Genomic DNA, 72,089 nt, shown 5'->3' on the forward strand with positions numbered 1-72,089 from the left:
GAAGGGATCTTAATTATCATCCTGTTCCAAAACCCCTGCCATGGACAGGGACACCCTTCATTAGACCAAGCTGATCCATCCATCCTGGCCTTGAATGTTTCCAGGGGTGGGGCAGCCACAGCTTTTCTGGGCAACCTGTTCCAGTGCCCACACAGTAAACAATTTTTTCTTAGTATCTAATCTAAACCCACAGTCTTTTACTCAGATAGAAAGTTAAAAAGAGATACATGCTTCCAATATATAAAACAACTTCTAGTTTTGACAGCACTGTTTCAAACTAGCACCAAACATGAAAGTCACAACTTAGAATCTGCAGTTGCTGGCACTGCACAGCTGCATGCAAGGCAAATACAATTGGAACGGAATGAGTTAAATTACTATTCATGTACCTCACCCAGTTATCTGGGTCACTTTGACCTGTATGTGCTGCTTTAGTATGTGCAGCAGCAACTCTAACAGGCTTGATATGGGAGTCACTTCAAAGGTGTATGTAGTATAGAAGGTCAAACTTGATGATCACAGCAAGCCTATCTGGTCTCAGACTTAGTGAATAAAATTGTTTTAACCAGATGGTTACAAAGCCAGCCTCATCCTTCTTTTTTATTGCTGTATCAATGCAAAACAATCAGAGCCTATTGGTGAATTTGATCCTTACGTTTTCTTCTTTTCTTGTAGTCGCATTAGGTTGATAGCTGCAGTTCTGCATGCATCAGTCAGTTAAGGTCCACTCAATGTTTCATTGACATCAAAAGGGGTTTTATGTGAGAACAAGTCTATCTTGCTCATGTTATTGATGATACAGCAATTCTGATCACTACAGTGATTTTTTGCCTTCGAATAGCTTGAAGGGAACAGCATAAGCCAGCACACAAGGAAGCTAAACTCACAGAGTTTGTTCTGGTTCATGCTGGGGTAATTTTCTTCACAGTAGCCCCATAGGATATGAGGCTATGCTTTGGATTTGTGACCAAAGTGTTGATAACACAGAGATGCTTTCCTTATTGCTCAGAGGGGCTTGCACAGAGTCAAGGCATTTTCTGCTCCTCACCCCATCTCACCAGAGAGCAGTCTGAGAGTGCACAAGGAGTTGGGAGGAGACACAACCAGGGCAGCTGATACCAATTGACCCAAGGGTACCATATGGCATTGTGTCCAGCATATGCAGCTGGAAAAAGAGAGAACGGGGTGGACACCCGGACTGATGGTGTTTGTCTTTCCAAGGCATGTTTATGGATGATGGAGCCTGGCTTTCCTGGTGATGGCTAAACACTTGTCTAATCATTGGAGGCAGTGAATCAATTCCTTTTGTTTTATTTTTTCCTTAGATGGCTTTGCTTTTCTTATTAAGCCGCATTTGCCTCAACCCATGAGTTTTCTCACTTTTGCCCTTCTTATTCTCTCTTCCATCTCACCAAGACGACTGAGTGAGCAGCTGGGTGGAGTTTAGGTCCCAGATGGAGTTAAACTACAACTGTGTTGCCAAATGAAAGGAAAAATCAACATCCTGCTTCTTACCAGAATTTAGTCCCCAGTAAGAACTGACAAGGTTTGTATAAAAGATATAGGCAAAAATAGGTGAGTTTTCAAAAATTATCAAAAGTCCAGTGATTACTGTTCTGAATACTAACATCAAGTCTGAATGCTCCATTCCATAAACTACATGAACTACTCAGCTGACACCAATACAGACCATATGCCTGGTGCAAGTCAGCTATGTGTTGACACTGCCTTTCATCAGTATGTGCTTTAGGAAAAAAATGGAATTAGAAAGATTATTGTTCTAGTTAGCTAATTTGCATAACACATTGAAGATTAAAATTACAATATATGTGCCGAATATTATTATTTTTTATTTCATTATTATTTTTTATTTCATTATGGCCATTTGCCCAATTAACCAATTACAAAGGAATAGCAAGGGAGTGCATGAGGCATAATCACCTTTTTTTTTGACAACGTACATTTTTTTCTCATGTGATTTGACTAAAATTAACACTGCGATATCTAATTAATGGTAATTCCCATAAGAAAATGTCTAAAAAACTTTAAGAAAAAAATAAAGGCACTCGCAGTTGAAAATAGATTCAGAAAAGGGCACAGACCCTAAATTGTGTCTGTTCTTTGTGTTTGTAAATCTGCTCATTCCTTGACTAGTTGTTTTTATAAGAAACCTTCTCTCTTCACATTTGCTACATTCAAAATGCAAAATTTGCTTGACCTGTGCCACATCAGTTAGACGGATAGCAGGAAACACATTGCCACATCAGTTTTCCTCCACAAAGCATGAGCATCCAGGTGAAATCTTGGCTCTTTTACAAGTAAGTGAAATTTTATCCTAGTCTTATGTATGTGTTAATATTTAATCCAGATGTCCATATTAAGCTGTCATATCCAATACATTCCTTTGACACTAATGGTTCCAAAGTACTATTAATTTAGCTGAAAAATTGAGAAAATCAGAAAGTTTTCACAAGCCATCTGATTTCTCTTCAACTGTGTCCTGCTAAGGTAGACCCAAAGGTCCCTCTTACTTGCTTATCTGTACCTGGGGAGTAAGTATGAACAAAGGTGACTGAATATTTCAATTATATGTAAATCTAGATGGCTAGACCTGCCCTTGGTGTTGAAAATAATATTTGGTAGTAAAGTAACAGGTGAAAGACAGATTGCATACAATGCACAAACAGTTAAAACAAGCAAATTACTTGGAGGATAATTACAATTGCTAGAAATGAATTTCCTTTTTTTTCCCCCAATCTCTCAGTTTTTCTAAAATATTATTCCATTCTACTAAATGTTGTAAATGATAAATGAATAAGATCATTTGTATTTACTCTTTGTTTTCAAGCTCTTCAGTCCTTTGTTCTGTAGTTGCAAATTATTATAAGATTGCTATACATTGAAACTCTGTATGCTTTAGTATCGTCCATAGAATGAGAGATATTTTCATACAAAAAGATTGTACACCATTATTTGTTGATAAACAAAATATACAGTGGATGCAACAGAATAAGAATTTACCTTAATTTAACGTTTCTCAGCAGACAGTAAATAAAAACATAATAGTATTTCTGATTTACAACAGCAGTTAAAATGAGCACATTTATTTAAGGACGACCATTCACATACTGGGAAAGTCTTGTACAACAAAATTTTAAATTTTTTTCCTGGTAAAAAAGAGAACTAACTGTTCATTTTTGACAACAGTCAAGTGCACAGAGTGTTTATCTCTCTTTGCTCATTTCACTTCTTTCTACAGTCTGTTTTCATAACATGATAATTACACTGGCTTGTCATTTTAAAATAATATGATTTCACCACAAGAAGAGAAATCCAAATGGGATGAACTGTGAAGAAAAGCACAGAGAAAAGTACAGGTCATCCATCTCTAATATTTGTAATAACTCTAGCAGTTTAAAAATATATACTTTTGAGCTTCATATGGCAGTCAGCACTTACAGATCTATTTGTTATAAACCATTTTTTTAATCTGTTTACTAAATATGTGGCCCCCGAAGTAGATCCAGAAATGAAGTTTGGTTTTCCTTTTTCTTCTTGTTTTGCCAGCTTAAACAACCTTCTTGCTGTTTGAGCCGAAAAAGAGGTCAGACTGAGATGCTGGCAGTGGCCTGTGTCCAGCAAGTGGAAATACCACATAGTGAAATGGAAAGACAGAGATGTGAAAAGTTCATATTTTTAGCTAAAAAATATAATAGTCTGAAATGAAACACAACTTGTCACAGTGGACTGTCTTTCTGTGTGACTGGAGAGCCCTTAAGTATATTCATCTTAAATGTGTGGAGTGGGAGGAAAAGAAAATAATGACTAAATTGAATAAATTTAAAAAAAAATTAATAAATAAAGCCAAAAAACCTAAGAGAATTATAATTTTTTCTGAAAGCTGGGAAAATAATAAAAACAATAAAAAGAGAAAAAAGCCTCTAAATCACAGCTAAAAGGCTTTGGGATAAATCTCACCTGAAAATTGTAGATGCAAACTAAAGTTTACCAAGAAAAGAAAAGGAAACTTTAGCTTCACAATATAGTACTTTTGTCTTGGCATTCAGGAGAATGTGAGGCTTACTGTATACATTGTCTATCCAAGAACCTACAAGCTCTTCCATATTCTCTTGAACTCTGTTTCAGTTCACACATGTTGGTCTCATTGTTGTTTACTTTATGTCACAAATGAACAATTTAAGGTTGCTTAAATAATCACTATCAAAACTATTAGCAAAAAATCTTTTAATATAATTGGATTTCTAGAAATAATACCATTTAATATACAGAAATGCACTGTAACAAAGTTTGATGGCAAGGTTCACTCTATTACTTGGATGAAACATGCAAAGCAAAATCAAATTAGAATGTATTTAAAAATATTTACAGGGAGACTGAAGATTCTAAAGGATAAGGGAGACCTTCCATTGACTCATAAGCTTTAGAGGTGACTTCCTTGATTCTTGGACTTCTCATGGAGTCTGTGTTTCAGTCTAATCTTAGACTGACTTGGTCAATGGTTTATGTCTAAAGAGATTAGCTTTAGTAAATGGGCAGCAGGATTTCATTACCATTGATTTATCATGCTGTCAGCAAGTGCTGTTCTTGAGGGTCTCTCTGCCTTGGGCAAGGATGGATTGCAGTCTCAGGTAAGGAATCTCAAACCTTGACAGGCATCCCAGCTCCAGGTGAGAGCATCTGGCATGCAATCCAGCTTCAATTTGGAGAGAACTCAAATTGGACTCATCCAAAGGTCTGACATTAGTAGAAAGGTACATCTGTCATGAGGAACAAGGTTGGGAGGAATCCCAGCTCAACAGGAGACCACTTCCATGCAGCCACATCCTCTAGCCAGAAGATCCTAAGAAAAGCTCACTTTAGCTGTTATATTTCTGGGATAAAAGGGTTGTCATGTCAGGTTGTATACAATGGGACAGGCATGCATACGATTCCTTGGGCTGACAAATTTCTTTTCTCCTTGACAAGCAAATCTTAGAACAAACACCCACCATTCACGTGTTAATGTTATGATCTGTGTCCAAGCTCATATGCATCGATGCTCACTGGGTCACCCTGCTCCACTGTGGGTTTCCTGGAGGAGTTCTGGACCCAGCTATGACTCAGGCCTTTGCCTCCTTTGGAGACTCTACCAGCTCCTGCTGGTTTGACTACAGAGATCGAGTGCATCCATAAAACCCTTTAAACTCCTCAGTAATTTAAAGCACAATATCAGCGCTGCAGGTGATCATTAAGTATTATTTGTGTCTTTAGAAGCACATGGTGGGGTCTTAAAATACACAGAAACCATATTGGGGTTTTGAAAATAATGCCTCTCTCTATTGTCCTTCAGAACTCACAAAATTCACAAATCCAAATCCCCCATTTACAAACCCACCAATACCATAGCATTTACTTACTATGTTCTTTTTCATTTCATTTTTCTTTTTTCCGTTTCAAAAATGTGAATCGATAGGCACTTTATTTGACACTTATAAGCAAGAACACCTGCTTATAAAAAAAATTTGAGATTTATTTATTTATTTTAAATTCAGAAGCACAGCAGGCAGGAAAATACATGAATATTTTTAACTTCCACAAAGGAAAGCAGACACCAACAGTGCTAAAATAAAAATGGACATTAGGAAAGGACACAAGAATATCAGAAGCCTAGGATTATTTTCAGATAAATATGGGATTTCACAAGTCATTGATAAGAATCAAATGCTTGGTTCTCGTCCTGTTACAGTCCCCAAGCAGACGTCCAGCATTTAAAAAGCTCCATGAGTTAAAAATACAGGGTCAATTTCCCTAATTTCAAATAATTCTAATAGAAGTTTTTTCTACTTTTAGTGTGGCCCAGTTTGTTCCACTGTTTCATTTTATGGTGGCTCTCCCACAGCCTTCTCAGCAGAGACCAGAGATGATTGCAGGCAAATTTCCAGTCTTGGAATATTGTAGGAAAGTGTGGACAAATCTTTTAACAATGGGTGCCCACAGGGTCAAGGAAAAAAGGTGCATGTAAGTATTTCTGGGCAAGAGGGAAGATCAGAAGGTCCAGCAAGTACTCTTGTCTGAGCTATCCCTACTTGCTTTGTGCTTTCACTTGCCTTGGCAACACCCAACAGAGAATGAACTGTTCACATTTCTTCCACAATCAATTCAAAGTTGGATGACTTCACAATTATAAGAATTCACAGGTACAAAATAATCAGAGCACCTGTGTTGGTTTGAAGAGACCTTGTAATAGGCTTTTTTTCAAGCCTCCACATTATCAAGGGCAAGTCCCACCTCACCAGCCCTGTGGTCTTTTATAGTGGAGTGACTACATCAGAGGATAAGGAAAAAGCTGCAAATTACATTTATCTGGACTTCTATACAACCTCTGACTTGGTCCCCTACAACTTCCTTCTCTCTAAACTGAAGAGCAATGGATTTGATGGGTGGACTGTTAGACTGATAAGGAATTTATTGAACAGTCACATCCAGAGTGCAGTGGTCAATGGCCCAGAGCCCTGAAGGACATCAGTGGCAAGTGGTGTCCCTCTGGGGTTCATATTGTGACCAGTATTATTTAATATCTTCATTAATGACATAGATGAAAGGGTCGCCCCCAGCAATTTTGCAGATGACACCAAGTTGAGTGGTCCTGTTGACACATCTGAGGGATGGGATGCCATTCTAAGGGACCTGAACAAGCTCCAGAAGTGGGCACAGGGGAATCTCATGAGGTTTAGTAGGACAAGGTAAGGCCCTGCACCTGTTGGGGCAACCCCTAGTATCAACACAGCCTGGGGGATGAAGGGATTGAGAGCAGCTCAGCTGAGAAGAACTTGGGAGTGCTGGTGGATGAGAAGCTGAGCATGACCCAGCAATGTGCTCCTGCAGCCCAAAAATCCAAATGTGTTTTGGGCTGCATCAAAATCAAGGTAGGCAGGGTAAGGGAGGGGATTCTGCCCCTTTACTCCTCCCTGGTGAGACCCAAGCTGCAGAGCTGCTTCCATCACTGGGGTCCACATTGGCATTGACCTGTTGGAGCAAGCACAGAGGAAGAGCAAGATGATTAGAGGGATGAAGTGCCTCTCCCAAGAGGAAAGCCTGGAAGGATTTGCATAGTTCACCCTAGGGAAGGGAAGGCTTTGGGGTGATCTAATTGCATCCTTCTGGTAGCTGAAGAGAGCCTACAAGGAAGATGGACAGAAGCTATTTACAAAAGCATTTAGTGACAGGACAAGGGGGAATGGCTACAAACTGAAAGAAATTAGGTTTAGAATGGATATTTGGAAGAAATTCTTAATTGTGAGGGTGGTAAAGCACCAGAACAGGTTGTCCAGAAGAATTCTTTGAGACCAAATTGGATTACTCTAGTGGAAGGTGGCTCTGCCCATGGCAGGGGGATTGGAACAAGATGATCTTTAAGATCCTTTCCAACACAAGCCATTCTATGATCATAGGAAGTACATCTGCTCCATAAGAGTTTACAGCCCTGACTGTGAATGGGGAGAAAAATGTTATTTATGTTTTGGAGGTAGAGAATATACAAGAAAATGTCCTTTCTTACAGAATTCTTTGTGCTCCAAAATTAGCCTAAGGAAGCCAAATCTCCTGATTTCATCCATGGGGCTTTTTGGCCACATGTAACTGATAATACTTTCCTGAGTTGCCAGTTCCAGAAGAAATGCAATTACTGGTACTTGCATTAAAGGCAGCCTGAACTCAGCCTCATTTTAGCCTACACAAAAAATCTGTTCTGCCTTTGCCACAGGTGGTGCCACAGAATCTTTGGGAGCTCAGGCCATTTTTGCCTAAAGCTGTGATTTGTCCATAAGAGTGGAAGGAAAAGATTAATGGGCTAGGTGATTCTGGGATGTAGCAAATGGCAAGTGCCGAGGATTTTTCCTCTAGAAGTTATTAGCCATGTCCTGGGACCAAGGGACTTTGTGCTCCTTAGCCAAGAATGCTGATTGCCCCAAAAGGAATATATCTTGTGTGCTTAGGACACAATAATGTCATGGGGTCTATTTGCCAGCTGCTTGCAGTGTGTTCAAACTCCTCTCGCTCTGTTCCCTCCCTTCTCTCCTTCTGATTCCTGCATAGAGCACAAGTGAAAACACATATCAAAGCAGAAATCTAGTCAGGACCTTTCCCCAGAAAGCACTAGAACTCCATTGCAAGAGACCTGACAATGTAAATTTAATTGCTTCATGGGTTTGAACTTGACTGACAGTGCATATATACGCAGTCAAGAGCAGATGAACTCTCCAAGACATGTGGAAAATGTGCAGCAAAATGAAGCTCTTCTACTAAAGATATTTTTTCTTTTCAGCATAAATCCTATGTTGTGACTTAACTTTCTGCCTTTCTGCAGTTGCACCATCTTGGCTTTCTTCTTTTATGTCATTATTCACAACAGAATTTTATTTAAAATGTCTAGGAACTAAGGCTACATCTAAATTTGTCAGAGGTAAATAGCTTTGTAGATCTGGGCCTCTGTTCTCAAAGCCCATTGTCTCCATTGTGCTTTCTTTCCACACACTATGTATCTCTGTGACAAATGGTTATGGCTGTGTTTGATTTGAACATTGACTGAGGAGTACAAGCAGGGTAGGGGGGAACAGAAGGGTATAGGGAGCAAATATTCAGTTTAAAAAACTTGTGCTATGAAATACATAATAATTTTCAAGTGAAAAGGACATCTTCATTTTCTAAATGGGTCTTTTAAAATGATAGGCAATAATGGGAGAATAAGTCCATTATTCATTTATAAGGGAATTAGCATAACAAAGCTGCTTAATGTGAGAGTTCAGAAAGCTCTGATTAATAAATTAATCCTTATATTTTACAATAGGTCTCATTTTTTTGAATAATCTCTGTAAGAAAATGTTTTAATAATGTCAGTGTTTTTCTTCAGAAAATTTAACTCTTTGTAATCTACCCAGAGCAGAGACCAAGATGAACTTCAAGTGTTGATGGGTGCCAATAATTATAGCTCACAATAACTGATAGCATTGCACAAGAAAAAGCTTGAGGCAGGACCAAAGAGAGCTCCACTGGTCCCTCTGTGGCACATAGGGGTCCATCACACTGTTGCTAATAGCTAAGCAGCACATTTTAAATTAATCTGCATGGTAATTAATTTGAAGGAAGAAAGAATTATGAGCCTTCAGTTTTGAGAATAGTAGCCTGAATACAGACCAATTTATTTTTTTTACATCTCTTTAAATCCCTTTCATAATTTTTCTTTCTATAAGTTACATTTTACTGTGGACACAGTCTCTTAAACTTGACTGCTCTTCATTAGATAGACTCTACAATTCAATTAAAAGGCTTTGCCTTTCTGAAAAAGTTCTGTTCCAGATGAAACACTTGCCGTATCAAGTCATTGCTCTGCTGTCTTGCAAAGACAAGTAAGGCATCATTCTCAATCTCCTTTTCTTAGAAAAAAGCCTTTTACTCTGTCTTCCTTTTTTAAGCTTCAGTGAATCTGGCCTTTTTATCTGAATAACCTATAAAACAGTTTTATTCAGGTTTATTTTATTAGCAGCATTGTTCCTATGTAGTTGTAAGCAAGATCGTTTGATGTATGGCAGCATTCCTTGTCTATTTCTGTATTTGCAATTTTAGGTACTAGCTTATCTCTTTACAAGAAGACACTAATGAAACCAGCACTTTTTTATTCCATTCCTCTTTCCCCCCATAATTGACCTCTAATGCTGTTATTTCCCTCCATGCAGGTCTAATGGGAGTGGACAAACCCTTCTGCCCTTCTGATTACTTTTGGAGGGCCAGAAAGGATGCTCACAATAGGAATCTTGAGATAAAATGCTAGTCACAATGGAGCAGAGAATGGTGAATTCTGCTCAGACACTCCATGCACCACACAATGCCTGATGTGACATGCTCCAGTCTGCTTTTGAAAGATTTGGGAAGAGGATTAATGATGAAGTAACATAACAAGGAAGGCAGAAATGGGAAAATAATGATGACATTGGTAATTTCACCTTGAACAATGTGAATGCCCCTTTTACTGAGCTTATCACAATACTCATAGCATGGTTTGCCTGGAAAATGGAAAAAAAAAAAGGCTGAGAGGATCTTGCTGACCTCCTCAATTTAGGAACTCAGTCACTTCACAATGACAGAAAGCTTCAGCCATTGGGTTTGTGTCCTTCCTTTGGACAATGCAAATGGAGTTTCCTTATCTGGTCTATTGCCTACACATCAACAGCAAAACAACTGCAAATTTTCCTTGGCCTGTCAGAGTAATAAAGTCTCATTTCTGATACTTTTGACCTCTGTTCCTTCACCTGTGGACTCTTCTGGTATGTTGAACTTGTCTGCTCTCATCACACCTTTATTCTGTAAATCTAAAAGACAAGGCACTGCCTTGTTAAATGGAATAGGACAGCAGGGGGAAAAATCACTGTACACAAATATAACAGTTTGAATCTAGACTGCACAGCAGTTCTTCACAAATAACTCTCACATCAAACACAAGCCAGAAGCAGAGGATCATTGAAAGGAAAGCACTTGACAGATTACATTCTCTAATAAATCTCATATTGCAAAACAGAGGGGAAGGAACTATTAGAAAACTGTTCCTAATTCATGTTTTATTACAAATTAATGATGCAAACAGGAAAACAGAAACTCCATTACTTAGTGCATAAGAATTGCTCTATCAACAGGCCTTCAGTCTATTTGTAGTTCCTATCACTCCTGCTTTGCCTAAATTTATGGTTTATATCTATTATTTTGGTTTAATTTTGTTTTCCTGTTGTCTAGAGTGCTTTAGAAAGAGCTGTGAAAACTTGGTGAAATCTATTTGGCAAAGCAAGACTGTCTTTACAGAAAAATTAACAGGGTTTGCCAAGCTCATGAGCCCAAGGGTTGTGTCATTTAAATCTTTCTCTTATGCTCAGTGAAAAAAAAAGGAAAAGCCCTTAGAAATTACTTCTTTGGCACTCAGCACTAGCCTCCATTTAATTGTTCTTCCCGTTGGCATTGCTGCTTCTCACAAGGAAAAAAAAGTCCACTTTTACAAGTTCCTTTAAGGTCCTATTCAAATTCTTCCTCACTTCATTTCTACTGTCCTATTTTTTCTCTTCAGCTGTTCTCACCATAGTATATTCATAGAAGACACCTTTCTTTTTCAGCCAAGTCCTAGACACAAACCAGAGATTTGGTAGTAGTTGTTGACTTATCATCTTGGAAGGTCTGCTGAATCTTTTCCAGCCTTAACGATTCTCTTATTCTCAAACTTGCAAGTAAAACAATTTTCACTCTATATAAATGTTTGCCCTATGCAAATTTGTGTATTTAAGCTTCCGTATGATTGTGCATTTTGAGACTTCACTGTGGACCTACAGGCAAAACTAGCAGAAAGCCATGAGATTTAAGAATACAAGTTTGCTGAAGTTGACTAACCAACTGTTATTTGTGGATTTTCAAGAAAGATGATTTTTTATATTAGTGTTTAGAGTTTTTCTTTACTATTCAAAATTCTAGAATAGCAGTATTTCTGTCTCTGTAATGATTTAAGGTCTACCTATAGTTGGTAATTACTCTTTGTGCGTCATTTGTTCTTTAGGCCCAGAAGACCTGTTCACTTCTGTTGACTAAGTATTTAATGTGAAGTGTTTCATCAAAGACTAGTCAGGGTTCACATTTATAAAATAAAAGGTAGAATCTGATAGAATGGCATTGATTCTGTCCTATCCAAAGATAGCTGCCAAATTAAAAACAATAAAGTATAAGTTGAGACACATGACGTTTCATTTCTGGTTAGCAGGGGAGTGTAATACATGAGCCACAGGCAGGTCCATCAATCTCATCTGGCCAGAGATGAAACTCTATGTATAATAGCACATGTAGTTTTTGCTTCCCTTTGCTTTGCTTTGTAGCTTTCCCATAAAATTCATCATTACAATAAAATGAGAAAATGAAAAATGATGTTTGAGTGGTGTTCAAAATTATGTATGCTGAAAAAAACCACAAAACATCACCCTAGCAGCAACAACAACCCCCCAAATAAATATTTTGCATACTGCACAGCAAAAAAAGTGTGATTTTTTTTCCTTTGCAAATATGACAATCTAAAAACAAACTCATTCTGGAGTCCTGCTTTCTCTTGAATATCATGTTTATTGTCAGAGATATTTCTAAGCACATGGACAATGCAGAAGTGGGGGCACTAATGAGCAACCTTTGTAATTCCTACTTCCCTGGTTAGCCAGAGTACCAACTAAAGGTGTCTCAGAGCAGCTTCATCTGCATCAGAGGTGAGGCTTGTGTAGGGTTTCACTGGAAAATTCAAGTCTGCTCTTGCTCAGTCATCCATTTGGTTTATAGTGGTGGATGAATGTTAGATATGTTACTTTTTCTTTTCCTGAGATGTGAGAATGCTTGTGGGAGGAGAGAGGGCTGTCAGTTAGCCAGGTAAGATATCAGTCTGCCAATCTTCCAGGAGTAAAGAAAAAGTGCCAGATATGGATACAAAAAAGCCCCAAAGAACCAAACCAAAACAAAAAAAAAAAAAACAAAACACCAAAAAACCCCAAACAAACAAACAAAAAAAAACCCACAACACTTTCATCTTCATGTTTTAAAATTTTAGAAAAGCTGATGTAAATGTATGCTGATGCAGATACTCCCTAGGAACTAGGAAAAAAAGGTGTTGTCCTGGTCTTCTATCAGACAGCATTACAACTTCGTCTGAGGTTTTGAAACCTATGGACAACAGACATCATATTAGAGCTAACTTCCAAGTTAAACTTCTGAACTTGCCCAGCTTCAGTTAGGGATTAAACTAACCCTGTGAGAACAAGCAAGTGTAGTGTTTCTATTTCTCTCATGATCAAGAAGACTTTAGCCTTATAATGTATGTCGCACTTGATAAACCATGTGCTGAACAGGATCACCACTATCTAGATTCCAGATCTAGTAGCACACAACAAATTTACTGCATTTCCTTTCTCTCATGACTAATAGTCTACCCTCTTCAAATGCAGGACACAATCAGGCAAATCAAAAGCACTACCAGAAAAAGAAGATAATGAGAAACCTTCTGTAAATGCAATATATTTAAATGTAATTCCCAAAGCAGTCCTTAAAGAATAAGCACCATAGCTTCATAACATCATAGCAAATGAAGAAAATCAAGGCAATGGAATCCAATTTTAAAAAGACCTAATTAGGATGGTCAGCAGGGTTGTTTGGCTTAACTCTGGGATTTTTGAGTGTTTTCTGCACTTATAAAAAGGCCCATAATGAATATGAAATAGTGAAGAAGAAATATTTTTTTAGGAGAATGATTCATAGCTTTTTAATACTGAAAACTCCATAAGCTGCTCAATACTAGAACTTCCAACGGAGGCTTACCCTATATTTAGTGTCTCTGTACGTCCTTGACAGATTATTTGCTCCTGACTATGCCGAAAAAATGGGTAATGTAAGAAGGTAGGATTATTCCTTTTTTAATGTCCCACTCCTCTGTATTAACAGATCTTACTCATTATATCTATATTTTTTATTGAATCTTTTTGCAAATTTCACATCCAGTAAATTTTCAACATGGAATAATACTTCCAGCAGAAAAACTGATTACTTTTCCTCATAGTGGAAAGATTAAAAGTTTCATAAGAATGGTGGCAGGTTATCCTGGATGATGGAAAGGGTTAGGCATTGGTTACAATAAATCTCAGCACATTTTGTAGTTATATCTTGCTTAAATATGCGCATGCATACTACTTAAAAAGATTCTAAGGACTTTAAAATAAAGAATGTAAAGGCTGAGTTTGAAATCTATTGCAGAATGTCTTTATGACCTTTATGGCATTATTGCCTCAGAATGTGTGAAAGGTGCAAAATGTACATGAGCCAGTCAGAACTACAAAACTCTCAAAAGTTACACCCTGAGGCATGTAGCTCCAACACCACTTGACACAGAGTAAGTGCAAAAACAGCCATTTTACAGGAGACCTTATTAACATGTAAAGATTTTAAGAGCTACTGCGTGCAAATACCAACCCTATGATTAGATTACTTGAAGATACATTTTTAAAAAAGGTTTAGATAGTAAAATATGGAGGAATTACTCTACTAGGGATGCCTAATTGAAATTGCAGGAGGCTTAAGATGGTAGCTTTCCATTTGTCTTTCCATTTGTCTCAGGATAGTCAGCTATATATGCTTACGTCAGTGTCAGCAGTGCAAACTTCAAGCTTTCAAAATTCATGAGACAGCCTAAAAGAAGTTTTTTCATTCACCTAAAAATCATTAGGTTAAATAAAGGTGAGTGGCTTATCCATTCTTTTCCATCTCTCCCTCTGTAAACTGCCTGGCTCATTTGTTTTCAGGAACTCTTTTCTTAACTCTGGAGACCAGAAAGTTGTGCATATTTCAAATGAAAACTAGGAAGTGTCTTGGCACCCCATTAAGCTTCAGGCACAGAAATCAGGGAAAAACAATATAAACCATAGCCTTTGTGATTAAAACAGTTTCTATTTCAATTTTGATATGAGAAGTGTCTGAAAATCTCATGACTCTGAGTGTTCAGTTTGGTATAATGAATAAAGGGCCTTTGGCCCAACACTCCTTTTTCCTTTAAAAAAAAGTGTCAGGATAGTACCTGAATTTTAGAAAGTCCTTGTGAAGTCACAGAGGAATATGTTTCACTTAGAACTTCTGCAGCTCTCTCACTCATTTTTCAGTTTTGATGTAGAAATAGGGAATTATGGTGGGTTTTGTGAACATTCTTCCTTCTCTTAACTTTTCTCTTTTCCATTTCTTCGTCAGCATATTCAAGAACAGTTAGTGAATTGAGTTCAGCCTAGACATCACAGAAATTGTGACTCCTATAACTAGCCAGACAAAGGCATAAAAAGCCCAAAGAGTCACCTCTGTTAGCTAGTAAAAAGATTTCTAAAGATCTGGAATGAGATATATTTGAGGATAATATATTTGAATAAATGTTTCCTATCATTAGTAGTTAAAGAAATGTTTCTATCTTTACTCCTGATTATTTAAAAAATAAAAAAGAAATTGCAGAGGGAGCATCTGGGGTCTCTCTTCTTGCTGGTTTTTACTATTTGCTTATGAACAGTACTATATTCCTTCATCAAATGGACTTTGTTAGGAGTTTTCATTCATCATAGACTTGCTGTTGAATGGGGTGACTCATTTAGTTCCAGCAGACACATATGTGTCTGCTGGTACTAAATGAGTTGGTATTCCATGCTCTGGATTTTGTTAACAAATTTTGCTCCAGGAAGAGAAATAGAAAATCTTCCAGCAATACAGAACAGAACTGATTTGGGTGCCCCTTGAGTAATCCCTATGGCACACTCTGAGGGTGCTGAGAGATCTGGTAACCCCCATCATGAGGATGATCTCAACTATTTTTGAAAGATTGTTGAGATCAGCGAATGTCCCAATGGACAAAGAAAAACATATGTTCTCCCCATATTCATAAAAAGGCCCCAAAATGTAATCAAAGAAAATCCTGCCCTAACCAGTCAACATCACCTCAGGCCCTGCAGAAAACTTCTAGCAAGTCCTCTTGGAAGCCACTCTGGATTCATGAAGTAGAGGAAGGTGATTGGGAATATCTGGCAGTGATTAAAGCAGAAGAACCACATGTTGTGGTTCTTCTGATGACTGTCTTGCATTATTAAATTACCAGATCTGTGAATTAGTATAAGGCAGGTGATATTGGCTACTTTGGTTGTAGCATGACATTAGACACAGTATTAAGTCAGAACATTATGGTCTAGATGAGTGAACTACCAGACAGCTGGATTGTCAACCTCTACAGAGTGCAGTTTGAGATTGGTACTCTACCTGCTGGCTGATTACAGGTGGAGCGCAGAGGGCTCTGTATAGGGATTGTTCCTTCGAATCATAATGATTTTATGGTCGCTACTAAATTTGCTTTCTAACCAACACTAAACAAAATTTCCTAGGTCAATGGTAATGATAGTTTGGTTGGAGAAAGTGTGGAAAAACTAGAGTCTGAATATATCAAAGATCATTTAAATCTAGTGAACTCTCTAGATCTTGAGTCCTCAAAATTATTTACACTACTACATTACTAAAGAAATATTTGTTTCAGGCTGTGACTTGGTTTATGTCTTCATTGTAATGGGGTTTATTTTCTATACTCCAGGGAAGGGATATGGTACTGAAAATTGTGTGAGTTAGAAGGGGGAGCCAAAGTGTCACCAAAATGTGTTGTTCACTTCTTCCTCCTCTGTTACGGTGATAGGTGTGTGTAGGTGGGTTGATGCATATAAAAACAAACAGCGTTTCCTTATTTCTTCCTCTGTCCTTTGTCTGCCTGTTAACTGAGGTATGACAATACATTCACTTTGAAAAATCTAACATAAATGTATTACTTTGAGCTCAAAGTAAAACTCCAGTTCCTAGCTCTAGTAATATATAGTGGAAGTTTCCAGACTGATGTTTCTACAGGACAGGATGAATTCTGTCTCTTCATGTTAAACAAAAAGTAATCCTAAAAGTAAATCAATCTGAAGAAGCAGGTCTCAAGAAACAATGGTCTGAGCAGTTAATATACAAACTATGATTTGAAACTCTGATGAGTGGGAGAAGAAGCAGGACAGAAATCCAAAATTCTCTTCTTTTTTTTCTGGAAAAAAAAATGTAGAAGAGGAAGAATGTAGAAGAAAAGGAAGCGCAACAAGGTGGACAAAGAAATGGAGTCTAATATCTCATTCATTTAAATGTCTAGAAAATTTAAATCACAGTCATATTCAGGATGTGTGCCTCTCTCCCAAAGCAACCAGTTTTTCCAGTAAAACAAGCGCAAAGAAATCATCAGTGGGACAATTTTATATTCTCATACGGGAAGTCCATAGTGAGGCCTTTGCCCAAATTGCCCTGAAAAATATCAGTCAAGAGAGGAGAATGATGATCGTCTAAGAGTAATAGCTTTCATGTACCATCTGGAAAAGGAAATTTTGAAAAAAGGAGGAAAAGAACAATGAAAACTCTCTTTCCACAATAGTTTAAATACAAACTCAATTCTTTCAGAAAGTATATTCATTTTTAACTTTCATGAGACTGGTTTCTACTCCCAGAAATATTTCCTTGACCCCTAAGACACCTTACTTGAATCAAGGACAAAAGACTCTTTTCACAAGTGAAAAGTAGAGGAACAACCTCTACAGCAACATCAGCAAGAAAGTTAAATGCACGTTCAAAGAACAAGTTAAAACCCTAATTGTGAAATTCATGAAGTGGCAACTTTGAGATGCAGATCAATCAAAGGCAGGATTGATACAAGGGCAGGTATAGATTCCTCCATCTTCATTCACTGGACAGTATGTATATATTGCATTTTGCTGCAGTTGTTTCTCTGCCCAGGACCCTTATGATTCATTGGCAGAAGCCACACTGTGTCAGCTGAAATGGAGTCTTTATCTGCAGCTAGAAACTGCATCATGTTTTTCTTAGCAGAAATCTCTCCTTGCATATCTGACAGGTTATTCTACAACCATACCCTTAAAAATTTTTAAAAAGGAAAAATTCATGTTTCTTACTGAGACAGCCACACTCTATTTTCTGGAATATATATATAAGAGTTATTAGAAGGCTAGCAAGTTCCTTACTATTAGCAGCACCTCAAAATACCATGGCGCAGATTGATCCTTCACTGATTTCTTCTGACTTGTCTGGAAGGCCAAGTGTGTTTCCTGCCACTGGTAGCATTGCTGAAGGAAGAATTACGAGAAATTCAGGCCAGCTTTCTAAAACTGCATACAGCAAACACACCCAGGTTCTATGTTTAACCCTGTGACTCAGAATAGCAACAGGGCAGGTGAGAGACTAAATAAGATTAAGAGATGGCAGCATCAGCTAACCTACAGCAGTGTTGATGGGAGGTGGAGAGGCAGGAGAACGTGTGCTGTAGCAGCCAAACACATCTCCAGTGCTGTCTGCCCAGTATGCAGGTATCTAAGATTACAAGGTGGAGGGAGGTGTTCTTTATCAGGGTCCTCTTCTAGAGGTTTGTGATTTGTGAATGAATGGCTGCTGAAAAAAAGGAGCATGGACAAACACACAAACAGGTACTCCTCATATTCCTCCTCTCTGATTTCTTCTGTTGTGTTACCTGGGAGTCATTACCAACTTCTGTATTTTCATATGGCAAAATCTGAAGCACTGTCAGCTTGGCTTGATGTTGATGGACCACTTACTGAGCATCACAGGTAGCTGTAAGGAGCATATATTTTTACTCATTATTCAAATCTAACCTAGCCTTCATAGTGCCATAGTGATAATATTCTATGAAAGTTTAATAAGTTATAAGGAGTAAGTAAAATTTATGAAGTGTGAATCTGGGATTGTTTTTTGTAACATTCATATTTTCCATCCTACAGTAAATAAATGGCTATTCATTTGGAAGTGTCAGAAATAACTAACAGGAGGTATTTATTTAAACATCTTCTCATTTTGCACATGTGCAGAGCAATGATTGGTATTTAGTATTTATGAGTCTAGGGATCTCTTACTGTGTTAATGCAGTTGTAGTTCTCATAAATTTGTATCTTTAATACTTAGAACATTTGTATGTTTTGGTGAACACAGAGGTAATGTAATGTGGAAGGCAGTACAGTCCCATTGCTTTATCCTAGAATGAGTGCTGTGATTCTTGTATGGCCTTCAGCAAACCATCCTTCTCCTCTGTGGTTGGTAGTCTGTTTTTACAGTGGTCCCTGGAAGAAAGGTGCCACACATTATTTGTGTATTTCTAATTGTTCTGAGAATATTCTCAGATGTTTTACCCACATCTTTAGAGCAGCTAGTGTAAAACTAGCCTCCCTTTTATCAGACCCTGTCACTCCTTTATATTAGACAAAACATGGATAGGAGAGGATAACTAGCAAATAGGATATAACTACTGTCCAAAGATTAGAGTTTGTGACTTCTAGTTTTACTTTGGGTCCAGGCATTATCTTGGTAATTTACACATAGATATCTTTATGCACTTCTCAAGGACTCTCAAAAGCTGTGATGGTTCTGGCTGCTACTTGGCTGTCCTGTAAAGACATGTATAAGGAAACATCTTTTCCACTGAAAATATGTGAAAGCTGTTCCCTTTCTGTTCTGAGAGTGATGCATGTCACTCTGAAAGAGGAACATGAGAAGGTGAAAATCTAAGTTTGCTTTTTATTTAATGTAAAGTTATTTCCATGAATGTTGTCCTTGCAATCTCCCAAGAGTGTCCTGAAGGGTTCAGACTCCTCTTTAAAGGTGGATAATGTTTCCAAGGAACTTTGACATTGCTGATAAATGATTCTACATAAGGGTGAATCATTGATTTATTGTCTACGGTGTGAGATTGAAATTTGTAAGAACGGAGTATCTATGGACTTTTATAGACTGTTATTTGTAGCCGTAGTTTTCTGCTGGCCACTTCGTCTAAAAGAAAACTGCTGATAATGTGGAGGCAAAAGGAACAGATAATGTAACATGGAAATTCTTAAGTACAGTGGAGCTGGAAATTGGTGAGACATCATCAGTCACTTGACCTTCAAGTGAGCAATGGAGGTGTTTGTCGCATAAAATAAAAGCTCTTTGGGAGAGTTCCAGAAGGGAGATGAGTGGGTCAATTTACTGCTTGGCTCCTGTCTGTCTCTGCTATGTTTCTTCATTCTCCACAGCTCCTAATGACACTAGCCAGGCTGAGAGAGAGAGAAGAGTCTCTCTTTCTTGTCTGAAATTGCATATCTAATTCAATGTTAGCCCATTAGATCTGAATTCTGCCTTGGTGATAGCCATTTTATAATCCTCTAATCAAAAATGAGAAAAACCCAGCAATAAGCACACAGTTATTTCCATTGAGCCAGAAAGTGATATTGCCATCATTTATCTTTGTGGTTATGTCTCATTAAGAAAGTTTTATGTTTTTAGACTTTTCTTCCTCTTTACTTTTAATTCTACATTGGTGCATGAAGAGAAGTAAAGGGGTACTTAAAAAAAAAAAATTGTAGGCAATTTGAATTTCATCTAATTAGCACAAATATTTTCCCACAAAAAATGGGATTTAGTTTTAAAGTATGAAAGATAACCAAAAATATATTGCAAGTGTTTCTGAAATTGGACTTCTTACAATCAACATTGTAATCCACATATTGTAGTTTACACAACTCACTTAAGTGTTTGCAAGATAATAATTGGATCTTATTTGAAAACATTAACTTAAATCCTTAAGACACTAACAATATTTTGTAAAATCATTGTCTTTTAACTCCCTGCAGTAACTAAGCACCTTGGAGCCACTTGCTCACCATCCTCCTGTAGGGAGGAGAATCGATCCATGGTCTGAGATAAAAAGTTTAAAAATTGAAACAAAACAAAATATAACAATTATAATAATAATATCAATTATAATACCAATAATAATAATAATAATAATAATAATAATAATAATTGTAAAGAAAATGAGTAAGAGACAGTAATTAAACAAAAAAAAAAAATTGATACACAGTATAATTGGTTACTGCCTGCTGATCAATAGCCAGCTTGTCTCCCAGTAGAAATGGGCATCTCCCAACCAAGCATCCCCAGGTTGTATAATGACCACAGCATTCTGCAGTATGGAATATCCTGTTGGCCAGTTCAGGTCAGCTGTCCTGGCCATGGTCCCTCAAAGCCTCTTATCCAGCTCTTCCCTAGCAAAGCCTGGGAAACTGAAAAGTCCTGGACTTAGGGTTAACAACTGCAAAAACATCAGTCTGTTATAAGTATTATTCTCCTACTGAATCCATAGCATGACATTGTACCAGCTATGAAGAAAAAAATTAGCTCTATACAACAGGAAACCAGAATGTAAGCCAAGGAATAAGGAATTTTACCCGCCACAAGACAATTTACAAACAGAAAAATGGATGACATCCATCAAATCAATTATTATCACTCATACATGCCTAATAAGAGTAATGATAATATGATAATAGTTTTTCAAATGTGTTCATGTTTTGCAAGTGGATTCTTCTGCCTTTAACTTTTTCCTCAATACAGTTGTCTTTAGTAATGAGATTATTGGAAGGAGCTAAAAGCATTTCTCTCCTCTCCTCTCCTCTCCTCTCCTCTCCTCTCCTCTCCTCTCCTCTCCTCTCCTCTCCTCTCCAGAATATAAGGAAAAGATCTTTGGAGAATGCATTTCCCAAAACTAGAACATAAAAAACAAGAAAAAGGGTGGATCCTTAACCAGCTTCCATTAATATTACATAACTAAGTGAATGTACTTTACTTTAAAAAAAAAAACAAAACAGAAATATAGAAGGGAATATCAGTAATACCTGTCCTTACAGATTCCTCTTCTGACCACTAAAGCACGCCAGTGTACATTCTGTGTTCATAAACACTTTTTTCATTGGTGTTTTTTGGTGTGGTTCCACAGAGATGGTCTACAATGTCAGGACATGCATACCTGTTCTGCACATGCCTTGTAGACCTATCTGTCATGAAAAAGTATCCTTGCCATCTAGAATGCTGGGAAGGGTCCTTGGCTCCTATAAAACTAATTTCCCAACAAGCTAATTACTGGAGTAAGAATTTCTCAAGACAGGTATTATATCAATGCACTTGCAAGAATAGGAGTTTTGTTGGAGAGAGAGCAAAATAAAGACAAAAGAAAGCTGAAGGAAGCATGTAAATAAAAAAAATTCTTTCACCTATGGATCATTCTTACTTTTTTCTTGATGTAGCATCACATCAAGTGCTAACCAACACTGCAAAAAAATACTGCATATTCGTGGTCTCCTACTAAGATTAGATATTCCTAGTTTCAAAAAAAGTTACATGAAACTGAATAAAGTACTGCATTTCAGTTGCAGCTCTCCAATAATGAATATCTGGTGTTACCTACTCAGCTGTACAGCTTGTCCAGCCTAAAAGTTCTGTAGTGTGATTTATACACATGCCAAAATACTGAGCAAGCTTAACAGGTATGCTCTGGTTGCCTTACAGCACAACAGAAGCATAATACTTGCTTACTCTGTAGTTTTGCCAATCCCTTTCTAAATACTTTGCATTATCAGATCAGGGTAGGTGTAAATTTAATTGAAAAGGAGGAGCTGAGTAGCTGCTACCACCTAATGGGCCAGTGAAGTGTGCAGACAGAGTTTTTGCATTACTGACTGCAAAAGTAGGTGGAGATAAAGGTTTTGACATCCTAAGGAGCATGCACATTGGTTCTGCTGAGCAGGTGCGAGCTGTCGTTCTTCAGCATCTGTGGTATATCAGCGCACTCCATTGCAGGACCACAAAGAACCTGACACCTGCTGGGGAATGCCAGTGTCCATGTTTCTCTACAGAAACACCCATGTGCCATAATACAGGGGCTCAGGGGGACCAGCCTCAGCCAACTGGTTCTATGCCTCTGACTGAATTGTTAAATTCCTAGAAATCATAGAGGAAAGCAGTGAGTTGGGAGCAATATTGTGGGCAGAGGAAAGCCTCAGGACACTAAGCAAAAGCTGTGTTCATTTCTAGTCTATAATTTATCTTGCTTATTTCCATGTGATATCAAAGGTGATATTCAGATAGTTTTAACAGAAAATTAAGGAAATGGCCTAAGTGTACCAGAACCTGATGTATTGTCAAGCAAATTGCCTTGCTAGTCATTATTTTTGCATCCTTTGCTATCTTCTTCCATGCAGTGCTGGAACATTTATTTCCACTGAGAAATGCAATTTTACTATAATCAAAATAATGTACTTGTCCACTTTGGTGCTCAAAGCAATTGGGAAGAAAGCCTAAAACTTCATTATTTCCTTGATTCATTTGAATAAAGTCAAAAAGCATTATTTTAATGAAGTGGAAATATGCTTTCTGACTTGGATTTTGGTTTGAATATTGTAGGAAAATGTGTGGCTTAAGTAGGTATGCTGGATCAAATGCTAAGTGCATTACCATATTTTTCATAAGGATAAGGATTTAGAGAGTTGCTTGAAAAACTTGATATGACGATTTTCTAATGTTTAAGGCATTCAAAATCAAAATACTTCCCAAAGAAGCATTCTTGATGCCACCAAGAATTCTTTTCAGAAAATTTACAATGATGTTGTAATGTTTCATTTTTATATATCTGCATTGAGGTATTTGACAGTCTTCATTTACAAATCGTGCATCTGATTTGTATTGTTTTTGTATCCTTAATAATACAGTAGCATTTCTTAAACTGTGTTAAAAATAAAACATCCAAAGTGAGTGAGCATTTTGTTTAGCTATGAGTTTTTTCAGGTTCTGTTCAGCATAAAAAAACCACTCATATTAGCACCTTTTTTATATATTTTTACCCTGTTCTGTTCTATTTTCTGTCTCACTGAATAAAAATAGCAGATGTTATTGAAATAAAAATAATTCATCAATCCGAAATTAAGGTTTTTAATAAAAATAAATGTCCCATTTCAATTTTCAGAAAGTCTTTCTCTTCGCAAGAAGGGTGATTTTTTTGGTCTTTTATGGGTTTTCTTTTATATCTGTGATCATAACATATTTTCTGTGAAAAGAGAATTCAATTTTTTGACCAGCATAGTAACTGCTGGTAGTATATGCTGGACATATGCTTTGCAGATACATAAAAATAGCATTTTTCATTTGTTACCATTTTATTGTTTGGTCCCAAATAACGTGTTGCCATGTCAACATCCTGTCAGGTCCAATGGCTACAACTGGGCGCAGCATAACACACAACACATGAGGACTAGGTGTAGAAGAAGCGATTAAAATCTGCGTTATTCTGTTTTGAGGCAGCTACCCACACACTGTTATTTCTGGTAACAAATGTCAGAAGCGCTTACCGCCCAGCCAGCTCAGAGATTGGTGGGTGCTCCTTGTTCTCTGTGACTGAAACTAATTTGGGATCATTGTCTGTTTTCACAGTCCTCCTTTCATTCCAGAGGGACAACAAAAAAAGCCTGCATTCAGTGGGTGCCTCCTTCTCCTGAGTGCAGGTGGTGGGACCAGGCTGTGCTGGGGGAGCTGCCCATATGCCCTCCCATGAGGAAGTCTGCCAGAGCTGCACAAAGCACCTTGTGAGTGACTTGGGGGAAGAAATCTTTCTGGAATAACTTGAAACACTGCTTGCCTTCCTTAATTTTGTATAGAAAGCTCACGCTTCCTCGGATACCTTTCCTAGCACTGAAAACTAAAGCAAACCTGCTTTGCAATTTTAAACATTCTAACCTCTCAAGCCACAGCTAAAATCAAATTTTCTGCATTCTCTCACCTGACCTGCAGTATTTTCCATGGTTTGTCTTGCTTTTGGGGGTGCATTTAAATAATTGCCTAGTCAGAGTAACCTATTCTAATAATGTATCAGTATTATTTTGGCCCATATAATTCATTCAAAGGAAAAGAGCTCCCTCATCCTTAGTTCCTAGGAAACCTTTTCTGGTAATTCGTATTGACAGCAGTGAGTTGTGACATTTATCGGTGAGGTGAAGCTGACCAGCTGCAGGGCTCCTGACTGATTTACTCAGCCAACAAGCTGCTCATGATTCCAGCCAAGTATTGACTTTTCTTTCCCTTCCCTCCCCTCTAGTTAGAAAGAAAACACAGAGGCATTTTTTATCACTACATTTTTTTTTAACTAGTCATATCGAAAGAGAAAATATGGACCACCTACTATATCTTCCCTCTAAAATTTAATTTCTTAATGCAAAAGGATTTTAATATGTTTCAAGGAAAGAAAATTAGCATTGAATCTAAAGAAGTTGAAATATAAAATAAACAAGTAGATTTGATCTAAGATTATTGGAATCACTTACTTCAATAGCAATGAGCTTCAGTCTCATAAACAACCTGCCTGCAATCAAATTATCTTTGTGATGAAAAAGCTAAAAATTCAAACTTAGCTCATTTTCACTCTTCAAGTTCAAAAGCAAAACCAAAATTTTCTGCAAGTATTCTAGGATTTTGTATTTTTAAGGCTTAGATACCAATAGAAATCAAAGATAGAGAATTTTATGTATTTCTCTCACTTTTCAAGTCCCTTCCTTTTGGACTAACATGCCTGAGCCACAATCGAACTTAAGGAAAGCATGAGTATTTCTAGAACTGACATTTTCAAGCACCAGTGAATTACTGAATCACTCATTCTTGGCACTGATACATTATATCCATAATTGTTCTGCTTGAGGAGGTGACATTTCCAGAAATGGCAGTTCAGCGTGACAAGGGACACAACACTGCTGGGAAGATAAGTGAAAGGTGACAAGACCGTGCAGCTGCCAAGGAACAGGAGCTCTTTGGTACATCAGCACTAGATGCAACCAAGTTCAAGTGTTGTTATCTTGATGGAGATTCAAGTCAACCTCCATTGCTAATGCTCTCATCTGATTTCTGTGATGTGGACTGCATGGAATTAAGAAAAGCTGTTACTGAAGCCTTTAAACATGATGAAAGGCATCCAGAGTGACTGCAGAGAACAGCATAGGGAACAAGGGGGTAAAATAGTTGAGAAAAAGGGGAGGGCAAAGTGGCTCAGAAGAGAACAGTCAGCAGAGGGCTGCTGATGGATCAGGAAAAATAGTTGTCACCATTATGAAAAGGATTGTGGGACAGTTCAAGTTGCCACTGCCACAAATGCTCTCCCTTTGTGATGACTGCAATTGAAATATAATTTACTGAAACTTCAATGTTTGCGCTAGAACCATTAAACCAGTTATTGCACTAGGGATCACTACCCTCAATCCCAAAATTTAATCCATAGTTATTAAGCATGTGCAACTCCGTATGTTGCACACACCAGCCTGATTGTTATATAAACCTGTAGAAACTAAAAGACATATGTACCTACACCCAGCCATTCTTCCTTGTGTAAGGACATTATGTGTTATGATGCTCATATATAAAATGCAGCTATGTTTGAAGAAAGTATTTCTACAGATGCACTTGGGAAAAGAGCACATTTTCAATCTGTCCTTAGAGCAAGTCCTTTAACAAGAAAATATATTAAGTTGCCTGTTTGAAGTGCTGTGGCTTCTTCAAATGTAGCTGTGAAAAACGCCTTTTGTCATTCCTCCCCAGTGCATTATGTTGTGACAAGACAGTCATGTTACATAACGTGATGGGGCTGATACCAAATAGCATGTGAAAGGTTTGATCTCTTCCCCATTTAGTACAACTACCCTGAACTGTGAGTGGCTGGACTTTGGAGGGTCTTTTTTCCTCTTTAAACAGAAGGAACAAAGGAACACTCTGCTTGAAAGTACTTTCATAAGAGCTGCCATCAGAAATTTTGCTAATATTTTCTTTACATCTATTAGCTGAAAACCATCTTCATCTTTAAAATATGCACATTGTTTCTGACTCCCTCCTTCCACTGTCTTATCAAGAGCAGATTTTTATTAGGGCCTATGAAACAGGCTTTGAGAAACTTAAGCACGTAATCCTGTATGGCTCATGGCAACACATGGTGAGGTGCATTCTGCACTGTCAGTGACCTACTGGCTTGACCCATTTACTTCTCAGTGCTGACAGCAGCAGGAGAGAAGGAGGAAGGAGGGCACTGAGAAGTCACTAGGAGAGGGAGGGACCAGCAGGGACGTAGGAGGATGAAAAGCAGGAGTTCTTTCCATCTACCACCATGTATTTTTGAAACTGTTGCCGTTTTAGACTCCCTGAATCCAGTGTGTTAAGAAAGTTGCATCTTTTCAGAAGTATACTGAGGAATTATTCCCCCTGCTGTAGATTAATCCACCACAATGTAATCCAAAACCAGTGTAATCCAACTGCTCTTAATAGAGTGATCCCAGAGATAGCATTGGCCCATCAGTGTAATTGCTGTGGGTTAAGTGGCCTCAGAAACCATGTTAACAGGAGATTTATGATGTAGCAAGCAGTTTTTTGCAAAGAAGAGTTGAAAAATTAAAGAAACTAGTCTTTCAGCTGAAGACTTTCAACCAATAAACCCAACCCCTCTGTCTTTCTGAAAAGCAAACCTTTACTGCATTTTACTGACCTGCCTGAAACTGTTTTCATACGGAGAGGTCAGCAGAAGCAGCTGGGACAATACTGTAGAAGAAGAAAGAAAACAGTGGAAACTAAAAAATATAAGACAAAAAATCATGAAACTTTACAGTCATATAATATTTATATTTAATAAGTGTATAAACAATGTTCTTTTGATGAATGGTATTGCACAGTATAGTGATAGTACTTGCAAAACTCTCTCTGGAGCTTAAGCAACCATAACCCAAACCATGACAATGCCTTTGATTACATGTTATACCATCAGTGACACACATTTTCAGTCAGACTTTAACATGAGCAAACAGCAAACACAGCTTTTAAAAAGTAGTCATCAGAGGGAAAATGAAATAACTCCAAACATTCAACTTAATGTCAAATATGTCAGTATGTCAACTTCCTAACACGATTCTTTTTAAAATGAGAGATTGTGAACTGACAAGTCAATAGATAGGTGCTTTCATTATTACATTTTCCACAACTCCAGAAAGTGAGGTCATGTTTACTTTAGCTATCACCAAAACTCAGGAGACAGACTATAGGATGATATCAAGGCCCTAAAAAACACTATTGTAGGAAGACTGGGATTATTTTCCTGGATCAATCCAAGATTTCTTCTAGAGCTATGTCCTGCTCCTGATAAAACTCAAGAGTTTATGAATCACAAAACTGATAAGAGACATCATGGTCTACATTTCCAAGTGTTTCAGTGAGACAACATTTATAAATTCTAATTGTTCTAGGGAAGGGATCTTTATAACACACTGTTAAAATTCGATTTTACAATTATTAGAAAGATGTTTTTGCCTGAATTAAGGGGCAAACAAGACTATATGCTGAAGTCAATAGTATAGATTTTATTTAACAATTAATGTGAGGTAGAGAGAGATAGAAAGAAAGAAAAAAGAGAACAGGGAAAGAAATAGAGTGTTAGAGAGTAAGATTAAGAGAAAACAATCCACCACCCTTGGATCCAGATGGCATCCTCTTGGTCCTCTTCTGGTCTTCTAAGTGGCAGGGATCCCAAGGTCACTCAAAACTCACCATTTATACATTTTAGCAAACAAAGCAATCAATGCTCACCAGCTAACACTTCTCTTTATCCTATCATTTAAATGGTTCCCTTGCTTCCAATGCTAATCAGTCCCATGCTCAGTCTTCCTCCTCTTTTGAGCTGGGCCTCACGTCTTGAGTCAGTGAGCTAATTTTCAGCACAACTGCTGAGCTGCCTTTCCTTGTGGGTACATTCTTCTCCTCCAGTCTTGTTTAATTGTCCTTAAATCTAAGACAATTGGACAATAGTACCACCTTTATCTTATCTCAAGGCTTAACTCACATCCAAGTTCTCGGAATCCAGGAGGTATATTCAGGCAGGGGGTAGGTAGAGGGAGCAGATCAGCAGTTGCTTTTTTACACTGTTTGCTGCAGTGGGCAAAGTCCATCTTTGATCTTAACAGCATTTGGGGCAATTAAATCTCTTACACATGTGCTAACAATTCTTCAGATTTTCAACAGTGTATTTGCATAGTGCAACATCTCATTTATTGCTCAGCTGTGATACTCCCACTGTACTCCTTCAGCAGTCCTGCCTGTACCTCACTCCTACCTCAGTTTACTGGTGATTCAAATGATGATGAATGCATATGTCTGCTTTAAAGACAGGCTATCCAAAAAATGTAAGCCTCTACTCTCTTTTAGTATTCTGGGAACAGCACATTTAGCCCTCTGGTACAACCCTTTTCAAAATGTGTTCACCATTACGTAAGTCTTACTCCCAGACTGAAGACTAGGAGCCAATACTGGTCCTGTCTCCATGGCTTTCCAGTCTTTTGAGGATTTAGTCTATTTGTCAAGGCTGTAGAGATCCATTAGTCATTCATTATCCAAGTAATAAAAAGTACCTGAGCCCTGAAATCAAACTGAGAATTAATGGTAATCATGACATATAAGCATTGTCTACGTAGCCTAGAAACAGAGAGAGTGCAGGTTTATCAGTTGTGTTTGTTAAGTATGTAAATGTTGTAAAATCATGCATATTCTCTGTGTGTGTTGGCTCATTCAGTAAATAGAAAAATTCCCCTTTTGGACAGTGACAAATGAAAAGCTGCTTCTTGTGAAGAGAAACTGGAAAGCACCAAAATTGTTTGTAGATTCAAATGATCTACAGGTTCAAACAGGCTTGAGTCCCTAATCTCTTTGGTTGAAGATTAACTAAAGGCCAATTGTGTACTTATTTGAAAGCTGTGTATTTATTCAGAATATTAACTGAGTCTTAAGACAGGAAGAATAAAGAGTGCCTTCATTCAAAGATAATAAACCTCATCTGTTCAATATTCATATCACTTAACAAAATTAGAATTATATAGCAGAGCTTTGACTGATTGTGAAGTGAATGAATTACAGGGGCAAAATGGAGTTCCAAAGCAGGACGCTGGACAGGATGACTGAGTTAGAGTGTAAATATTAGAAAGAGAAACAAATACATGGCAGTGTCTCCCCAACATTATAATTTATGACTTTGATTCAATTAAAATCATTTCAGAGCATTCTAAGTGCAAAGAAGACCATTCGAAGCCAGTAAAGCTATAAAAACTGGCTTTACAGATGGCTGGTTTGTTCTATAAGAAAGCAGAAGGTCCACAGAAAACTTTCAACATATCCTCCTGATGAGTCAAAATTTGTAGAGTTGATAACAAGGTGAAAAGGACAATCATACAAATTAGTTCTATGAAGATGGCTTGGGAAAACAGTCACCTCATTAAAATCTTTTTTTTCTCGGAGACTCAAAAAATTAGTTATTCTGTAGAAAACACTCACATTTTGAAGTTATGTTTTCTAGGGCTAGAGTCATCCATGGCTCCCTACCCAATATATCACATTTAAGATACTGAAGACCAGATTTTGGCCACATGTTTATGCAGACAACAAAGTAAATAAAGATGAGGCCTCTGAGACAACAACCTATTTTGGAGAAGGAACAAATACTCTGCTGAAAATTTTGCAGAGGTGAACTTGCATCGTAATGGGATTTTTATTCTCCTTCTTTTCCCAGTTTGTTACATTTCTTTTTGCTTACCTTCCCATTTATAAGACATTTTCACTTGAATTGCCATCTTAGTTTTTGTTATTTTTTTTGGGTCTTTCCGGGATGATTATTGGTAACCAAAGGCAAACTATAATTGCAAGGTTTGTACCATCAATGATTAAACATTCAGATTGCATAAAGAAAAGATTCTTATGTCTGTAAGTGTATTGTTCACATTGCTATGGAAGACATCCCATATACCACACTTACCTGCCATGATGCCAAGGGATCACTGTGTCACTCTGTTGCTCACACCTCGCTTTAACTATTGGATCAGGTGCAAGGCAGGTTGCCATTTATAGTGTTTAATATGTTTCCTGTAAACGTGCAGGAAATATTTGTTTGAAGTTCTGAAGGAAGCAGAACTGATGTTCACAGAGATGCAACAAACTACTTGATGAAAGAAATCATTTTCAAGAAAGAGTCCTATGGGAGAAACAGAGCCTGTTTATTTACACAAAGATCAAAGCAACTTTCATATGAATTGATGCTAAATATTTAGTACTTGAATGACTAGTAAAGAACCCTCTAAACTTCTAAAGGAAAGAATAAAAATGGGAGATAGATCCTGATATATAAATATATACGTAGGCTCTCTGTTGGCAAAATCTTTCTTTATTATTTGCATTACAGTGCTGTCTAGGGTCCAGCTTGAGATCAGACCTACTCTGTCATACTGTATGCAAATACGTAGCAAAATACAGTCTTTTTTCTGACAAGCTTACCATGAAAACAGGCGAAGTTCAGGAAGGAGGACAAATTCTGATTCAATTTATGTGAATTTCCCTTATAACTTCAAAAATATGCACATCAAATAAAATTAAATAAAATTGTCATTTAATTTCTCCAAACAATGGAAATTGATTAGTGTGCATGTCACGAAAACAAAATACGAACAAAAGACCCCATATACTAACTGCTCCTGATGAAAACTTTCCTTAGGTTTTCTATCTATATTCTCACTTTCTTCATCATCCAAATCAAGTTTAATTACAAAAATCATCATCAGAGCTGAGTTTTCCTTACACAACTACAGAGGATATTCAGACACAGACTGCTCAAGCACAAAAAATTAGATGAAAAACGAGTAGTGCAGGAATAGACACCCATCCACCAAAGAAAAACATCTCTATGAGTTGCCTGCAGCCTCAACCTCACCCAAAATAGCCATCTCTAGCTGGCAGAAATCTCAGTCTCCCTCCTTAAAGGTGAATCTTGAGCTTTCGGGAGGAACTGTGCCAAAACTGATGAATATATCTGAGCGCCATAATTTCTGCAGCTAGGCAGGGAACAGGCTACAAAATAGGTCAGTGGCATATATTTCTCATAGTTCTCCACTTTCTTTCCAGCCTCTAGCTGCAGATCCCTAACCCTGCAAGACCTTCCTCTAGAAAGCAGCACAGTGCTAACGCACATCTGTGACTCTGGGACCATGGTTAATCTGGAGCTAGGCTAAATTCACACTTCCTCAAATCAGAAAAGCTTTGTCCTCCTATGTGTAATGTACTACTTTCCCCTGTATGGTCCTGAGTAGTCCTCATTTCTGCAATACTTTTCCTAATAGCTCAATAAGTGTGCTGTCACATGTGGTTTGTTCTATCTCTTGTTCTTACTACTTTCAATTTAAAATAACATGTAAAGAGTAGGAAGAGTAGGGCTGTTGGCTGCGAGGAGCAAATAAAGTGAAAAATTGACAACAACCTGTAACAGACTTTTATGAAAAAATCTTTTTTGTTTTCTATTCCTTCACATATTCAAAGTAGATTCTTAAAGCAACTGTCACTGGTATGGTGTTCATTCCTCTTTCTTTCTCCTCAAAGAGGAATTATGGCTTTTTGAACTTAAACAGTGAAGATTTTTCACTCAGTGTAAAGGTTTATAATAAACATGCTATAATACAAATTAGACTACCTCAAACAAACAAAAAAAAAGGGCCATTGCTTTAAATTCCTAACTATGCGAAAACAGTAAAAAAATTAAAACAAAATCTACTGTGTAGTAAGCCTTGTGGACAATTTCAGGCACTGAACTATGTTGAGCTCAGGAGAATTGACTCCCTTCTTTTCAGTGCCTAATGGAGGTCATGTGCTCCTTGGTTCTAGCAGCTCCAGACTGTGAAGTGTCTGCACTAATTCTCTGTGTGACCTCAGACAGGCTCATTTGCCTGTCGTGGCACAGCTGGTCCCTGTTGGATACTTGACCACTTAAGTCTAAAAATGTCTGGGCCCTGAAGTTCTTTGTCATGTGCAGAAACACAAAGAATTTTCCATATCTTCCCATGAGAGCCCAGAGCCACTGATATTAATGTCAGCCATTGATGTTATTGTCAGAAAGATTTCCTTGAAATTAATCCATTTTTCCTCCTTTCAGCTTTGTCTTATTTTCTTGGATAACATTGCACTTTCTGTAACCTAGTGTAAAGTTTATTTAACCAGAAGTCCAGTTACAAATATTACAGCTGCTTGGAACCTTTCAAATTTTACCTCTTTTTTTTTTTTTTTTTTTTTTTAATAGCAGTTTATTGATACCAAAATGTTTCACAAAATTGTGTAGATTTCAACATCTGTTTTGATGGCATGCTTTTCAAGGTCATGGATGAAATCTGTAGCAGCCCTAAAAGAAATATATAGACAGAAAGAAATATTAGAAAACTAATCTTTTCACTACACAAATGAATGTACCTTTTTGGAAGAATATTTATTATCCATGTTTTGAACCCAAATAGCAATAGATTTTTTAACTGACACAATAAAACCATATTTTCAGTTCTCAGTCAACCATTATATGTGTATGTTAGGACAGCAATATTATGTCTTCAATTTGTTTTTCATCAGAAACACATACCTAACAGGATACATTCTAATAGTCTATCTCCTCTGGGTTTAAAACAATCCAATATTTTCATTAATGACCTAAAAGGAACAGAGAGCAGGCTTATTAAGTTAACAGATACCATTTCCTGGGAGGAACCAAAAGAATGTCAGAGGACAAGGACAGAATTCAAGATGATCTTAAAAAATCAGAGATATGGACAGAAAATATTACAAGATTTAGTAAGGGTAAAAGCATGATCCCTTATTTAGTCATGATTGATTCATTACATAAATACAGGATGAGGAATAACAGTCTATAGACAGTTCTGTGAAAAAATAAATGGAGGCTTGTAAAGGGTCACAAAGTGAACATGAGTCAACAGTGTCATGCTGTTGTGAAAAAGGCAAATGCCTCAGAATCTGTACAGCAGGATGTATGAGAAAGACTGTGACTGGAAGGAAATGTGAAGTAATCCCTCTGCTTTGTTCAATGTTTTATTCAATGCTATAGCCTTAGACAGAATATTGTGTCTAGTCCTGAGCAGTATACTTCAATAAACTCATAGATCAATGAAGAGAGTCTGGGAAAAAAAAAAAAAAAAAGGAAAAAGATCAGAGGTTTAAAAATATGGCCTATGGGCAAAGACTAAAGGAAATGAGTAGTTTAATTCAGAGTAGAGAAGACCAAAGAATGGCATTTGCTTTAAATAACAGTAAAACAAACAAAAGGATGAGATGTTTTCTTGAAGTTCTTTTCTTGTCCTAGGATTTCATAATTCATGGCTGCCGAAGTAAATAAGACTATAGTTCTGTGGAGCACAGACACCAGCCAGAAATACATAATACCTCCAAAATAAAAATAGAGGTATCTTTAAATTTCTCATACTCTTATTATAGGAAATTGGAGAGAGAAAAAGAGAGTAACTGCATCAGAAACATACATCATCTCTAAGTAGCAGCAAAGAGTCTGAGTAATTCACTGGATAAGAACTTAAAATCTACTTGTACCCTGCCATCTATAACTTACTCCCACTCCAAAATTCATAGAATTAATCATAGAATGGTTTAGGTTGGAAAGGACTTTAAAGACCATTGTGTTCCACCTCCCTGCCATGGACAGGGACACCTTTCACTAGACCAAGTTGTCCAGAGCTCCATCCAACCAGGTGTTGAGCACATCAAAAGGTGGGACATCCACCACTTCCCCACCACTGCAAAAATGTCTTGAGATTTTTAATAATCATTTTGCAATCAAACAAAAAGTAATCCAAGGTATAGCTTCTATTCAAGTATATTAGTCAAAGAGATATATTAGATAGTACAGGAATTTAAATTTCTGTATCTATAAAATAACCCCTTTGGGGTTGTTTTTACAAGCATAAAATCAGAAGCAAATATTAGACCCCCTAAAAAAAGTCTTGAGTGACCATGTGCTGTGTTTCTTCACGCAGATATCTCCATAAAATCCTTAAATCATCTCTTTATTACACTCCCCAAATGGAAAAAGTGAATTGGTAAAGAAGTTTCAGAATTAAGTACTGGGAAATGTGGTGGTAAAAATCACTGCAAAATGAGCAGTTACACAACATAGGTCCTAAATACAGTTTATTCTTACTTCTACAGTGAATACAGTTTCTGTGAATCCCAAAGGAAACAATATTCATCTTATTTCATCCTGTAGGAATGAGCTGCCTAAAAGGAAGACTGCTGAAAACACAAAGCACTGACACAACATTTGAGATATTCTATAGAAGCAACATACAGAGACTACACCATTCATCAAGCTGCACATACTGTTCCTTTGCAAATAGGTTTTTTTCCCCTTTTTTTTTTTCCCAGCTGCCAAAGTGGTGAGGAAAATAATTTCATTCAAGTCATATGAGTCCCCTCTGAAGGTACGGGATGGGATAATACTTGCTGAGACTTCCAGACAAACAAGGACAATACAGACAATTCAGAACAGCAGGGAGAGCATGAAACTAGAAAATCTTGGAAGTTGTGGTTGTCTGTCTCCTCGCTCAAGTAGCTACAATGAACTGAAAATGCTGTACCCAGAAAATTCCCTGAAATCTTTCCTCTCCCCAACTTCATTCCTGAAGTATGCACACTGAGGACCAAGTTCCTCTTTCTACTTTGTTGGTGGGACAAGGAGAGAATAGGCTCGTGTGTCACTAATGGCACAGGTGCCATTGAGACCAAACTGAAAAGGTTTGGGGCTGTCTAAATAGGAAAACAATTCCCCAGTTCAGAAAAATATAGCTACTGGACACTAAAGATTTTGTGACTTGATAAATAGAACATGACACCAGGTAGCAATAACAAGAAAAGAATTTTCACTTTAGGAAAAAAAATCTTATCAGCCACCCACCATGTGCTATAATTTAAAAGCTTTTGAGCAAAAAAGCACTGCTTTACTGCTAAAAGGTTTAAAATGCTGCAGTATGTAGACCAAAAAGTCTTGATTAGCTGTGGCAGATGAGTCAGCAGAGAAACAGTTCACAATGCAGTGCAGCCCTTACATTTTGACATGTATTGTTAAGGCCTCCCCAAAGTCATTCCAAAGAGGCAAAGAAAGAAGGAAAAAAAAAAAAGAAAAAAGATAAAAAAAGGAAATGGTGGCATAACAAATTCAACCTTGAAAATAACAGAAGGGAAAAGATATGAAAATGGAGGGCATAGCATCCTTCATCGTCATAGATTTTGTGGAGATTTGGGAATTAGCATACAAAATTTAGTCTTTCCTGTCACAGGGGATTCCTCAAGATGTCTATGTATTGGATTGTCCTGATGCACTCCAGGCAGAAACTTACTTTTGCAGCCAGGGAAGTAGTGTTTGAATATTATGTACTACAACACAAGCCCTTTTCTATTTTTGAGAGAAAGAAAATGTTGCATAAATACAGTAACAGATGTGCAGTAGTGCTGGATGACTACACACTGTGCATCTATCTGTGAGTATACCATCTATAAATCTAAAGAAACAAAAATAATTTGATTGAAGGGCTGGATAACACATATCCCAGAAACATGCTGGTTCTGCAACACTCATGTACAGTTAGCTGTTTCTTTCAGAACATGATGAAGTTGAGCTCCCAGAGCCGAAGTCAAGAAGGGAAAAAGGAAGACATAAAAAAGAGGTTCTGACAGTTCCAGATCCCAAGATATTTCTAGCAAGACTCAAAATTCTGTCATTAATATTCCAGGTTTCTACAGGACTGAATTCTGTGAGCGTTCCAGACAATCATATGAGATTACAGTCTGGTTTAGAAGTGAGGTGGTTTGCTTTAATCTCTCAGGGTCTGAAGAGTTCCTGTTAAATGTGAGAATGCAGAAGTTCTTTTGAATTATTTAGCACGGCTGCATGATGGGAAACACTTTACAGTGTCCTCTTGTTGGAATTGCTACACTTCCCAGTGCAACATCCAGCTATAGAAGTGACTTGGATCAGGATATTGCAAGAAAGGGCTGCAGAATAAAAGCAGTTTCTCACTGCAGAGAAAAAGTTAAATTACAAGTCCACCCTCCTATTGGGGCTATAAAGTCAAGGGCTGAGGTAACAGTCCCACTTTCTCCTTAGACAGGGATACATAATGTACACACAGCTGCAGCAACATAAGGAAAAAATAATATGACAGCAAAGCTTTTCTCCCTGCCTGGATAATACCAACAACAGCTTCTGTGCCTCCACATTGAGCTCTATATGCCTAAATTTTGAAAGATTACTTTCTTTTTTCTTTGTATCCTGAGCCTGAACTGAACAAATAAGTTATAAATAATTAACACTCAAGCCTATTTAAATTTCAAAGGTAGTGGAAGTCTTCCTCTCTAATTTTCTAGATTGGTACACACTGTTTTGATTCCAAAATGTTTGTTAAATCAGTAGAGGTGGAGTTTTTTCCCTGTACTGTTTGGAATGTGATCAAAGTCTGAGAAGGTATTAGGATGAGGAAGCAGTTTCCAGAAGCATCATTTTAACCACTGTGGGTTAAGTCATGCTCTTTTTCTAGTATAAGAATCCTCTCTTTCAGTTGTTACTAATATAGTTCAAAACTGACTTAAGAATATAAATAGAAATACTGATGGATTTCACAGTTTACTGTTAAATTCCTATCGTACTTTCACATCATGAGAGGTTTCTAACCACACTGTTAAATTTTATGCAGTTCTTTACACATTATTATTTTCACTAGGCTTATATTTTACTGTCTTATAACTGTACTGCATCTAAACACAGAACCGTAGGGAGACAAGTAGATAAAAAGTGCAGATGGTGCTAAGAAAAATCTTTCAGCAGATCTTAAGCCACACAGAACTCTGTGTGCTTTATATTGCAGCTGTGTGCAGTAACTGTAGACCATCATACTGCACAGATGGAAGTGCAAGTTTGAGGGCTATTGAGCATGTGGATTTTCCCAGTGTGTCACAATTACAGAAACATCTGTGCTAAATAACTTCAAGCTGATCCACAGCAAAAATTGGCAATGTTCAATAACTCTCAATATCCTCTTTTTCCCCTGTGGTGAGATGGCCTAGTGATTGTGAGTTGGACTATAGTATAAAACATGTAGCTTCATTATTTCAGGGCCTATTTAGAGATTTCTCCCATGGTATATTACCTAAAAAATCCATATGTTTTTCTTTACTTAGCTCTATAGAGCCTGAGTTTCAGAGATGCCACATGCCTGCAGCTATCATTGACTTCCATTAGAGGTGTGGATATGTAGGTTCTCTGAAAATTGAGTCCTGTGGGGATATTTTTAATTGATTTTGATTTGCACAGGGAAAGGGAACAGTCTGGGTGGCGTGATCATAAGAGAACAGAAGAGAAACAGAGGCAGTTTGCCTGTGGGAAGGGATTAAAATCTATGAACACATCTGATATTTATATTGTGCCATAAAACATAGAAAACATTCATCACTTTCTTTCTTCTGGTGGAGACACTGGAGACAATATTCCCCTGAAAACTGTTACAGAAAAAAAAACATTCCCAAATACCCTAAATGAGATAATTACACGATCTTCAATATATTTAGACCACAATGCATTTTAGTAAATTCCACTGTTCCTTATCTATGACTGAATTAGGACACTGTTTCTCTCACTAGATTCTCTTGCAGCATTGGAACCCTGAGGATTTTTTGATGTAAGTGCATCACTCAAATATGACACATTACCAATTCCTCATGCACTGCCACAGAATGACTTTTCAATCCTTGTTGTCTTTAATTTGATCTAGAAAATCACCCCAAAGCAGTTACCAGATTTTTCTCACTTCCTCCCAGTAAAAGAAATAGAAGGATTTATATATATTTTTAGCTGCAATACAATACAAAAACGTCTGCCTAATGTACATTTTTCCATGCATTGCCCAATGTCATTTGGGACTTTCCAAGTGTATAATATTGTTTCTCAGAAACTGTGATCACTCTTTAATGTAATAGACTCAGCAGTAGGATTCCTTTCCTTGTATCTAGTGTGGTTTTTTATTTTCCTCAGTTCCATCCCAATTTCTTCCAAGAATACCATTATTCAACTAAATATTTCCTTGACTGCTTTGATGTTCAGACTCTTGAAATATTAGCGAACTAGTGACATGCATCTTATCTGACATTCAGCCAACTTAAACAGTGTTAGTTCTTTCATCTTTATAAACCAGCCTCCAGTTTTCGATAATTACTGCTACCTGGTTTTAAATTCTTCCTAGTTAATCTCTGACTCTCTATGTACTGCAGCTATTATAATATTCTAACTACCATCACATCTGAACTACAGAGGAAATATAATCTTCTTGGTTTATGATATGACTCCTCAGAGGGAACAGCCAAAATCATATTGGCTTTTTATGCAGCCTTATCTCTTTGCCAGCTCTTGAATAATTTTTTTGCACTTCAATATATATTCATTCTAGGGTGAATGCATAGCTAGCTGATATCTGAATATGGGTCTTCTCTTGTTCCTTTTACAAAGATTTTAAGCTTCTAAGTAGGAACACTGTAAAAAGCAAAACCAAAAACAAACAAAAAAAGAATTCAAAAAAATAAGGAAAACAGACAAAAACCCAATTCCAACATAAAAGAGAGATTGAAGGATTGAAAGAATTTATCAGTCTTTTTTCCTCCTAGCCACCCATCCGTCCCCAGTGCACACCCACCTGAAATCATCCAACAGCCCCTCTCCCAGAGTTCTCTCTGCCAACTCTAACCACTGCCAAGTTGTCAAATGATTCTGTTATTGTGTCCCCATAGCAACAAGCTTTCTGGCCTGAGTGACAGTATTTCCATATTTTTCAACTGGAAAATGTCCCAAATAACTCTAGGAGCACCTGGAGTTTTCCTGCTATGCATATATCTTTTTCTTTTCTCCTCCCAATGCTTCATATACCAAAAGGAAGTTATTTATACTCATTGCAACGGATGGTATGATGACAGCTGAGCTTTTGAAATTAGCTTGAAAATTCTGTAAATCTGTCCTTTCTGTGGAATTTATGTTCCTTTTGAAATATAATTTGTGAATTTTAATGCCATATTTAAAATAAAATTTAAAAAAATAGCAGTAAGTAACATATCAAGATCTTGATAACTGAACAGAGAAAATATATAATGTATTACGCGACACATTCTTCAAGCTTTTAAAGTCAATGAGAAATATAAGAGAAATGCAAAAGAACTGATGAAAATGTTTTCCTCAAGGAGGAAGACATTTCTAACCTATGTATATCTGATACGTTACTCTACCGTGTGCTTTGACTAATCTTCCAGAGCAACAGTGTTTTGATCATCCAGACTGATTATGCATATATTAAATAGCAAGCAAGTTGAGAAATAAAAGGACAATAAATCCCACCAGTCTAAGTGAATTGGGTGAAATTTATACCTCTGAAGATATGGCAATTATGCCAGCCATCTCAAATTTTAGCAGCATTTTTCAGTTAGATTATTTAATCTCACTGATTTTTGAAGATGACTCCCAGTCCATTTATTGTGGCTGGCTAAGGTCTTAAGGGAAAGGGTTAGTGGGTGTTCTTGAAGCATGTGGAAACTACGTTTATCAGCACCATTACAACATTCACATAATATCACTCCAAACTGGCATGTGAGTGAAAGAGAATAGGAGCCAGTTTACTGTCTTTTGGACAATTTGTGGGTCTACACAGCAAATGGTGAAGTCATCCCCAGCGTCCTTGTCAAGTGCAGGTTTTGTGCCTAACTCTATCACCTAGGTTACCACCACATTGCCAACAATTTAACACCATCATATCCTTTTATTTGGCAGCTTTGCTACATATTAAGCTTTCAATAATGAGTGACAGCCCATCCTATTAATTGCACATTGCTAATTTTGGGGCTTAAGTCTATTATGGTGCTTAATTAACAACTGTTTGCAATGTTCTTTAAGAGGCTTTATTGAATAAAGGATTGCATGTCCAAAATATACCAATGCAAATAACACAAAACCACAGCTTAAAAGCTTATTATAAAAATCATGACCCCATATATGAAGGTTGGCTATATGATAAGGAGAGAAGTAAAAATACTTAATTTGATGCAAGCAATTAATCATTTATTAAATAGTCAGCATTCTTTTAATCTGAGAATAATGGAGGAAAAAATTAATAAAGTCTACTTCAAGGAGAGAGATCTGATTCATTGAAAATATTAATTTAAAAATATAGTAATTTTATGGGGCAAACCTTGTACACCCTATATAATAAACTAAAATGCACTTCATTCACACATTATGTCCAAACAGTTCCAGCTAGTTATGCCTATATTACAGAGAATCATTTAAAGGAAATCCTTACCAGAGGTCTGCAAAAGCACTGGATCAAGGGAGACTTTGGGTTCCACAAATGAGACACTTCCTTAAGCATTGTTTCTGTCTGGGTAAGTACAAAATACAATTCATATCAAAATATCTTGGTCAGTTATGTTATGAGCACAAGTTGAGGGCAAAACTTGTCCACATGACAGCAAAAAGAGGGGTGAGTACAAAAGAGGACACTCTGGCAATTTAGAGACTGAGCACAGCAGCACAGTGCTGGTGACAGGACATGATGGTGACATGGGCCACCCCTGTCCTCACAGGCAAGTCTGTCCTCACCTTCACACAAGTGTACAGCAGCAGACTGTCCATCACCAAAGATTCACAACACCCAACCCCTAAATATAGAATGCAAAAGCCCAAAACCTGCAAAATCTACACTTGTCACAAGAAGAATGAAGAAAGAATGAACATCAAATATTCCACAACGTTAAACAAGTATTCAGAGAACCAGAGAATCACAGCACCACTCAGGTTGGAAAGGACCTCTAAGACCATGGGGTCCAAGCATTAACTCAGCATTGTCAAGTCTACCTCTAAACAACGTCCTTAAGTGCCACAAGTTCATAGCATTCCATGCAAAGATCTCATGTCTGGGCTTTGTTACTGCTTCACAACTGGGTTTATTCCATACTCTTCATGTTTAGAATGCCATGAGTTTTAAATTCATGAAGGTAGTTGCTTCATGAGGCATATGGGCTTTTGCTATACATAATAATGTGATTTCTGAGCTGACACCTGTGATATTATCTTTTTCCTATATAACTGGGCTCAGATCAGATCATGCCCCTGCCTCCTGTGTGGCTGCTGCATTTAAGCTATGTAAGGGTTACTGTACTTGAGTGTAATATAGCAAATGAGTGCACCAGAATCCCACTGAGGCAGCATGTAGCCTCCAGGTACTAATGGTTCATCAAGAAGACCTTGAAGCCTATTTAATGCCAAAGACTAAAGATTTTTATATTTCTTTCTGCCATTTTGCAATTCATTGCGGAGTTGAAGTCAAAGAGCGAAGGTTTTTTTCGTCATGTAGCAAATTAAAAAATGAACAACTGGGTATTATGTGTTTCTTTATAAAACAATATGATTCATGCCTCATCCTTTGCACAAGCCAATAGTTCTTTGATTTAGAGCCTGGATAGCTATAAACCATTATTGCAAAGTAATCTGGTTCAGACGAATTTATAGGACAAATCCCTTAAGTAAGGGTTCATGTCTCTTCAGCCCAAACATCCTACATCTATCTATTTAATCTAGTTAATTCATCTATCTCTATATTTATAAAGCATCCAGTCACTGGTAGCTAGATGCCACCAGTGTAAATGTAGTTTATTGACAAATGTTGGGGGAAGGGGGGGAGGTTGATGCTGACAGACAGAGTTTTGTCATTAAGAAAACAAGTGTTTTAAGACATGCAATCACTGGGTTTATATATTTTATAAAATATTATGTTCTTTCACGATCTGGCCAGTTATATTATTTTTATTTGGATTGGGGTATTTATCTTTGTAAGTAATAGCTGGGGTGGGGTGGGGAGCACTGGAAAGGGTAGTACAGATGAAGAGCCCCAGATCCTTGCCTAAGCAGCAGTGTCTGCTATCACACAAAGAACTCCTTTACATGTTAGAAGTGTTAGTTAGTAATCAAAAGGTTGATTTGGGAAAAATCAGGGCAGTTTCCTCTTTTTGTTCTCTGCTGTTCATAGTGACTACGTAAAGCATTTCCAAATTGGGAATATTTTCTCTGCAACTATATGTCTCATTACTTGCAAGGAATGATTATGCTCATTATATATCTGGGTTGGTATATACACAGTTGAGAATGGCATCCACAGAAATGAAATATCCACAGTTAAGCTCGCACATAAAGAGCTGTTGTTTCATGAGGACAATTCCTGTTGCTGTTCCTGATAGTGAAGGTCCTGCTGTGCTGCTTTTGTTTCTGCTATGACGGGACAAGTTCTTGCCTGCAGGCGAGACTGAACTTCCAGAATGATCATGTTATTCTCTGTGTCTAGTGAGCAATGTGGAAAACATGGCGGTTTGATTTGAGGATACAGGAGAGCTATAAGGATTTAATGTCTGGAATTAATCACACTGCTAGAGTTCACTCTGCCACTGGTCAGTCATCCTTTCTGTGCTCACATTTTGTTGTAAATCATTGCATGCTGGTATATTAAAGGAATATTTCTGTATTTGTTGTATCAATGAAAATTTTATAATGTCAGGAGTTTGCTATTTTTTTTATTGTTTCAGTGAACAACAAGGATATGAAACTATAGCAAACAAATTGTTGGTCAGACCATAGAGCTTCAAACTTGAGCTGACACATTGTGGCGATGTATATGTAATACAGATACTTTCCATTCTCTGCCAGAAACTAGGCCATCTAACTGGGTCCTCTGGAGCAGTGAGTCCCAAGCTACCTATTCCATCCTTCTTCCCAAAAGCTTCAGAGCAGCCAGTCCCTTCATTCTGTCTTCCAGCTGTGCCTCATTTAATCCAGATTTTGAAGTAGAAAAGAAACTGATTGCTGAATGGCACCATGAAGAAGATAAATTGAGATTTTTACTCTTTTATCTATGGGCAGTAATGACACCTTTCCTGGGAGTAACAGTACTGCTCCCAATGGCACTTAATGGCTAAATCTCTGATATTATGCTATAGAGACTAATATCTTCGTAGATGACTGCCCTTGTTCTGGAGTACTTTTAAGATAACAATGTAAGGGCACATACTTTTTCAGATTTCTAATATGAGACAGTCACAATCCAGGTCCTTCACTGTCCAGTGCTTGTAATTCAATTTTATTTTAGATGGCTACATTTGTTTCCTTTTTCTCAGACACTGCAGTTTTTCGGATCTTTAACATTTAACTGCTTATATTTTTGCTTAACTGTTTGATTATTATTTTTCTCCTCCCTCACTGTGTACCAAAGCATGTGCTCAGTCAACCTGAAAAAAATGCAATAAAAGGTGCAGCCTGGAGTCAGATTTTGGTTGCCTAAAATAATTTCAAGTAAAATCCATGGGAGAGTTGTTCACAGTGTTCCATGATGCATGGAAGTGCCAGGGTCAGTTAGGCACCTCCAAAAAATCATGTGTGGGTTAGAGATCCTGGAACTCAGGGTCGTGCATGATACTTGACAAGAGACTTGTTGTAGGTGGAGTCATTAGGATTCAGCAATACTGTGGAAAATCTTAGTGATGCTGTGCATCCAGCAGAACGAGTATTTTTGCACAAAAATACAGATCATTTGATCCAAATCCCTGTATTTGCTGTTTCCAGTACAATGAAAAAATAATCTCTTAGGACTGAGCATGACTCCCTATGTATTTCTCAAAAACTAATGCCCATATTAGTCAGCACACCTTTTACATTTTACTCTGCTGCTTGTGTACTCAATGCTTTTTTTCCTGGTGTTTCCATGACCTCTAAAAGGTAGTTTTGTTATTCCATGCTTCCTAATAAGCAGATAAAGCTAAAGCAAAACAAAAAATTACTGTCTTCCTCTGATCTCTTTTCTGGCTTCTGCACCTAACAATGCAACCTCTATTTCTCTCTGTTCCGCAGCTCATTCCCTTCTAAGCACACCTGACACACATAAGGTTTAATAATTTACAGGTAGAGGGCCTAGTTTGCCAGGCTAGAGACATATTCCAATTTCTTCCCACAACTCTAATGAGACAAAGCAGTCAGAAGCTTATTGCTACCGCCACATAAAATCAGATTTATTGATGCTTTTTGACAGAAAGTGGTGCAGAGCAGTTTGAGTGTTCCACTGAATTTCTCCATTCATCTTCCAGAATAAACTTTTCCTGCCTCTTAATGGAAGAATCACTATTATGAGTATATTTTTTTCCTAATTAAGAAGCTAGATAATATTGCCCCACTCCAAAACAAACTGTGCAACTCTACACAAAACTACTGGCTTTATACCTAGTGGTTATGACTCCCAGAAGGCTGTACCTGTAGGGAGAGAGCTTTGTGTGCTATAGCTCATTCCTGGGTGACATATTAGGGAAGGGTGATATGGAACCATTGATCCTCTAAATGATCTGCCACTGCTAGCAGAGGTCCAGAAAGTTCTCCTCACAAGGCAAAGGTTATTCTGTACACTCTGACAATGACAGCAGAGAATACTGCATATCCCCTTTTTTTCCCAGCTAACAAGGAGAGGCCCATTGACTTTTGTTTGTTTGCTTTTCTCTGTTTCTGATGTGAATTATTCATTGCTTCTGTTTAAACAGTCTGGGGTTTTGGATCATCTGAAGATGCTGCCTCAGCATTATAATTTCAGAAGATGTAGTACAAAGGCAAAAGTGACTCACATTCTATATGGTGGCAGCGCATCTAGCTCTAGAAATGGCCAGACCTGAGATATTCTATTCTAAACCAGATGGTGCTGTCAGACAGCACAGAATGACAACGTTTAGATGATACGGAAAGGGTAATGTGCCCAAGAAGTGAAGGAACTCTATCTCCACTTGCTGCATTTTTTTAATTTCAGTTACAGATGGCACAGCAAGGATCATCTCAGAAGGAAAAGTAAGATTTCCTCATAGCTGAACTTAACGTGAAATTATCTGTTGCAACATTTAAAAATTAGGCAGGCAGATCCTTTTTGCTAGTGACTGCCTTTGCCTCCCTCATAGTAGAAGGAATAGAGGATGATACAAGGAATTGGGAATTGTTGGTTTTTGCTGGGTTTTTTTAATCTGAAAAGCTACAGAATACTACTCATTCCAACCATGCAACATTTCTAATGCAAAATATATATTAAAATATGACATGCTGTTTTCCTCTTCAAAAATTGTTTCCATTTCAGGTCAAATTTATTTTTAATTTAAAATATAACTAACTCATCATAGAAACAGTGAAATATTTCTGGGGAATCAAATTCAAACAGGTTGAAATTGTCAAAACTAAATTATATCATTGACTCAAGCTATCACACGTTGCTTCACAAGTCAGAATTTTTGTTTTGTAAACAATTCTTTTTAAAATTATTTTTTGTCATAATTTGTTGTCCACAATTTCTCCCGATCTTGAAAATACTCATGAGAAAATACAATATTTCTTACCCAGTGCAAATTCAAATATGAGTTTTAGCAGTAGTAGACCAATTATCCATAATGCAGACTTTCTTTCCCAAATATCCCAGGGGTTTATATTCTGCATTCATCCCTTTTAAAGCCATAATGCTACTAAATGACTGGACTTATATAAAAATGAAGCAAAATTTCTATCTTCTCTTAAAGTAACTTGGCTTTGAACTAGAGAGGCCACATGCCAAACTGTCTTCTTTTATACGAACCAATGAAAATTAGCACATCAGTCCATAAAGCCTGCACTAAGACTGTGCTAAAAAGAAAGTAACAATACCTGGAGCATTTATTTTGCTTGTGGCAGATAAACTCAAGGAAGATGAGTTTAAATTCAGAAAATTAACCACTAAATTGATAATGAGGAAAAAAAGTGTTGCAAAGATAAAACTCCTACTTAATGCAACATGCTACTTCTCTTCCTGTAGAAATGCATTAAAAACTCACAAATAAAAGGGGTTTAATTTTGCTGATCTCAGCTCTCTACAGCCATCACAAATTGGCTGGCTGACAAATTTCTAATGACAAATAGGTAGAACTTTTATCTCTAATGGGAAAACATAAATAAGATATTATTTTAGAAATTTAGGACTAAAATACAGTCTTTAATCATTTCATGGAGATGCAGAGGACAGCCAGAAATATTAGGATATTTTTACCTGTTACAAGCAGATCAACTCTTTGCCATGTTTGTTTTGAGCCGTAGGGTATGTAGGTCTCTTTGTAAATGATACAAATTTACTTTTCGTGGGACAGTAAGGATAAAACATGAGAATCTTTCCATATAAATGTATAGATGCAGGAAAAATGAGCATGGTGTAAATGAATCAACACAGAAGCAGGAGTGAGGAAGGAACAGAAGAATGAAGATACTTATCTTTCAGGGAAGCGTTTATTAGGACTGATTGCTTAATGAAAACAGATATTTTAAATTATGCAGCATAAAAATCCCATATAAATTCAAAATACTTTATTATTGGAAACTTGTTTTGGCCTAAATTTTCTCAGTCACATAAGGAAAAGAATTTTATTGAGCCTCTTCTCCTGAAGCATTATACTTTTGCAGGATTAGAATGGATGGGAGTATTGCTTTCTTTTCCAGAGTGAAAACACATTCATATGCTTTTTTTGCAAGATTTCTTTCAAAAGTTCATCTACATTCTTCTAGCTCTAGCAAAAAATATGGCATCCACCAAAAACTAGTTTACGCTTGTTTGTTTTTTCAAAAAATATGGCTTTCAAACATGATAAGCAAAGCCAGCAAAAAACAAATTTACATTGGCAAAACTGCATCTCATAATGGTTTTGCTGCTGTAATGATGCCAGCCTGGGGAAGAGATATTCACAATACTAGCAGCAGTGTTGAGAAAGTTAAGCCAAGCAACATTTTTAACGAGGGTATATAAATACCTTGTGGGGTTTTTTTATTTCTTTTCTCATGGTAACAAAAAGTATAATTCATCATGTAATCTACACCAATGCATGCAGCAACAAACAAGAGGAGCTAGAAGTCACTGTGCAGCAACTGAACCGTGACACAGTTACCTTCACAGAAACGTGGGATGACCTGCACAGCTGAGTGCTGCAGTGGATGGCTGAAGACACCAGGGAAGGGAGAGGCAAAGAAGGAGAAGCAGTGGGGTGGTCCTGTATTGTTGAATCAGAGAGCTGACAGAAGTGCTCACCAAGCCACCTTCCATCGTTTGTAGCAGTCCTAAATAATCAGAGAGGCCCAAGTTAGCTTGAGGCTAACCATTGTGATAACTGCAAGAAGGACTGGAAAGAGGATCTGGGGAACTGCAGGCCCCCAGAGGGACCTCAGTGCCAGTGGAGGTCGTGGAGCAGATCATCTTGCCTGGCATGTACAGGACAACAAGGGGGACAGGCCCTGACAAAATGGCCTCATGGAAGGCAGGTCCTGCTTGACAAACCTCCTTGTATGACAGTATGACCCACTCAGTGGAGAAGGGAAAGGCTGTGGATGTTGCCTATCTAGACTTCAGTAAAAAAATCCGACATAATTTCCCACAGCATCCTCCTAGAGAAACTGCTCATGGTTTGGATGAGCCTACTCTTCACTAGCAGCAAATGATAGGACAAGAGGAGATGGCCTAGAGCTGGGCCAGGAGAGGTTTAGATTGAATATTCAGAGGAAGTATTTTCAAGGACTGGAATAGGCTGCCCAGAAAGTTGAGTCACCATCCCTGGAGGGATTTATGAGACATGTAGATGTGTCACTTAGTGACATGGTTTAGGGCTGGATTTGGCAGTGCTGGGTTAAAGGCTGGACTTAACTGTCTTGAAGGTACTTTCCAACCTAAATTATTCTCTGATTCTATTCCGTGGTCAATGGAGGCAACTACACCTGCTATGTTCCAGGTCTGATACGCTTTTTTTTTTTACATGAAGAAGAACTGTGTAAAGAGAGTTATCCTGCTGATGGATGAAAGACTTAATCCATAAATAGGCAAAATTCTTATGACAGTTGCATCTGCCATAGGATAATTGGAGGCAGCTGCAAAAACACATCTTAAGTAGGGATCAATGATTAGGTTTATTGTTCTACATAGTTCTTAAAAGTATGTATAGGAATCTAGCCCCTGAACAACTTGCCCTTCATTGTTTTCTCTAATGACTGAACAAGTTTCTTAGACGCAGTCACTGACTCCTGACACTGTTCTGTCAGTAGATGAATGTATACAAGCTCTGCTGCAAAGTCCTCTGCCATTTTAGCTGCGAGTTACTGAAATTCTAAGAGCTTCTTCAAATCCAGTCTGGCAGTTTGGAAACCACCATTATAACCCTCAGGCAGCTGAAGGCAATTTCAAAGACTGAAACAATGGAAAAAGGGCCTACATTGAGATATACATTTTGGACTGTGTAGGGAAAAGTACTGCCTTGTAATGAAAAGTGGGACTAATTGAAAAGTGGAAACCAACTGCTGACCTGAAAATAATTTCAAAGTTCCATATTTCCCTACAATTATTTTCTCAGAATAACTTGCTTGTTTTTCTTTCTCCCCCCAATACCTTTCCTTGAAGGTTTGCTGTTTTGGGGTTTTTTTTCCTTTTTGGTAGAAATAACTTCCATTTAATGTGCAGTATGGGATGTTTATTGGTAAACCTTTTGATGTTGCATCAGTTCCCACTTCCTCCTGTAACAGGTAAAATTCGAATTATCATATATAGGAACAGCCCTCTGTTCTAAGCACTTCTTCCAGGTACTGATCTTTCTACAGAGTTTCAGATCCCTCTTAAATAAAGTTACTCCTCAGCTGCCTTACTCTTTCAAAGATTTCACATCACAGCATTCTCACCCAGACAGGATTGCCTCAAAAGATCTCAACAGATCAAAATTCACGACTGGACATCTTATATTGGTAAGGATTTATGAATTTGTTTCTCTGAGGGTCACTAAGTTTCCCCAGACCAAAGTTTATGCTCACAGTTTACAAGAGCAGGAGTGACATGGCCACTGACAAGTACCAGCAGCATTATTAGCTCTAGCAGACATGCTGTCCAATCCAATTTTAGGCTCTGCAGACCTGCCCATAACTGCAGTTCATGAAAGGTCAGATCTGTCATTTGTGATCACCACACAAAAAAACAGATTAATGTCTCTGTTCCCATTTTGCTGGATATGTGTGGCTTCATCCACTTGCTCTTTCCCCTGGAGTGTTAGAACAATCTTCATTAGAGTCATCCAGAAAGCTGGGATAGACAAATAGCTAATATGGGAGTTTTATCTCCTCCCCTGCCCTGCACATTCACCTTTTCCATAAGGTCATATTCGGAGGATGAGGAGGGAAACTGCCCTGAGCCTGGAAGCACTAGCAATACATTTCATTATTCCTATTTGATGTGGTCAAAATCTGCATCAGTTCTGTCAGTCACCAATGAGCAAGAACCACTCTCATTCTGTGTTATGGCCTGTGGCCACAGAAGCTCTGAAAAAGTTTCTTGTGATCTTTCTGAGCCTCTTGGGATTATTCCTTGACTTCTTGCTGCACCTTCCAATTGTTAAAGTCCAGGTTTTAACAGGCACCCCTGGGCAAACTCACCATGACAAATCTAACTTTTGCGGCACCAGGCACTCGATTTTGCTCAAAGTCCTTTGAAACATCTCTACTTTGAGGACTTATTTAGGGTTAGTACTTCAAATGGCTTGAAGTCATGTAGACACAAGTATTTGCAGAAAGAGAAATTCTCTCTGAGCTCCTCACTACAAATATTTTCCTGAGACCCTTAGATATTTTTCCAAAAGAGCTTATCACTGCCTCATTTGTTCTGACTTCAACCAGTAGTCAGACAGCATCATGAAGGTATGACTGTGGTTAGTTTTTATCTGACATATGACATCAGTGTGGACTGCCCCTCTGCATGATTTATTCCATTTTATCCCCTTAAGTCCACCATTGCTTTATTTCTTCCCCATAATTTTCGTTCCTTTCTGATTCCCTTGTTTTATTATAAATATTTTCCTTTTCCCTTTGGATTGCCTTGTAAAAATAGATCATGAAATGAAAGTATTGCAGAGTGGATAGTTAATTGTACTAAATTGACAGCCTTATCTCCTTGTGTGCTATCATTACTATTGTTATGTTTGGATAGGACATAATTTCTTTCATCTTTTGAAACCCTCAGGAGCAATTAGAAGAACTTGTATTACCAGCACAGGCTTGTATAGAAAAAGGAGAAAGAAAACTCTATTTATCTGCTACACTGTGGTTTTGGCCACAGCCCACAGCAAAAGACAGTAAAAAGCTGCACCATCCTATGGAGGAAACTGGAGAAAATCTGGACTGGACACCAAGATGCCTTGGAAGTACAGTGCCTTCAAAAGCCCTGGGCACATTCATCATATTTGACTAGTCTGAGGAGAAATCTATTCCTTCCTTTCCACTCTGCCTCAGACGTTGTCCAAAGGAAACACCACCAAAACTGCCCATTAGCCCCAGCTAGAACCTCTGTGAAGGAAGAGAATAGATAATTTTAATGTCCAGATGTCAGGAGGTGAGCCAGTGTCGAGAAGACATTCATCCTTCCTCATGGCTTGTCTTTAAGACTTCTACAAGCTTTTGGGAACCTTCAATATTAGCCAGCCATCAGATCTGTTTAATCATGTAGAAAGCTGAACGCTGAGCATGCCCTCTCCCAACAGACAGAAAAAGTATGGCCTTTCTGACAATTGAGAATTTAGCATTCAATTCTGGCTAGGCAAACCCACAAAACTATGGAAAGGTGTAACCTCCCATGGCAGAGGGGCTGGAACTAGGTGATCCTTAAGGTTCCTTCCAACCAAACCATTCTACGATTCTATAACTCCATACTTGTGAACTGAAGATTTTCACTTGGTTTTTTCAACTTTGAGACCTTATCCTGTATGCAGTTTTGTGGCCACCACCAAAAGGCTGTCTTTGCCTGGTGAACTGGGGACTCCTTAGAATCCAGAAGGCTGTCAGTGTCTGTCCCTTTGAGTGTTTGCAGAAAGCTGAGGTTTAGTAACTAGTTCTGCCATTGCTGTGAACACAAAGACATAGCATGTTTCAGACCACAATGCACAGGAATGCATGTCCTGCTTATCGAACTTAAAATCCTTCCTCATTTATAAAAGACAGAGCAACAGGAAACAAACAGGAAGGGTTGAGCTGGAGTCTATATATAATGGATCTAAGAGATACCCTTCTGTCATGCTGAGACTTGATTACAGCCTAAGTGCTGTCAGAAGGGCCATATGTTCCATTCACAGCATGGCTTAGCCCTCTGCGGGCTCAGCAGGAGTGGGCAGCAGCTTGGCAATTTGTCCAAGGCAAGTCAAGAATTGACTAGGATAAAGAGATTAGGGCCCTGATCCTCGAGTGCCTTCATCCTCGTGGAGTGACTTGTATGAGTGTGAAGTGGATATGAATGGGTACTGCTTGGCCTTGATAATGATTTAGCACCACTTTGGGCTCATTTTGAAAAGGTGAAAATGACTGTAGAAGCAGAAGATAATCACTGACCTTAATTCCTGCCCTGCATTTCCTTTGTGCTTGTGTGTTTCTTCAAGGATTTGTCTGCTTCTAACTGCTACATTTGAAACAAATTGGAGTGGGGAAAGACAAAGGTGACTGAGTTCCTTCATTGCATTTGAATCTGCGGTTAAACACCAGGCATCTGTGGTCACTAAAATCCAGAACTAATGGGAAAAGCTAAAGTTGGCTTTTAAACAAAGTAAGATAAATAATATAACTAAAAAAAAACAAACCTGAGCTAAAAAATTAATGTTCTTTTCCTCTACCAGTCTTCTGACATTATTTACTACTCTGTTCTCCACTCCCAGTCTCTTTCTGTAATGGTGTTTTCTGCGGTGCCTTAGAAAATGACTTGTAGGCTCACAAGTCAGTGGTACAGCAGTATTTCATCCACTACTTCAGGAATGGGGATCATGTCCAGAGCCCTAATTTTCATGCAAATTACTGACTCTGTTTAGAAAGGTCAGTACTGCAAAATGCTAACAAAATGCAATAGCAGGCAAACCTAGGGCAGTTAAAGGTTTGCTCATGATTTTTTTTTTCACAGAGCCCTGTAAAAAATAACTCTGTCTCTGTCACAAAGAACACAACATTATGATCTGAAATAAGAATTCTATGAGTCAGTTGAGAGGTGGATAATGTACTAATTTACTTCCATCTAGAAGAGAGGGGGAATAAAACGTCAATCTCTCCTTGATTTTTTGCTCTCAAAGAAACGGAAAATAAGTATGGTCCCCTGAATCACAGGTATGAATCAGAATTTCACACATTTTTTGTGGTAATTGGCACCACACTCCTTTCTTCAAAAGGGCTCCTCAATTAATGCAGATAGGACAAAAGGAAGAACACTGACATGGTATTGTAACATTAAGCTCCATCTGTACTAAAGGGTCAACTTAATGCTAGCAGGTATAAAATTCCATCTTTTATCATATGAGGGGACATTCAGTCTGTGAGTTCTTTTAACACCAGACAGAGCCTGGTATTACATCAATACCTGAGTTTTCTGAGTATTTTTTCCTTGGTTTAAGAAAGGGAAAAAGAACCCAAAATTTTTATTGTTTTGTTTTGACCTAAATAAAATGTGTTACTCAACTGTTCAAGTTTAGGATAACATTTAAGATATGGCGGTTATTTTTCCAATCATCACATCAGTTATTTTAAATGGTTAACTTTTCAAAACTAAAACCAGTATTTTTCCCATTTGGATTGAAATGTACCTGGTTTTTTATCCCTGAAGTTGTCATTTTCAATTAATAGGTTCCCTGAATGTGGTAACTGTCCACACAGACTTGCCAGTTTATATGAAAAAGAGATAAAGAGCAGCATGGAGGAAGCTTATTTTCTGGATGGTTGGGGTAGTCTGGTGATGATCCATGACTATCCATGATCCCTATGATCTGAAGCAATGGAGGATTTACCATTTAGTTCTGACTAACCAAATGTACAGGGCTGATGATAGCATTCTGCTTCCTGAACTCTTACCTTAGGGTTTGTTTGGCTTAGCTATCTAAAAACACTGTAAAGCATTTGGTGTAGTCCAGCTTTGCCTTTGGAAAGTATCAAAAAATTCCTGAAGTCCAGGGAGACAACTGTAAGAGTGGGAGAGGGAGGCATGTGTTCAGATGAGGTGCTGAGCTCCTCTTGTTTTGCATGGTGGGATGGTGAAGGCTAATATGCTGCAAGATCAGCTTCAGAGGATGGTTCATTCCACTTCAACCAGTGCTAGGAGGACTGGAACTTCACTGCTTAGCAAGGGAAAAGCATTGTTGCAATGTGCCATGTTGGGAAGAGCTTGCCTTTTCTGCTATTTAAAACCTCTCTGAAGTAGAAAAAATTGGCAAAAGTTTATACCCTTTTCAATGCATGTACTTACACTGGACTTCATTCCTTTTTAGCCGCACAAATTTGTGTGTTGTGTAGAGCAAGAAACAGCAACCCCTGACAATCCATTTCCTAATGATTCACAAACAGAAGGGAAATTCATCACATACAAACCTATGTACCCTAATTTGGTCACCTCTAGCATTAGTAGCTTGAACACTCTCCTTCCTACTGACTGTTCTGTTATGCCCTGTGGTAGTTCAGCTGCTCTCTTCTACTTCCCGTGGGAGCTCTGCAGTATATTTGGAATAAACCCTCTGGCCTCCAATTTCCTCCATTGCTGCTCCCTGCTAGTAGGCCTCTGTGATTTTCAAAGGTGATCTAGGAAGGAGCTACTTTGGGGTCTGATTTCATTTTTATTTAGTGCACAGAAATGACAAGCAAACCACAACAATGCCCCTCTGCCTTGGAAAAGTGCCATCTTCAAAGACCACAGAACCTTTTATAAAGCTCCATTACCAGGATAGGTTTCAGTCCTACACCATTCAAGCCCATTAGACATGTGCTCAAACAGATACTTTCCCCATCCCTAACACAGTAGGGTACAAGGTGATACAGATCAGGATCAGCAGAGAGGTATTACCACTGCATTCTCAAATTAGAGTGAAATTGGTTTTTTTGATTCTATCATTGTACTCCCATGGAGAAAGCTTGTCCTCAGTAAATGTTTTTTTTTAAATCAAGTGCCTCAAGTGAAACTTCAGAAGTACTGGAGGTGTGACTTTAAAAAAGCCTGTATTCTTTTTAAAATTTTTATAAATATGCACATTTAAACAGTATCCAAAACCAGGAAAGTAGTATCAGAATTCAGTACTCACACTGTGTTTATCTTTATAGCTATTAATCTATAGCTAAGCTATAAATCTATTAGGAAGGGCTTTGAATATTGCCTTTCATCTGCTCTTTTCCTCTTCCCAAAATAGATCTCACTCAATAACCTTCCTATTCTTGGATAAGAGGTTCAATATCCATTGGTATCCTTTTTCTTGTCAGACATGAGGTTATTACTGAATAATGATGATAATTAAAAGTACTCTAACTGTTGTGACTAATAAAACAAATTTACATCAATGATGAAGGGCAAATCTCAACACATTGGGTGTGGTTTAGATAAGCAGCCAAAAGATTGATTATCCAAATGTTATCCAAAAGCTGTGTGCTAAAATGGGAGCAGCAAAAATTCAGAAATTCAGATGAAAATTCTATAATAGCAGCTGCTTTGTGGTAAGTTCTTTCCTGCAGCTGGAAGATGATGTTCTCTAGTTTATAACTGAAAGCAATATAACCATTGATCAAAATTGGCTGATATATGATGATTTCCCAGCACTTCTCAAAACCATAATCACAGATACTGACACTTTTTGGACATTGATGAATAGTTCTCAATGAGGTGGGGGGGACTTGTAGCTTTCTATTTTGACCACTGAATATAATTAAGTTTTCTTCTGTAATTTTATAAGAAATATTAAAAAATGTTTCTATTAAAAATATATATCAAAGAAATTTTAATGGTATATTTATATTTTCATTTATAATAAAGATTATAAATTTATATTATTACTTATAATATATTGTCATGAATAGCACATTCAGCTTTCAGCTCCAGATTTTCCTTGCTTAAGAACACTGTTTTCTCTAAAAGGAAATGCACTACCCTCTCAGCTCCCTGTATACACTAGCCCTTTTTGCTTCTCTGTCAACATAAATGCAAGCACTCCTTTTACTTCAGCCATGTTAGCCTTTGTCTACCAGCTCAACTCTTTTCTGCTTCAAACCTTCGAGCAAATCTCTCCTCAAATCCTATCTTGCCAAAAATATGTCCAAGAAATCAGCCGATTTTCAGGAAACCGAGTGAAAAGACAGATAGAAAAAAAAATAGATGAAAACAATTAAGTGGAAATGCTTATTTCCATGGAAGACTGTAGTTATTCATCTGTGTGGTTCCTCTGCCCTCCTTTAGCACTGGCTGAGTCCACTGTGCAGCAGTGTAAGCACACCCCAGATGCGATCCCTAAGGTGTGCAGGCAGGCATGAGAGTATCCACCTTATCAGTCAATGGAGCAGCTAAAATTCCCTTCTACTCTTCTGCCTACAGAGAGTACTCTGCCTAATGATTTTCGGTGCCTTCATGTTCTTGCTGACAAAAATAAACATTAAGTAGCTGAAGGAACCCATTTTGGAATAAAAGGCTAAAACATCTTGATGTAAAATGCTTTTTTGTTTTGTGTTTTTTTTTTTTTTCACACAAACTTGAACATGCCAATTAATAGGCAAAAACCTCATCCTGTGAAAAAATTTCACATATAAAATCTGAATAAAATAAACCAAATAAAGTATTTACCATGAATAGATTGCCTTGTTTTAGTCCTTGTTCAAAGGAACCATAACTCACAGCTCTGTCTAGAAATCCTGGGATTTGGCCTTCAGTTTTTGGATTCAAAGTATACTCTTTTGCTCAGAATTAGTGAATGATGTCAACGTTACATTATTCCAAACACATGATGACTAATGTGGGCTATATAAAATCAGTTACCTTCCCTTTTTGTCTTCAATTTCTTTTAATAGTAAAAATGGAAAAACACAATAGAATTCTTTAAAAATTAAAATTAAAAAAAAGGAAAAAGAAACAAAAGAAATTCCTTGAATTTCCTATGAAGAACCCTTTCACACTGAGTGCATTTAAAACACCCCCACAACCTAAATACATTTATACATGACCAATTTCCTAAGATAGCAGCATTCTTTATTCCTCTTGATATTATTAAAGATGCTGGTGTTTGAATAACTTTCTCCCTCACAAATCAGCTTTTCCTTCAGCTGAAGGAAGTCATAACCCTGTGTTTATGACATCTCATGCTGTTTCTCAAAAAAATAATTGTTTTCCCACCAGTGCAGAAAAGATCAGAGAGCTGATGAACTTTTAATATAATGAACACTTACTCTGATTCGAAAAGCTATATTTTCCAATTAGATGCATCCTGGCTTTAAATTTTGCATGATCAGAATAAGGTACCTGCATGCCCAGAGGGCACAAATTGGAGTACCTGTGATATTGAGCTCCTAAAGTGGACACAAACAAGGGTTCAAAACACAAAGGTTCTGGTATGTAAAGAAAAGCATTTCTAAGGTTTTGAGTATATATCCACTCTGTCAGCTTCTGTTGCACTAAACAAAAAATGAAGATGCAGAACATTCTAAAATATCCACAGATGGGTGTTTAGTCTTGACCTTAATGATCTCTCTTTCAAAATACCACTTTACCTCATGAGAATGTTGTGGGTTTTTTCACTGTAAGGGTGACAAAGCACTCAAGCATGTTGCCCAAGGACATTTTTGAGTCTCCACCACTGGAGAGACTAAACACGTATCTGGACTCAGCACTGGGTAATTGAGTCTAGCTGGCCCTGCTTGAGCTGGAGGGCTTGGAGCAGAGGACCTCTGAAGGTCACTTCAGGGTGCTGTCATTTGAGATCCACAGTTTACTGTCAGAAGCTGCTGTTACTTGCTATAATGTAAACTAAATGGGGCTACCAAGATGAACTACTAGCAAAACATTTATTTTTAATAGGAAGCAAAATTAGTTAGGTAAATGGTGGAACATAAATGTGTTTTCTTCTGTTGAATGGTGGACATTATTTTTACATTTTCCTTACCATACTGATGCCTTTTTTAAAATGAGAAACAGTTTCTATGGTAATTTTCTAATTTTAAAAAAGTGAGTGAAATAGCACTTCATAAAATTTATAGAAAAACATGATTAAGGTAAAATATATTGTTAACAATTTTCTGTGGGAGAAATATGTCCATAAAAAGAAAAATGAGGAAGGAACAAAACTTAAGCAAAACAACAACTTTAACTCACCTGAAATACTATTTATTCTTCTGACGCATTATATTAGTCAGATGAATCCTGTAGGAAAAGGAAAATAACTTTCCTTTTAAAGAATTCTTTATGTACTCCAGAGTAATTGAGCTCTTGATTAGGGTACGTGTGGTTGAGCACCAGTGCATGGATAACCATTTATTAGTCAGCCTAGAGCCATATGCACCAGTAAATCTGACTTAGGGAAAAAAAATCCCAAAATTGAATATTACTACTTTCAGCTCTTCAAACAACGCCCCACACTTTTGATTTTTGCAGCACTGCCTGGTGACTCCCTGCTCCCCCTGTGGAGGACAAAGAGGGTAGTTTTATACCTCTGGTCCCCCAGCTGTTCCTCCAGTGTGCCATCCAACCCTGACATGACCTCACAGTCAGAAGGAAACATTGCCAGCTGAGAGCTGTATGGAAAACCTGATAGGATACAGAACCTCCACATTCTAGAAAAAAATAGCAGCAGTCTTTTCTCACAAAATTCTCCTTGCCTTTTGGCCCGCAGGTACAAATTATGGAGGCTTTGGAAGGTGGGGATTATATATCTAAATCCCCTGCTGACATGGAGAGTTCTGACTCATAGGCTAAATGTTAAGGCTGAAAGTCTTTGAGATGGAGATTGGAAGCAAGTACATCCTATAGTCAAGTCACACTTATGGACTGACATTTAGTACCCTTTATATTTGATCATATTGGCCCTCTACACTGCCACAGAACCAAACCAAAACTAAGTATGGGCACATAAGTCCCAACCATTTTTCAACACTAGAGAGATTGTACTTTCACTTTTTATTTTCTCAGTTGGCAGGTTTCTTTCGACTCTGGATTACCACTTGGTTTAACATTTAAAAAAGAAGACTGATTTATCTTACAAATTAGAGCCACCAAGAATGTTACTTTCAAAATTAACTAGAAAACTAATAAGAATTTCCACCGAAACTAAAGGTAACTACAGTCTCTCCTGTCCAGGCAGGTTTGCATGGCTATGGGAGCTACCCAGTTGCACTCGGAGCATAATTAATTCAAGTGATCCAGAAACAAATTAAGTACCCAGAACACCTGAGAAACACAGCAAACGTGACACAGAGAATGCTGTGCACCACGTCATCAAGTACCTCCTGCAATAAGTATCTGCAAAAAGTATCTGCAATAATCTCCTCAGTTTTAAAGAGAAGCACACTGCTCCTCCCTCCTCCAATGGCTTCTTCTCCATGTCTCACCCTTTTAACTTTTAGCTATTGGGAGTGGGAGGGATCAAGATATGGGCGAGGCAAACAGGGATATTGACAGAGAATGAAATGACCCTGGAGGAAAATGCTGATTAATTAGGTGACAGTTTTGACACCAAGGATTACGCAGCAGTATCTAGTTTGCTTGTTATGATTTCTCTTGAACAGTTTTGTCCTAAAACTTCTTTAGGAAAAGAATGCAGATTCTGGCTTCACTGAGGACCTAACTCGATACACTTTTCCTTCAGGTCATGTTGACCTCACCAACCAACAACTCAGTTTTCTGAGTTATTTTGTTGTTGTTGTTTTGCTGCTTGATTGTTTGTTTATTGGGGCTTTTTTCTTGATTAAAGAGTCTTTCACATTTCTGGAAATAAGCTATTGTGCATGTAAATTTTAGAAGCAAGAAGTGATGACTAATTAGATCTAATGTGATCACTAAGCTGTAATAAGCCTTGTAAAAAAAAAAGGCAAATGGATTTTTGATAACAAATCAAGAATGGCATCAGTATTAATATCATTTTTGCTGAGACCAAACCCTGAAATTAGTAAAAAAAAGATACAGGTCTGATTTTATCTGTTTTACCCATAGATCATAGAAGCTGCATGAATGTCTCTAAAGCCACTCAAAAATACTTATTGCCTTCCTTGTTAATTAAGAGCTCTTACAATAAATCAGTCTTTACATGTTCAAATGCATTTCACCAGTTTTTTATCAGTTTTAGCTGCTAAATTCCCAAGATAAATATGTAAGGGAAGAAAGTAGAAAATTTTTTCTCCCAAAATTAAAGATTTTTTTTATCATTTTCTATACTATTTTTCCTCTTAAACATTAAGAAATATTGGGGGGAAAAATTAAGTGTTAAGTGCAACAGCAAATGCAATTTCAAATTGCTTTAAGAATATCCAGATCAATATTGAAAAATAAATAATGCTAAAATTAACAAATCTATGAATCCAAATTTAGGGAAAAAAGTCAGATAAAATTTTCAGATTAAAAAATTATTTGTAATGTCACTAGAATATCAGTATATGAAAATCTAGTAAATTAAAAAGGTATGTGAAATATGATTATTTAAGATTTAGAAAATAAAACTTATTTGCTAGATTCCAGATAGGTCTATCTTATTTTTCCATATCTTCCACTAATTTTTTTTACACATTGGAGTTCTTTGCCTTGTTTTCATTTTTTCTAATACATGTGGTCAATTTCAAATAATGTTAATTAACCCCATGTTAAGCCAATTGACTCATTCGGATTTGAAGACTGTATTAATATAGCATGAAAATGAAAGTTAAAAACTTTGTAGCTTTTCACTAGGTTACATGGATCTTTCCCATTGAAGAAGTGTTAAATCTCTCTCTCTTTCCTTTCTCTTTCATAAAAAAATTTTTAAAAAGCTCTCTGAAAGGACACCTAAGAACAAAAACAGTGCCTTCAAAAAAAAAGTTGAACTGTCTTGGCTCTCAGCACGTATCAGAGCCAGTTTCATCATTGATGCCCCTCCAGCTCTTTCCTCTGCAGTTTTGCAAAAACACGACTAACATAGTTCAGATCTTTCTTTGTTGCTTCTCTGTGAAAACTCCAATTCTGTAATAATAAAGCTTAAAACCAATAAAGTTAACTGTCGTGTTCCACATTTTGTATAATATTGTTTGATCAATTAAACACAATTAGCCAATTAAGAACAAAGAAACACATGAAGGTCATGCTGAAGCAAGTCACTATGTCTACCATCAGATTAGGATCAGATTAAGTGAGACTGAACTGGCATTTGCCGTTCCTATTAGATTTAATTCTGGCCAGTCATGAGGAATTATTTTAGGAAGTAATAGGATTAACTAAGCAAAAACCAAGATGCAGCATTCACTTTCTTTACTAAAATAGACATGATCTTAAAAAGCTTATCAGTCTTTTATAATTAATTCATACTTATGACTGGTCCTATTAACAGATGTTTGTGTCAAGAATATAAAAAATCATAGAAAAAACAGGGCAGAACACAACTTGCATATCTGTATTTGAAAATGTTCTTAGCTGTGTGACCAATAAAACACACCTGAGATAACAGGAGATGAAAGATTTCTCAGCTACTTATGTCAGCTTTCCAGCCTATAAGTATTTTTGTGTCTTTTATGTTTTTTATTTGGTTTATGGTTTTATGTCTTGTTTAAACATTTTCAGAAACAAGAGACTTAGATGGAACTCTCTGTGTGTGTATACATATTCACAGCAGTCATGGTAGGGAGAAGAAAATCCTTAGCATGTGATCTGTTCGTCTATTCATCCTGCACAAAGATGAGAAAAGAAGTACCAGTATTCTATCTTTGAGCAATTGAATATACATGTACACACACATATTAAAATTAGGTAAAATGAGGTCAAAAGCTGGCTGCAAAGGTCATGCAAAGAACTCTTCTTCAAAGAGAAATAGATTGGGAGGAAAAATGGATTTTCTGACAAAGGAATGCTTTCATGTACACAGGAAAATCTCAATTTATTTTTTTTTATTTCATTTGCAAACCAAACATCTCTCCATCTCCCAAAATAAAAAGCTCTTTTTTGTTCTTGTAGAAGTTATCAACTTCTAGTTTGAATGAACAGCATACCAGAGAAGAGAAGCAAAGGAAGCAGATTCCCGAATTCCATTTAAAATGTCAGAGTAGGGCACAAAAGTAAATGTGAGCCTTTCACATATGAAAGGTCTTTTCCAAAACATCCTGGTTTAAAGCCTCGGTCTGGTGAGGTAAATGGCATAAGCAGGATTTTGGAAAATTCCAGTGCAGTAGCACGCATGAACCAGCAGCTCCGTTGGGCCTGCACCAGCTGCTTTTTCCCAGTGCTTTGCAGCCTGCCTGTGCTGCAGGAAGGGGATCTTGCTGCAATGTAACTGGGCAGGAAGAACCAGAGCTCCATCTTTGCACTGAAATAAGAAGAAAAATTTTAGTGAGCGCAGTAATTGCTGTAAGTATTGCCAAGACAAGGGCTACAGATTAACTAGCTGTAGGTGGCTCCCTAATGCTCCACCTATATCTTCTATAAGGAGCAGAGAGAGATCATCATATGCAGCCATTGCTCCCTTTGTGTTTGAATGTGTGTGGATGTGGCCAAGCCCGTGGAACGTTTGATTGCAGATCCAGGGCTTTTTCAGCAAGAAGGCTCTTGTAATTTTAAAAAACATAGAACACTTAACTGAATCCTGCCAAATGAAATTACTTTAGTGCTAAGGTGTAGCTGAAGTTGGTAGATGAATCTTGAAACCCTTGTGAAATCACTAACATTTCAAATCCCTACTGTGCATTGATTTTCAGGACACTTTTACTAATCATTGATAGTACTGATTTCTATTGATTAGCAGGTTTCTCTGTGCATGGGTAATTCTGTGAAGGCATTTCTGTCTCAGTCATAAAACAAAAGAGCCCCAGAGCTTGAAATTATTTGGGCTATTTGAAAACTACTTAGTAAACGGTTAATTTTCAATTATCAGCAGCTAAAAAATCTGAATATAATGCAAATTAGGCATTTTGTCAACAATCAATATATAGGGAGAGGTAAAAAATACGGGAGGTGAAAGAAATATGAAAGAAAGGAGTAAACTTAAAAATTAAGTAGGGGCACAATTTTTGCATATATTTTTATTTTCTTGTTTGTATTTACAAATCTAGCAAAATTCTTTTGAAACCTTATATTTCAGTAATTTTTAAGTCAGAAACACCTCATAATACCTGAGCTATCTTCATGATCCAGGCAGCTCCAGGTTAAAGAACAGCAAAAATTCCCACTTTCTCCATTCCCCACAAAAATCTCACCAAACCCAAACAAAAAACCCCACTAAACCTTAGTATATATTAAACTCCTCAAGCAGTTACTTCAGTTACTGTTGGTGTTTCCTTTAGAAATATTTTAATCAATTTGGAAAACTCGCATATGTAACAAAAAAAAATAATTTATTATTTGCTCACAGACTTTAAATCTAAATAATAAATTGAGATTGCATACGTTTAATACAAAAAAATTAGGTTCTACACAACCGTCTCAGCATTCTACTGTTTTAAGGATATGAAGGAACAAATTCTAATATTTTCGTTTCCTGGGAAAATTCCTGGGGTTTTGTGGTCAGATAAATATCCCAGGCATTTTCCAACTTCACTTGCTGACACAATCAGGGAAAATACCAACCTTCACACACAGTGGTTTCAGTGATGAAGAATTCCAGAAATATGCAGAAAGGAGGAGTTCTGGTGTTCTGGATGGCGGATGCTGAGAACCTGAGCACACCACAGCGCACATTTGCTAGTCATTTGGAAGGAGTGTCTGACCATAGATGTACATCCATCTCCTCAGGAGTTACCTCAGACTTTCTGACATCAGTGGCTTCTTTTTCATGAATCAAAGCACAGATCAGGGAAGAAAATACCACTCCTTTTTTGCAGTTTCTGAGAAACATTTTGTGACGATGTACCAGAATTTTGTTGATTTTTAGACTGGCAATGTAAAGAGAACAAGAGGGAAAAGTTATTTTACCCTGCTGAGAAGTGTACATATCTACACAAGCAAAAAACCCTGACCACAGTCATCCAGCCAGAATTCCTTAAGTGCTCCCAGAGGCCAAGTGGGTCTGATGCAAATGAACACAGCCCCACTCTGCAAATCAATAGACATCTCTGTTAATGTACTATACATGAAAATCTAATTAATTATTCTACTAACAAATGGAATTTTTAGCATCAGAATTTTTAGCATTTTTGCAACTTAGTTCTTTTCCTTTACTAAAAACTATGGATGAGTGAATTCATTTTTTTCCCCTCCAAACTACTCAAATATTAAACATTTAAAACTTAACATTACTTGCATTCTACTTAAAAAAAAACTAATTAAAAAAGAAGAGAGAGGGGCAGACAGAGGGGAAAAAAAGTAATTCCTAAATTGTCTGAGTCAGAGGCTGTCTATTTAGAATATGTTTATTCAAAACCTAGCACAATGGGATTCTGTTCACATGACTGGCCCCCTCTATGTTACTGTGATACTGATAATAAATTGTTATAACCACAGAAAGTAAAAATTTTTCTGCATCCAAATGACAAGAAAACCTTGACCTCATTTTCAAAAGCACCTAAATTGCGTTCAGAGTCTGAATGCCATTTACTTCTTTATGTACAATGGCATTTTTTAAAATATTAGCTAAGATGCAAAAAATGGATCAGTAACTGAGCCAAGACTGAAATACTGTGAATAAAGAAACTCAGAGAAGGTCAGAGGAAAATAGAATTTAAATGTATAATACCTACACACACACACACATGTACTTGCAATCATACATACACACGCATGTCAATTGAATTTACTGTGCTTAAACAGCATAACATTCTCTTTACCTAGGAAGATTTTGCATTAGCTCAAACATATTTCCAAATGGCAAGTAAGCTTACACTACAAGAAAAACAGTACTTCTGGGCACTCACTGCCTTTATGAACTTTATGAACTCATAAACTACTTTGTGACGGGTGCAAAACTTCAAACCACAGAAGCAACAAAGTAATCCAGGAAAAAAAAAAAAAAAAAAAAAAAAAAGAGTGCTTTTTTTGCAAGCCTTTCCACTTCCCCTGCTGCTCTTGCTTTTGGTTTCTCTGCTCTGACAGCTATATGTGATATACCTCACATACTGCTAAGTCTCTGCTGAGCAAATTCAAAGCTGCCATTGGGTAAACCAGGCAAGTCATACATATTATTTAAGGTGGTCCAGATGGCTATGGGAGACTTCCTACATTTATTCCCTAAAATTTTAAGCAAGTTTTAAAATGTAAAAACAAGGGAAATTACTCAATCTTTGCTAGCAGCATAAACATTTGTTTATGGTAAACATTTGTAATATTGGAAAATACTGATATATGCAGCAGAAGATTTCCACAAACTTGTTCACAATTTTGGTTTCTAATGAGAACTTCCCAGATTTAAAAAATGGGATGGCCCAAATTTTTCTGTATCACATCAAAACTCAACCAAGTAAATGTTTGATCAGGCAGAAATTATTACTGAGCCTCTCAGTGAACAGGAACTTCAAACCAGTCAGGTTTTGTGCTCCCAGACCCTGTCAGACTTGAATAGGATTACTCAGGGGCTGGACAACTTCTTGCTGCCAGGATTTTCCCAGGAATTACATCAGGAAATTTTTTATTCCCACAATGGTCATAAGGCTCTCTGGAACCCCACGTTTCCAACACACAGTCAAGAACAATGGATAAGCTTAGCCAAGCCATGATAAAGGCGATGATATCACCACTGTCATGAGGGCAGTTCTGAGTTCCTCTTCCAGAAGGTTTTTGTCTTAATATTTTCCTGAAATGGAGACTTGGATAAAAACAGTCTGGATGAATCAAGATCAAGGTAAGACAGAAATAAAGCTAGTTTACTACAGACATTTTTGAAAGACCTTGGCAGAGAGTAATTTGAGAAATAAGGTTTGCAGCATAATTTATTTAAATTTATAATGATATTCCTGATTGCTCTCTATTCCTAGGAGGTTTTCATGCCTTGTAGTGTTTTTCCTTCTTGATTTTATGCTCAACAGAACTATTTCAACAATATCTTTTAGGTGGGATCTGATCCTAGTTACTGGTACCCCTGTGACCTACAAAACAGAAGACTAAAATGCACCTCCATAGCTTTGTCTCCAAGGAAGAAGCTTGGTCTAGAGGGGACTATCATGGACAGTCAGCTTCATTACACAGACCACAGGGACCTCATTAGGCCTTAAAATTCACTTTCAGGAGCTGTTCAAGGACCAAAGCCATTCTTTAAGCCCCCCAGTTCTGCTGACTACTGTGTACCCAGGAGGCTGCATCCTTCCCTATGGCAGCTGTTGCACACTTGCCAGCAGTGACTGCAGAAACTCAACAATGACAAACTCTGCTTTTCAGACAGCCTTAACTCTTCCTCCTTTCAGCTACTTGATGCTGAAATAGCAGGCCATCAAAGAAGATTGCAGGACCCAGCCGTACTCATAGGCTTCTGCCCACTGACCTTCCTTTCAAGCTCACAACTACAAAGTAGCTCTATATTCTTTTGACATAAACTTGGGGGAATATACTTTTTTTTTTAAATTAATACTATTGGGACAAAACCACAATTATCTTGCAACTATACTCCTCCATATTGAATATATCTCCTTGTGAATACATTATTGCAAATATTTTCCAAGGGGATAAATGTGCAGTTCATGAACTGTTTGGGCTGCTTGTATTAATTAACAGCCTTTTTTATATTGGTAGATTGGATTAGGATTAATAGATTATGAAAACCACTCAGACCTGTCATTCCCTAAGGCATGGACAGAAAATCCAGCTGGGTCCTGGCTGACAAGTATGGAAGGTCATCCAAATTATACTACGAAATAAAGTGAATATAGGTCATTGCTAGTTTATAACTCTTTTGAACCAAAATAGAGTTTCACTGTTCATGCATGTTATTTTTATGATGTATTCAGGGACAACAAGGCTGTCTGGTGTCCTTATTGACTTCAATTTACAATACAGCTATTTCACCGTCCCACTCTGTCTTTAATTTAGTCACAAAAGGCCGTGCACTGGAAAGTTATTATTATTTATATACACCATGCCCCTGCCTCGGCCCATAATCAAGGATCGATTGTACTGGGTAGTGTACAGACATATAACAAAGAAAACAGTCCCTGCCTCAGGCACTCACAGTCCATGCAGCCAGTACAGCAGGTAAACACAAGTGATAAATAGCACAGGGCTGGATAAGTGAAAAATAAAATGCATAACATTTATCAGAAAGCAGATGTCCCAACTTCCTACCTAGGTTTTATATTTGTCTTGTCTTTGGCATCCCACTCTAGCAGTTTGTTTCAGTATGAAAGATACTACTTTATGCTCACAGGCACATAAATTCCATGAATAAAAATATCATAATATTTTTACATATGCTTAGAAACCATATGTATATGCATTACACAAAAAGTTAAAAATTAGTGAGGAAGACTAATGGCAATCACAAAGCTTTGCATGTATATCAGAACGCATGTAATTATGAGAGCATGTAGGTGTTTTTACTGCATTCCTCAGTTCATTGCATGTGTAGAGCTAATACATATTGATATACTACATCATCTTTCTGTTTTATACTCGTAAGGATAGGAAAGTCACTGGAAAAAAGCTGGATAAATGGGTTGCAAAAAAGTAGCTTAGACAGATTTTAGAACTTAAAATGAGTGACAAAGACACAGCCTTGAATCACTGTCCATATATGTACTCACTAGAAAACTCTCCTTAATGTTCATGATAATTGTTGTTTATGGTGTACATTTCATCAGCCTATATACACTGATTCCAGGGAGAGATAATTGATGGATGACATTAGGCAAACAAATGCAGCCTGACATTCAGGTCTAGCAATCACAGAAGGCCCAGTAGCAAAGTGATTCAGTGAAAAATTCAACTATCCTACCGTAAAATGCTCTAGAATTTAAAACAGGTTTGTCTCACTGAATTCATTGAGCTGACCCTTCAAATCAGGCTGTGCACATCTGAGGTGAAAACAAGATCTGTGGTCTCTGCACATGGAGGGCTGCTCACCAATTTTCATATGCTGCACTGTTACCTTCTCTCCTCATTCTCATTTTGGCAAGCAGAAGGACAACACCTACTTCATGTAGGTTACCGATTGGTTAGTTACTGATATCTAACTGCTATTTTTTACACATGGAGAAATGTACATGAGCAGATCCAAAACAGAAATGGAAGCAGAGTGAAGGCTTGCTGACCCTCCATCTGCTGCTGCACTAGAGACACTTGGGCAGAGATGACATCCGCTTCCAGATGTTGATGATTCTTTTGTAGACTGATCTCTGGGATGAGCCCACATATACAGAGAGTAAGTGAGGAATTATTTAGCCAACATCTATCCTACTACATAAAATAAGTCCAGGGCAGTGTCAGAAGTACATTAAAGTGCCATAACAGGATTGTTACACTCTTTTATTATTATCACTCTCCTTAACATTGTTTTGGCACATGCCAGATGATGCCTGGATGTGGTTTGTGGGACAGCCTTTGTCAGGAGCTATTTCCATTAGCCAGCCTGAACACTGTGACACTGCCTTCTGAGAGGAGCAGACAAAAAATCCAGATCAGTAAACTCTCTTGGTCAAAAATACTTTGTGTTAGGAAGATATTGGTCACAAGGATCCCATTTATACTGCACCTGCTCTAAGCATCTGTTCCTGGACACTGCTGGTAGGAAAATCCTCAAATAGACCTGATTAGGTCACTAAATTAGGTTTTAAGATGTATTGTGTATTTGTACATGTGTGCATACTTATACAAACATAGACGGACACATACATACCCCCAAAAATGCAAAGAAACACTTTGAGTAGGTGTTCCAAGATCATAAATTTGGAAGGTCCACAATTAACAGTAAAATTTTCTAGAGGTCAAAAATATTCCATCCAGAGTTCAAATAAAAAATTTAAACAGAAGGGCAATGACTACAAACTAATAGCCTTGAGAAAACTAAGTCCTTGTTCCTGATCTATTATTGGCCAGAAGAAAAGAGTAAACCAAAGCATTCATATTATATGCCTTTTTTATCCCAGTCCCCCACTGAGTAAATGATAGTTAAGCACACTTAAACATAGTATCTGAAAAGAAAATGAGCATTTTTTGCTGGTTAATTTGAAGTGTAGCTTTCTGATTAATTTTAATGCAGTTATTCCCTTAGAAACTAGTTTATTAGGAGAGGCTGTAAGTGGTACACTTCTTCCCTAGATGTTGTCTTTTATACACTTTCAGATATTTTCCATTGATGTTTTTCAGAAAAGGAATAAAGTACTCTTATCATCAAATCTATGTACTTTGGGATTGGCACCTCAGAGATTTTTCATGAACTTGAAAAAAGAATTAATTTTACAGAGCTGAGCCAGGAAAACAGAGACACAAAGTATTGATATTAAATAACATCGAAAAATACATAAATCAGTTTTACCTCTCTTCTTATACGGAATATTTTTATGTTTCAACACAGTCTGTATGTTCCTTTTTGTAGAAGGGGCCTTATAGCCAGAATTCTGAGCACAGGATGAGAATATTCAGAGGTAAAATGTTTTATCTTTCTTGTGTAGCAAGAGAGCAGCCCTTCTGCCTTAGTTAAATCTAAATGTCAGTGATCACAACTGATTGTGCCCAGATTTTCTGTCATCCCTGTTAACTGTGAACAGAGGGATCAGCATTTGGCACCCAAATTAGCAGATATGGCCAGCAACATTTTGTGAGGATTTCAGGAACTCTTTAGGTGACTGTTCTTGCTGCTCTTTAATGACTGTAAACAGGAAAGTAAAGCAGCCATGGAATTCACAGATTCCAGCCACAAGTTTCAAAACCTGCCAAGATTTCTTCCTCCAGTGATCACTTTTATTATTTTTTTTTATTTCATTTTTTTGTTGTTGTTCATCTCCTCCCCCCTCCCCGTTAAAAATCTAGAGAGATTCTTCGACTGTTCTTCTGAAAACCTGACACTTCTTTGTCTGCTCTTCCAAGGGGAGGGCTCTTTTACACTGTATTCATCTTCAAGCTGGGACTGCCAATTATAGCTCCACCTGGGTTCAGGAATAAAAGATGTCAGACTGCAGCCTTTGTCCTTTTTTGACTGCTTTATACTGCTATTACATTGATTGCTCTTTGTTTCCCTGCAAATGGGGTTTTACAATTGCAGTCCACCTCCTTCCTTCCTTCTACCACACTCCCTACTCCCTGTTACAAGATTTTTTTTCTTTCCTTTTATTCTCTTTTCTTTTTTTTCCCCACTTCTACTATTAATCTTTGGTAGATGTTGAGTTTTGATAAGAATCACTTACCTAGTTCTGAACCACTTCTTTACAGGATTTTAAACCACACTTAGAGACAAGCAAAGGTAAGTCAGCAGAGGGATCAACACAGACATTACCCAGGAATAATTCAGCACCCTATGTTTCATTTACATCTTGTGATTATGACTGGTTTTAATATGATTTTTCTCTCCAGTTTAGAGACCTGATGTGTATTCTTATGAATTAAAAGTGGATCCCTGCTTTTTTGTGGTTTGTTCACATCTGTCCAGAGAGCAGAGCAAGAAAGCTTTAGCCAACAACGCCAATACAACACTATAAAGATTAATAGGGTCTCTGAAAAGCAACAAGGACTTTGAGTGATTTCAAGGATTCCAAAGACTCAAGAAATCAATTTCAGTGAAAATGTCCTTGCTAATTTAGTACCTGATAGTATTTGACACCTCTGTGCTCCAGTAAGAACACTGAGCAATATAAGGATTTCTGGACATGCCTTTTGCAATCAGGATTGTAAATGAAAATTAATGTTAGCTAAACCCATACAGACAGAAAGGTAAAGAATACCCTTCTAATGCCTATCTATTTAAAGTAAAAGTTAGCTCTATTATCTTCACATCTAGAAAAAAAAAAAATCAGTACAGGAAAATAAACTATGGACACTGGAAGTAAGAGAGGAACATTGCTGAAACTATTAAATCTTGCATATTGTGTCTGAACTGCTGCAGCATTGCCTTAGCAGTGAGGAGCCATTTGAGGCTGCTGAGGAAAAAGCCCACAACTCCTCCTGACATAAGACAATTTAGATGCTTTTTGACTTGATCTTTTCATTGTTTCATAGCACATTAACAAAAACACCAGCTCATGCTAGATGCTCAAAATAGGATAAAAGCAATCCATAAAATAAAATCTCTCTCTGATGATGTCGTAGGTATTAAAATTCTGTTTATAGTGAAGGGTTTTATATGTCCTAATTACATGCTGGAACAAACTATTGTCAGTTCTGCCATGCTGAAAGAGCCTCAATGATGACATTATAGTTTGAATAGAATTTTTAAGCAGATCTAACGTAAAAAGAGATGTAATTAATCAAATTTAAAGTTTACTTTATCTAGGAATAAAGGCTTGCTGTATTGTTTCCTAAGACTATTGCAATATTTTTGATGCAAACAAGGTCTAGATCTATGAACTTACAAAAACAAAGTAGGAAAGTAAATTACAGACAGAGGGCTGCAGAAGGGACAAAACACCTAATAAGGGACAAATTTCTTCTCCCAATATCTACAGATCTTATGCCCCCTTATTTTTCTAGGAAATACATTTCATCAACTCTAGCAGGATCATTATCCACATCCCACTTCTGGCATGCCAAACAATTTGCACATACAGGAATAACACAAAAGCAAGCAGATAAAGCGGGCTGAAAGGAGAGTGATGTGGCACACACTCTTGGATGTTGAATGACATAAACCAAATGTGTGAAGGTTTTTGTCAACCAGTTGCATCTTTCACATTGCATTATTTCATCTGGGGATAAAAGGTATCATACTGGACTTCTCTTTTTTTCAATTTCAGGTTAGTTGAGAGTAAAGTATTTCACAGAGCTTCACAGAAATCTGTTACACTTTGTATGGATTGCATGCACACCATTTTTGGTGTAAGTACATATATTCTCCTTACACATGCACGCATATACACCACAGACTATACATACAGAAGTGTGAATAAAGATATATGTACAGGCACACGCGACCAACAGCACACACCAGTTTAAAACGTAGCAAACAACATCCCTCTGCAAGGAAAGAGAGAACTGCTGACCCTCAAAGCTTACAAACATTGTGATCCTTAGCTGCATGCCTAAATAAATGTTTTATATTTTAAGGCTAGCTATGCATAGCTCAAGTTAAAGCTTTAGGTTTTATGTTTGGATCGTACCTACCATCCAGCTTTCTTTGTGTGTCTAGTCTTGTGTGAATAATGCACGTTAATCACCGAGGCACATAGCAGCGTGAGGACAAGGCAAAGCAGAGAGCAACCCCAGCTCCCCTCTCTCATCGCTGCTGGCTGTGCTCTTCACCTGGATGCATTGCCTGCCTTGGCACAATGGCAAGCTGCACCCACGTTTAAATAAAATGTGTCTAATGAGCAATTCTCACAGATCTATTTTATATTTTTTATGTTCACTGGTCTCATCATGCTGATAAAAGCTTGTGAAAAACTTGTTAAAGAGAAGAGAAAAGGAAAATCAAGGCAGTCAGAATTAAATATCTGCTGTGCTACTATGAATGGTGCCAGAAGCAGCCCTTAAAATACAATTGCAAGCTAAAACTCAGAAAGAAAATTCTCAAGCAGATACAACACAGGTAGAGGGAGGTCATTTGTGCTATTCAAATAACCATCACATGGAAATGTTACTGCC

The sequence above is a fragment of the Melozone crissalis genome, unplaced genomic scaffold, assembly GCF_028551555.1.
Source record: "Melozone crissalis strain CALT ecotype California unplaced genomic scaffold, PUWL_Pcris_2 ptg000042l_1, whole genome shotgun sequence".
NCBI lineage: Eukaryota > Metazoa > Chordata > Aves > Passeriformes > Passerellidae > Melozone > Melozone crissalis.